Below are 72,089 nucleotides of genomic sequence, written 5' to 3' on the forward strand. Positions count from 1 at the left end.
GAAAGTCTAGGAATGTTGAGACATACAAGTATTACTCTGAAGACCTGAAAAATGAGAAGAAGTAACGACTATAACGACGACATCATCCTTCCAGTTGAGGTTAGTAATATTGACTTGAACTTGTTTCAATTCCTAACGTATCTTTCAAGTCCTGCTATATTGAAAACATAACATGCGAAGCCGTATATATTGTATATAATATTCTAGTGATGAGACTTGGTCATAATAGTATGACCGAAGTATCAAGGAAGCATAATACGAAGTATAAACGTTTATCTTTTGGAACTTCGTAAAGACGACATCGACATAATCTATTGTATATATTTAGTTGATTATGTGTGCATCGTATAGGTATAATTTCATCCTAGAAAACTATGTATCTTTACATTAGTTTAAGGAAGTAGATGTATGAAATTGTTTTCATAATCGAAAGGGAAATCATGATTGGTCATGTTATTCTTTGAATATCCTTTTTGGATGACCAATGAAGTGGACAGTGGTAGAACCTATCTTGACTATGTTAAGACTTGAAGTATAACCGGTCACGACCTATAATGCGTAGATAATTAGAATCGGTCACTTTGTGTAAACGATCACATGCTATGTTGGGATACTAGATGTAACCGGTCACATAAACACTTTGGATCAAAGTGTAACCGGTCACATGATGTATTGAGGTTAGTGGTAATCAATCACATGATAACCTTGGAAGCAAAGTGTAACCAGTCACATAGTTACCTTGGGAAGCAAGTGTAACCGGTCACATGATGGCTTCGGGAAGCAAGGTGTAATCGGTCTCATAACCGATTACAACCTATCTTTGGAATATTACTGTATCCAATCACAACATTATTTGGAGTGATGATATAGTAGGTTTATGATCTAAACTGTGGTTCAAATATTACTTCATGTTATGTGTGAATTTGGGTTTAAGGGTTTACCAAGATGAGAAGCTTCATGATGTCGACATATTTGAACATGTACATAATGATTGATTGCGACTATAGAAATTGATTATTTCGGTATTCAATATTTTGATTGATCTAACCAGACAAAGGATTTTATTAGATTAAACATAAAGGCCTTTGTCAATAGCTCACATATCTTATAGCAAGATTGATTAGAGTGGTTGCCAAACAGATTCTTTCTTTGTTGTTTGGTCCAAAGGACTTGTTATTCACGTGCGTGGCTCTAGAAGTCGAAGGCGTAGGGATACTAAGGAAACTAAGTATCTAGGGGTGGTATGCTTGGTCTCAACTACACGAAGTTGGTATTATTTTGTGTAGCGGCTTAATTATGAGAGTATTCAAAAATGGACTAGGTCCTGGGTTTTTTTTGCATTTGCGGTTTCCTCGTTAACAAAATATTGTTGTGTCTTTTACCTTGTTTTCCGTATTATAATCGTTATTATAATTAATTAAAAACACAAGTACATTAACTCCGTAATACTTGATTTTGATCCTATAGAGTTTCGGTTATTTCTGAACCTATTATCAAGTACACACTTTGTTGTCGTTTCGTCTCAATCTTGTATCTATAGTCAATCACACAAGTGATCTTGTTGTTGTATTGTCTCGATCTCGTATCCATAGACGATCACACGAAGTGTGAACCGAATTATTGTATTGTCTCGACATTGTCCATAGACGATCACATTCAGTAGAGAACTTATAGGTTGATAAATAAAAGATTGTGGTGTATTTGGGTACCCTCGTCTTTTCAAGTTTTATTTATAGGCACCAAGAGTATAGGGTGGAATATATTTATAGTGTCTGCTGGGATATATATTATGTGTTTCTAGAGGTCTGATGCGTGGATTACCTAGTGTGGAATCTAGCTAGCTAAAAATACCTAAGTTGGGTGTTTGGTATTTACATTCTAATTTTTTCCACCGATTTGGAATTTTTGGAGGGATGCATCTTTCTAATGTTGGCATATGTTGTTGGTCTTGTGTCTTCTGAAAACTTCTCAGTCTTCGTTCTATGTCTTGGCTCTTAATGTTCTTCTCACTGTTGCATTAATTTAGATAGTCTTGGTAGTAGGTAGTCATATCTTTACAATGTTATTATATATCGAAAATCTCTTCGGAAAAGGAGAGGGTACCAAGTACACTGTTATAGTATTTCGATTGCGATAAATAAGAGTTCGTTGCTCGGACTTGTAAAGATTAAAAACATAAAAATATATACAAACATTTGTCACAGGATCAAGAGATACTGGGACTCAGGATGTCACCAATTCTTACACTCATGCGATTCAATTATTAATTCTAGACAATTAAAGCTTATATTGATAACAAATATCGACTCTTACTTTGCCAAAAATAGATTTTGTAAAGTATTATATGTAAATCATAAGCATGATGCATCAGGAATCTCATGGATTAAGCATACATCATCAGACAAAATCACAAATAATCAATAAAAATCATAATTCCATTCATAATAGTGCAAATAGTCATAAAAGAATTAAATAAAAATTACTCATGCATAAAGAATGGTTTCTTCCATCATCCCAGTATTGGGGTTTAGCTATTCATATTAATCATACACTCAAAATATTAATTCAAAGATCAAAGTGTGATCAAAAGAGCCAAAAGTTATAAAACAGTGTTTCTGTGACCTACAAAATACGTCCAGAAAGAAACGATACCAGGGAACTGCAGTAAAACAACGACACTCCGCTGCTGCTGTTGGCGCTGCGGAAAATAAGACTGCTCTGTGCAGTCTGTTCTTCGTGTTCTTCAAGGTCCTCTAATGGCAGCAGCAACAGGTGGGAATTGTTGTTAATCCTTCTTCTTCACTCCTCTGCGTCCCAAACCTTCCCCAAACTCTTGATAACTTATCTTGGACTCGTAACAACCTTTTTATACACAATAGGTCGACTAAATTTTCCCCAATATTTTTGTTTATCTCCACAGCAAGTTACGGATTTTTTCTCTGCCAAACTCTCTTTACGCGTCTTCCTTTTGAGTCGTATACTTTCCAAAGCCTTTATAAGATATATTAGAATCTGTGGGAAGATATATCTGCATTCTAGTCACGCTATATTTCTGGCAACAAACCAAACAGGACCCGACTTTCTTTCTCTGTTTGAACCGAGTATTTTTCTTCCCTGTTAGTCGATATTCCGGATTATCCAGCTCAAGTTAGTTTGGCGGTTGAATCTCTCCAAAGAACGTCCAACAATCGAGTTCCAAATCTGTTCCGTCAGCAAAGTTCTTTCCCGCCAAAATTTCTGTTTTGAATTTTGGGAAGAAGGTGACCTCCCCCTTATCCATTTCGGGGTCCCTTTAGCAATTGGGGTGGAAATAGTAATTTTTGGGCATAAACAGTAATTTTTCGTGGTTCCTCCGGGGTGTTTCTGGGGTGTCTCTGGCATACTTCTGGGGAGCTTCTGATACGTTATCTACGGAGGTTCAAATGCCACATTTTGAGCCAATTTCGCCGCAAAAGCTTATTTCTCCAAAAACACCTACAAAGACATAAAATAACCAAATAAGTACAAAATCGAGCACTAACAATATATACAATTGGGACAAATTAGACACATAAATGCGTCTATCAAATACCCCCAAACTTATTATTTGCTAGTCCCGAGCAAATCAAAACTACAAAATAAAATCCTAACTCACTGTCGCAGGCATCGTCTATTGCATTTAGCGTATGCAATAAGCCTTTAAACCCCTAGGTGTCCCTAGTGGACGAGTTATAGTCTCGGGAGGGCTTACAAGAGATATACCCACAAAACCTGTACTCCGGACCTTAGCTATCTACACAGAACCTTGGAAGGCACTAAAGAATCTCCTTGGTTGTCCTACTTATTGACTACAGGAAGAAGTACCCTGATGCGAAATTCCAATTGATGTACACGAGTTTGCACTCAAGCATACTAAAATTCATATAAAGTGATAGAGCTCTACTAAGATAGTCGCACTATGGACATCAATATCCGGGGTCAAAACTAATCACATGGATAGATCAAGAAGATGGATATAGAAAAACATAGATGGTTTTGATGTTTACTAAGTGAACGGTGTTTCCCATATCTGTCTGAAGGCCTCCGCCAAAATGAACCTATCCTAATGGATTGAGATACTAGTCTGACTAATATCAACACACTGGCATATACAAGGGTACCAGTGGTCGATAACCTAACTCTAGGTCAACACAACTGGCATATACAAGGGTACCAGTGGTCGACTTTATTGAATTTATTCCTTTTGGTCAAATGGTCTGGTCTCAATTTCTTTTCTTTTTTTCTTTTTTTTTTCAATTTTTTTTTTCATGGTATCTCAATCACTCTAATTCACCCTAGCATTGGTAACAACTTGAATCGTGAGCCCCACCAAATCACTTAGAAATATATTTAAAAAGAAAACAACATCAAAAAAAAAGTGAAACGGACTCAACGAGATATGGTGAAACTATCATGTTATTCCTAACAACTGAGCTCTGTGCTTTTATGAATAGACTCTTTAGATGTTGCCATCTAATCAGATTGGTTCCTCAACTCCTACAACCAAAATGCTTCCATCCACTTAGATTAGTTAGTGCAATCCTCAATAGGCATAAATTTCTAGGTTCTGGAGTTTATTTATTCATACTGCAACTAAAAAGTTTCTCCCATACCCCCAAACTTAAATCTAACATTGTCCTCAATGTTCTAAAGATAAAATTAAAAGCATGAACAAGGAGAAACTGTTACCATTTGAAGCAAAAGAGTTAAGGAAAGATATTACCGTGTTACATGAGATTGGGTTACCTCCCAAGAAGTGCTAAGTTTAAAGTCCTCAGCCATACATTGGAAAGGATTAGTCAACTCGAACCATATAACAGTAGCCGAAATAACTGTGGGTCTTCAAAACCAAATAGAGCTTACCAAAGGAAACCGCAGTAAACCAAGAAAATGAACAAGAATAGCATGCCCTTACCTATTTTCCTGATTAAGAAATTTATATCTAATTGTGGTTCAGGTTCAGGTTCTATGAAAGGGTCTACATAGAAAATTTTCATTGGCTGCGTTTCTTCATAGGTGGGATCCGAATCATTAGATCCTAGAGTCTGGAAAAACTCAAATATGATCTTAGAAGCGCACAATAATAACCTAAATAACTGAGGATCCTCTAAGTCAATAAGATTTGACTTACGTAATTGACCACAATGAGAGTAGTGGCCATTCTTAAGCAAATGTGTCGATTCTAATTTCCTAAAGCATTTAGGTTTAGTCTCACAACTTAATATTCGACACATTTGGAATATAAACGTTCCCACAGTTGGAAGAAAACTATTTGGTGGGAAAACAAAGTCAATCTGGGGATCATAGCCTGGGCAAACCACATCAACCAGAGGATGGGTTTCTAACGACTGAACTTCTTCCTGGACATCATTAGGTTCGGGAAAACGAGTATGAAGGTAATCTTGTAAAATTGTCGAGGCAGAGATATCAAGTCCTAAGTGAAGGGACTTTCTGAGAGTTAAAGGTAAGGCACTAGGAAGGTGATAATCACCCCCAAACTTAGAGTTTTCAGTGTCTCTAGATAGACTAGTTACAATCTCCCTAATTTCTGGATCATTAGATTCTTGAAAATGGTCAATTGATTCTTCTAATTTATTATCAGGTAGTGCATCTTTACTCATCTCTACGGGTATATCTTCTTCATCTAATACTATTGTTTCTAAGTCGCTAGACTCTAAAACAACATTTTCGGAATAAACCCGTTCCTCTAAACCACTATCGGCTTCGTAATCAAAAGGAAAAACTACATCGTATAAAACGGTGGTATCCCTAATCAAATCCTCGTCCTTTTGAATTGGTGAATAATCATAAAAATTATTTGGATTTGAACTAGAAATAATATAATCATTATAAAGCTCAATTGGATTAATAGATTCCTGATCACTATGCCTACATATTTCAGATTCTTCATTACTACTATCCTCATCATCATAATAGTACAAAGATGATTGAACCTTATCCAATAAGTAGTGTCTTTTATTCTAGCCTCGTCCTCTAAATTAGGCAAATATTCACTATTGATATCAAGGGTAGAATTAGAAACCCTATTTTGGAAATTTAGATTATTTCGAGCAGCATTAGCCAACTGTTCATTTTCTGCCTCTAGACGTGCCTGAATTTCACTAAGAATAACACTTATACGTTCACCACTCTCGTTTATCATCTCAGAATATCGTGTACACTCTTCCTTTGAACTATTCCTTGCAACTAAACGTTTATACGTCCTTTCAATCCGTTGTTGGGTCTCTTCTAGAGATAACAGGTTCAGAAATATCATAATCAGGACTAGTTTCCAAAAATGAGTAACCAGTACTACAGTGTTCCTAATTTTCTTGCTCGTAAGACCAATTCGCGTGTGGATAGTAATTGGGCTCACCATGGTATGAACCATAACCTTGAAAAGGTTGGCGTTCCCAACTACTATTCCCACCATGGTCATAAAACTGATGATGTCCATATTCAAATTCAGGTCGATACTCATTGTATTGGCTTCTATCATACCAGTTCGACATTCTTAATTGCAAGGGAATTCTACACAACCACAAACAAGGCCGACTCGACTCCACCAAAACAAACCTAAAGATTTCTAGCAAATAAAAAGCATGATGGCTTCATTTAGATTGTTTCTAGACTTTCTTCTATCTCTCGAAAGGGAATTCGTTACAATTTAAGCAAACCCCTCTGGAATCAATCCGAGTCAAAGTAAGTTGAATTGAGGCGAGGGAAGCTCAGTGGAGCTTTGATACCCAAGGCCTCACCGCTATCACAAGGCGGCGCAGTCACGCATTCAACTCACAGAAACCATTATGAACTTCGAGGTGTGCTTAAGAAAGTAACCAATATCCTTCGAAATTTTTTCCTAATAAGCGCGTTACCCTATCGGTCTCGTTCTAGTCAAGTTTTAAGCTTGGGTTCGCGTTAGGTTTCGTTTTCCTAAGGCGGGCAAGAAGGGAGCGGTGATGAAATCCGAACCCTTATCTTGTATTGGCCAGGCCTTGCCCTTTACTAGGAATTGAAAAACAGTCCAAATTCGTCCTCAATCAATGAATCACCTTAAGGAATACAGTAACTCGCTTACAGGAGATTCGCGAGTGTTTCGATGGACTTACCTCCCGTACCAGACGGGGAATGAACCGTTGAAGTTGACTCGGGCCACGACTCCTATGTCATGTACGAACCCGAGGGGACGAGACGATATAGTAATCGTCATCCTTCCTGCACACAGTTTATATAAAAAAAATTTTGTTTAATAATACCCTTCCGGAGGGTTAAAAAAAATAATAAAAAAAATGTCCAAAAATTATGAAAAATAAAGCCTATTTACAAATTCTAAAAAAAAAAAAAAAGTTATATACAAAAAAATAATAATAATAAAATTTAAATCCTAAAAAAAAATTATGTCTTTTTTTTTTCTTCTCTTTTAGCTTTTAGCTTTTAGCTTTAAGCTTTTGTTCCCAAGTCCTTAGTATTCCACTTCGAACCTGTAAATCAAAGACACAAAAAGAAACGTAAAAAGGAACAAATAATAGTAAAAAAAAAACCTAAACACAAGTCCGCGTCGGCGGCGCCATTTTGTTATAGTATTTCGATTGCGGTAAATAAGAGTTCGTTGCTCGGACTTGTAAAGATTAAAAACATAAAAATATATACAAACATTTGTCACAGGATCAAGAGATACTGGGACTCAGGATGTCACCAATTCTTATACTCATGCGATTCAATTATTAATTCTAGACAATTAAAGCTTATATTGATAACAAATATCGACTCTTACTTTGCCAAAAATAGATTTTGTAAAGTATTATATGTAAATCATAAGCATGATGCATCAAGAATCTCATGGATTAAGCACACATCATCAGACAAAATCACAAATAATCAATAAAAATCATAATTTCATTCATAATAGTGCAAATAGTCATAAAAGAATTAAATAAAAATTACTCATGCATAAAGAATGGTTTCTTTCATCATCCCAGTATTGGGGTTTATCTATTCATATTAATCATACACTCAAAATAATAATTCAAAGATCAAAGTGTGATCAAAAGAGCCAAAAGTTATAAAACAGTGGTTCTGTGACCCACAAAATACGTCCAGAAAGAAACGATACCAGGGAACTGCAGTAAAACAACGACACTCCGCTGCTGCTGTTGATGCTGCGGAAAATAAGACTGCTCTGTGCAGTCTGTTCTTCGTGTTCTTCAAGGTCCTCTAATGGCAGCAGCAGCAGCAGATGGGAATTGCTGTTAATCCTTCTTCTTCGCTCCTCTACGTCCCAAACCTTCCCCAAACTCTTGATAACTTATCTTGGACTCGTAACAACCTTTTTATACACAATAGGTCGACTAAATATTCCCCAATATTTTCTTTTATCTCCACAGCAAGTTACGGGTTTTTTCTCTGCCAAACTCTCTTTACACGTCTTCCTTTTGAGCCGTATACTTTCCAAAGCCTTTATAAGATATATTAGAATCTGTGGGAAGATATATCTGCATTCTAGTCACGCTATATTTCTGACAACAAACCAAACAGGACCCGACTTTCTTTCTCTGTTTGAACCGAGTATTTTTCTTCCCTGTTAGTCGATATTCCGGATTATCCAGCCCAAGTTAGTTTGGCGGTTGAATCTCTCCAAAGAACATCCAACAATCGAGTTCCAAATCTGTTCCGTCAGCAAAGTTCTTTCCCGCCAAAATTTCTGCTTTGAATTTTGGGAAGAAGGTGACCACCCCCTTATCCATTTCGGGGGTCCCTTTAGCAATTGGGGTGGAAATGGTAATTTTTGGGCATAAACAGTAATTTTTCGGGGTTCCTCCGGGGTGTTTCTGGGGTGTCTCTGGCATACTTCTGGGGAGCTTCTTGTACGTTATCTACGGAGGTTCAAATGCCACATTTTGAGCCAATTTCGCCGCAAAAGCTTATTTCTCCAAAAACACCTACAAAGACATAAAATAACCAAATAAGTACAAAATCGAGCACTAACAATATATACAATTGGGAAAAATTAGACACATAAATGCGTCTATTATACACCACCAAGTTTTTCATTCGGGAACCTGTATGGAAAAGTTTGTTGCAATTAGTAATTGTAGATGAACAACAAATATCCTTGTACTTGATTTGTAAACAAGTTTACTTGGAAAATATGAAAAATCAATATCCAAGAATAAACCTAGTATATAACCGAATTGTACACAGACCAAAAACCTACAAGAACATGTCTTGTAATCTGTATTTCAAGACACGATTTCACAAAAGAAATTCTTGTAGGTTCTATACATTTTGATCATAAAAACTATCTAGGTTGTTTAACGTATGACTTGTGATATTTATAGCATAAAAATAAATATTGTAATGCGAAAAAGAAATAACACAAGACACCGGAAAATTGTTAACGAGGAAAACTACAATGTGCAGAAAAATTCTGGGACCTAGTCCAGTTTTGAACACCGCCTTGCATTAGACCGATAAAAACAATAGCCTGCTATCAGGCTTCGAACAGGAATGCAGTTTAGATTGAATTGACCCTCCTAGAAATTCACCTTCAGTCGTGTTCCTTACGTCTCTTGGATTTCGTAAGACCATACGCACTTGATTTCCTAAGTGACGTCTTTTATATCCATATGAGTTGTTTCAACCTAAATGAACACTAGTACATTTAACTAATCTGTCTGTAACAAATTTTATGTTGATTTTGTTCTGAAAGATATACAATCAAGGTAATGGAAGTATGTTTTCTTATGAGGATCTTCAAGGTAAAGAAGATATCAAGCACATATCAACAATTAGGATTGCTTACTCTCTTTAAAAGGTATAGAGATGCTTAATCGATTTTATCTCACAAGATTAATCTAACAGATATGATACTTGTGGAATTATGAAGCCTGAGACGAAGAGTATTTTCTGTTGATAATTCTTGAATTGACGTATAGTTGAAAAGACGGACCTTAGAATAAACAAGAATTATAATTGTCAATATAAGAATATAGATATCAAGAACTATCAGGTAAAAGATAGTCTGACCGGGTTTTACGAATCCCTTAGTGAAGACTTTAAAATTCATAAACTAATATAGTTTGGTGAAAAAACCCAGGTCTTCATAGGTGACTTTTTCCGCAACTAGGATATCGAGGTGCCAAGATTTAGATTCTAGTTTGTAAAGAGTCTTCTATTTATAATAATGAACAAGGCTAGGTAGCTTATGATCAAAGCTAAGTTCGTGAACTGGTTTCCATTTCCTTGAATTACAAAAATCAGTATGCAACCGCATATTTGTCTAAATAAGCTTCGTGCACCAAGTGGTTAGCTCAAGAATAATGATTAAGTTGTTCATGAACCTTCAAGAATTCATGGAGTTCAGTAACTCTCAAAGAATAAAACATTTCGTGAAGTGAACAGTTTGTCATCTCGGAGTTCATAAACTTTTTGTATCCATAAGTTCTCGAATCGTCCAAACTAGTTGTTGTACTCAAGTCACATAAAGTGTCCAGGAACCTCTAAAAATCAACTAGTTCGCGTACTGGACAAATTAGTTTGTGTACTCGAGGATTCGAAGGTGTCCAGGATCATTTCAAAATCAACCTTTTCGTAAACTGACCAAATCAGTTCGTGTACGCGAGTTAATTAGACAATAATTCATCAAGTCTTATTATTTACAAGTTCCAAGTTTATTTACAGAGCAAATTAGTTCGTGAACATAAAAAATAACTTGACGAGTCATATGAACTTACTAAGCAATTACAATATGTCGAAAAATAAATTGCTCTCAACCTGTTATGCGATAAGTTCTTCATTGCTTGATTCGAGCTTTATACAGTACTAGCTTGGACCAGAGATTTTTACTTTGTAATATTCATCATGATTTTTAAGTCATACTGGCATTGTCTCAGTAGATAGAATGGTATATAATATGAGTAAATATGATAGTTAGTCTTCATATACTTCTGTTGATGAAGTTCTCCTAGATTTCTCGTTGTTTTTCATTCTTTAATCTCCAAGGTCGATTGGTAAATTCTGATACTCAACTACCATGATTTATTCCTAGTCCAAGACTCACTTTAGTAGACTGTAAATCAAGATATATTTTTGATCTACTAAATCTGACAACAAGCTTGATATACCAAAACTTGTGTATGGATTTAATAATATATAAATTTTCAACTCAATCTTGAATTATTTGTTCTTCAAGTTCTTATATGGGTTTGCTTGTGTTCGTTCAACACCTTGTCGTTGAATATCTCTAGCTTGATAACATCTTATGAGAATACTCAAGACTGATTATTAGAATGAACAATCAACCTACTCAATAGTTTTTATGCAAAAGCATAGTATTTTGACTTGCTTCAAAGTCCATTGTACCAGAACTTTAAAGCAACACTTCAATGATATGTTGTTCCGCTTAATCTTCACTTGTATTTTTTTGTTACATTTGAAATTTACCTTCGCACAAGTAATTCACTCCCCTTTAGACAAAGCTCAGTAAAACCACATGTCTTAGCAGATTTCTACAAAAAAAACTCTCATTTTTTGAATATGGATCGTAATGAACTATGCCTTCTGTGATTATCAAGACTAAAGATAACATACCTGCTTTTTAGATGACTCCACCAAGTTTTGCAACTTAACATCTTCACCAAGGAGAGATTTTTTATAGGTATTGTTTTTTCCTAAAATTCCACAACCGCACTCCCCATAAAGATATAACATTAAATTGAAATCTCCCCCATTGTATGTCATTCTCAAAAAGAACAACATGAGTGACTTTTCTCTATACAAGATAAGGATTTTTTTCGTCTCCTAATTACGATCGAAGAAGTTAAAAATTAATGATCTTAGATTATAGAGGAAACAAGAAACATTATTCTTTTGTTAAGAGAAAAATAATCATCAACCAAAGTTTGCTTCTGTTATAAAATTTATTCCGTTCTCGCCATGTAAGGATATAAAATTTAAAGTTGCAACCTTATTCTCTTCCAGTTACGAATGGGAGAATGAATCCATAAGTAAGAATTATCTTATGGAATCCCTGCAATATATTCAAAGAATTATCATGAAGATTAAATATTGCGATCATTCTTAAAAGTTTACTTCTCTTTTACAGTTACAAATAAAAACAGTAAAGAGTGTAACTTATAAGAGAAATTCATGAGAATATTTCAGTCATGCATTTATGATAAAACAAAGAACAATCTCATGAAAATAAGAAATATACAAAGAATAATCAATGAAGATCAAATAATGCAAGTATCATCATCAAACTGAAATTTAACCGAATAAACTTTCATAGTTGATAGATGATAAGATGTTGCTAGTCATTCGGAAAGGGGTTGGAGCCCAGTTAGTTGCTAGGCTCCCAGCCAACTATTTGTAAGAATATTAACCTTTTAAAAAAAACAAATTTATCGATTATTACTGGGGGTGGGGGTGGGGGAGGGGGGTTGGACATTAACAGACTACTTCAAAGTACTAGTTTTTCCTCCTTAAAACAATAAGAATAAATCCTTACAAGAGGTTAACTAGGAAATATGTAAAGAGATTTCTTTAACTTTATTTTTAAATTTCATTGTCTTGATTCTTCAAAAGAGTAAGATCTTCAGAAGCTTTTTCCAGTTATGAGTTTAATAATTCTCGACCCTTTTTCAGTAGCAACAAGTTGATTAAACACGGTTATCCATTAGATTAGTATATAACATTATTTTATGTTATTTTTTTTATTCTTCACTTCACACACTTTTGCAACTGATGATATTTTGAATATCCATGTCTTATGAAATTCAAGAGACAATTTTGGAGAAACTTGTATGAAAAAATCATTTAAGTGTGTGGTATTTATACAATGTCACAAGGATGGAAGTAGGGAAGAGAATTTCAAAGATAAGCACAAGAGCAAATAGTAAACTCTATGCCGGTTTTAGAACTTCTAAAACACGCTTAATTTCCAAAGATAATAACTTTGAAATTTTGGAGTGGATTGTAGGATCATAATCTCGCAACGATAATGTCTCAGCGAAATTATCAACTACACAACACAACAGCGTCGCAGAACAATTTCAGAAATGATACGATAAACGACGTCAGCTAGAATCACGAGAAACATGTGATAGTTCTGTGAAAATTAGAAAGCTTGTGAAATTAACATTTATAAGGTTGCGAGAATGTCGCAAGCCATATTCGAAAATAAAGGACAGATTAGCTGTCATCCACTATATATTTCCCTATAAATAGTTGTTCAAGTTGGAAAGAAGAGAGAGATCTTTTTGAGTAAGAAACAAGTAAATAGGAGAGAGAAAGTCTAGAGCAGAGGTCATTCTTGATTCCTTTATCTTTTCTTGTAATAATATTCAAAGATTGATCAATGAAATTAAGAGTGTAAATCTAAAAATGAGTTGAATAATAATGAAATCGTATGAGGGGTGTAGTGTAGGATTTCCTGCAACTACATAATGGCGCTAGAAACAGGGAGGTATTGAAGATTATTCTAGAAAAAGCTGAAAATTAATAAAGGAGATTTTTTTTTAGAAAAAGCTGAAAATTAATATTGAGATTTGTGAAGATTTAGAGTGATTGATTAAGAATTTTCCATAATTTCTTGCAATATTGTTAACATTGAAGAAATGGCTAGAAGAAGAAATACATCAGAACAACCGATTACTGTTAGAAGAAGCAAGAGAATTGCTGGGAGAGAAAGAAGTGAAATGGGAGAATCTACTAGAATGAGAAGTAATAGAGAAAATCAAATTCAACCACCAATTCAACAAACACTAGTACAGGGGAGGAATACAGATTATGATAGGGTGAGTATACACACTTGGCAATCAAATTCGGCAGAAGAAGTAGAAGAAGAGCAACAAAACAGAAACCATAGACAGGTAGAGAGAAATCAAGAAGCAGATGAAGGAATAATTCATGGAGATGAGGAAATTGGAGCGTTAGAAACGTTGAGACGAAGAATACATGAAGAAAGAAGAGCTGAGGCAGAAGAACGTGCAAATCTAACAAGGCAAAATCACGAATTAAGGATGGAGAAATAAGACTACAAATAGAAGATCGAGAAGTATTACAAAATCATATTCAAGATCGACTAGAAGAGAAATGAGGCGAAACTCACCCACAATCAATGCTGGAAACAATATTCAAGAAGAAATATCAAATCCTAATGAAGAATATCGCGAAAATAGAGAAAGAGCTGATGATCGTTACGTTCCACAAAATGAAACTTTTGATGATGGGAAAAATGGTGGAAATCAAGAGAACGGACAACGTCAGGGACGAAATGACCAAGATGGCGAAGGAATCGAGAGGAAGGAAGAAGAATTTTACATGAAAGAGAAACTCAAAGAAATCAACAGACGATTGAAGAAGAAATTGAAAGACATTATGCTGAACAAGCACGTTTAATCTGCGAACGTGAAAGATTGAGAGCGGAAATGGAAGAACAAGAGCTTCAGGAGACAATTCGCCAGAACAATCACGACAATCGAGAAAGAAGGCGTACACAAAACCGGAATAACGGTAATCTCAATGAAGAGTATGATAGAGTACAGAGGATGGCTGAAAGACAGCGAATGGAATTGATAAGAAATGAACAAAATCATGAGGGGAAAATGAAAGACATAATCATTTGCGAATTCAAGATAGAGGAAGAAGAACTCGCAGAAGAAGACGAGATGAGATAATGAAGAAGAAATGCAAAATTTCGCGAGAGAGAAAGACATGAACGCAGAAGAAGAGAGGCGAAATTAAAAAGACCAATGGATCAAAATTCAGGTGTAAATAAACAAATCTTGAAAGAATTAGAAGAAATGAGAGGAATGCTAAATAATAGAGGAGAAGTAGGCAGAAGACAATTGGATGAAGCAATAGAAGAAGCTGCGAAAACTCCATTTACAAGGGAAGTACAATTAGGAGGAATACCACCGAAATGCAATTTGCCCGCATTAACCAGCATTTTTGATGGAACAACTTGTGCAATTCAACACATTAAAGCCTATGTGAGGTGCATGTTACAATGGGAAAATCATGATGTATTGTGCAAATATTTCGCATCCAGCTTAACAGGAGAGGCGTTAAAATGGTTTGAAGGTCTACCAAAGAATACAATAACATCCTTCAATCATTTGCAGACTACATTCTAGGGGCATATATAAGTAATAATTCTTCGCGACCTGGTATAGAAGATGTGTTTGGATTAAAACGAGGATTGGCGAAAGTTTGAAACACCTGACTAAAAGATGGGGAACTATGTGTAGCGAAATGGCTGGCCGTGTAGATGAGAGATATCTTATATTATCATTTATCAATGCTATGTTTGCAACAAACCTATTGTATGTCCAAATTTTCAGAGTCAAGAATACGATCACAATGACTGAATTGCGAGAACTTCAAGAAGAATACATTGCTCTAGAGGAAAGGCAAAATGAAATGGAATCATATCCAGTTGCGAACACCACTCACAAACAGCGAATGCAAGCTTATTACCCAAGCTAATAAACACAGTAGCGAATACTTCGCAAGTACAACAAGAGAAGGTGACGGGTAACAATCAACAGAAACTGGTGGCTATGGGAAGCCGAGATCAAGAGGAGTATGAAAGAGAAAGAAATTTCTACAATCGTGGTGGAAATAACAAGATTCAAAGACTCGATCAACCACAAGAAACTTATGGAGGTCAAAGACAAAACTATAATAGAGGACAAGGAGGTCACAAGGTAGTATGGGAAGAAATCAAGATGCCACCTCTAAATGCAAGTGTGGAGAAAATATGGGAAGCTATAATTTTGATGGAGAATATACCAACACCATGGAACATGGGAACAACCACCTCCAAACCACAGAAGCCATGAGTTTTGTTCTTATCATCATTTTCATGGACATACAACAAATGATTGCAGAAATGTAAAAAGAATTATTTTGAGAATGATAGATCAAGGAAAACTAAACCACTTTTTGGTAGGGCACCCACAATCTCAACCATTGCCACCACCACCAGAGCATCACAAAGTAAACACGATGAAAAAGAAGGAAACATTCTTCATAGAAGTTGGTGCAAAAGCAAAAATCTATTCTGTCACTCTATCGTACATTCATATAAGACAATTGAAGATTTTCATGACAATGTTTTGAGTAGAGTGTTCGCAAGAGATAATGATGGAAGAGAAATTATGAATATTGCGAAAATCTCGCCACTAGAGGAATGGCAGAAACAGATCATTTCTTTTACCGCAGAAGAAATTCCCGAAGGAGAAGAGGTGCATGATAATCCATTGGTAGTAAAATTAGAAATTAATCCAAAACCGAAAGAAGATGAGGATGATGAAGCTGAAGATTCATGGGCAATTAATAGAATTCTAATCGATACTGGAAGCTCTGTGAACATCTTATTTTATCATACTTATAAAACTATGGGAGGAAGAGATGATGATCTTATACCATCAACATATAAGATATATGGTTTTAATGGTACTGCTAACAAGCCTAAAGGGGAGGTTACTATGCGAATTCCATTGAAGGGAATATCTTCGAAATCTTATTCTGTGTCGTTGATGTAGAATCACCCTACAATGCGTTAATTGGTCGACCTTGGCTACATGGGATTCTAGGTGTAGCTTCAACTTTCCACCAGTGCATCAAATTCCCTCACCCCAGTGGTGTAGGAATCATAAAGGGAGATTGGGTTGAAGGAAAGAGGTGTTACGAAACTGAGATAGAATCTTGCGAAGGAAGAGCAAACAAGAAGGAAAATTGGCGACACAAAATCAAAGATACACAGAGAAGTGAGAGGTTGATGGTGGATGCAATCGAAAGAAAAGAAGAAAGATGTTGCGAAACTAATGCTAGCTCAGAATAAAAATGATGAACATACCACTACCAAGGAAGCAGTAGCAAAATAATAAAGAAGGAGGATGGCAAAGGTAATAAAAACAAGAAATGTATGAATGATTAAGTTGTTGCGACACTCTCGCAATAAGTAAAATTCTCAAAAATACATTTATTGAATGACAAAATTGAGATTGCGAAATCAAATACAATATGATGATGTGCGAGACTCTCGCAGAGATAATGAATTTTACAGAAGACAATCAGAGAAAAATGACAAAAGAGAAAGGGCGAACCTTTATGGCGTACACCCTAGTTCGCGAATACAATTTCGCAAGAGGCAAATGTAAGACCTAAAGTACGTCATATAAGGGGGTACCTGTTGCATGGCTCAGGGAAAGGCTACACCGCCACCGGAACCTGAGTCATGGAGATTTGGGGTCAATAAAGCCCATCCGGGAGAGGCACCTTGGATTCTCAGCTTAAGCATATGACTTAGGTTGGGCGACTAAGGTAATAAGGACTCTCCCAAGGAGTGCAGATCTGATCAAGGCGCCGAGGTACACGGTTGAGTCAAGAGTGCCAGGGACGTTTGAAGCGTACTTTGCCATTCTTGACAAGTCTTGGCTTATACTGCACTCGGCCTGAAGAAAACCCCACTTAGGGTGCAGTCTCGTAACCATAAGCCCTATAGGTAAAAGGGATAAGAGGCTGCGAAAACAACTGGTTGTTGTTAAGACTGGATGGGAGGAGCTAACCTTGTATGGTAGAAGTACGCCTCCTTGAAGGGGCAACCAGGGGGAGATAAGGGCGGCACCCTCCATTAGGGAGCTGATAAGTGTCTTAAGACGCAAATGTCATGAGGCTTTTTATTCGCAAGGGTATTAAGGCTTGTCATATTTGTGCAACAATCCTGAAGAGGCAATAATACAAAAGAAAAAGATAAGACGAGATCAATGGGTTTTCGCATGAAAGTGCGAAGACGTCCTGCGATTTCGTCGCAAGACGGCAATGTCATGGGGCTTTATTTTCGCAAGAATATTTAGGCCTGTCATATTGTCGCAACATTCCTGAAGAGGCCATAATACAAAAGAAAAAGTTAAGGCAAGATCAATGGGTTTTTGCATGAAAGTGCAAGGACGTCCTGCGATTTTGTCGCAATGACAAGAGGTGGCATAATAAGACCTTTAATTAGGAAGGCAAAATAAGACCACACAGGAATGAGATTTTGAAAAGAATCAAAATTCACTTCGCATAAGATTGCGAATTATACATAATTAACTGCGAAATTGAGGCATAAAATAAGAAAATTTATAAAATCTCTCATTTGGATACAAATAACAGAGGCAAGTATGGGAATGAATGAAATTAGAAAATGTTATTTGTCTCCATATGATAGATTTACAAAGATTCAAAAATTAATGATATTGATTAACTGTATTGCAAGGAAGAATTGTTTTAATGAATGCAGGTCAAAATGAAAGAAACACAAATATACAGAAAGAAGGAATAAATGTACAAGTATTACAGAGAATCAAAGAAAGAAACAAAGACTACTTCTTAGTTGATCCTTCATTATCTTCATCAGACTTGTTCCCTTCTTCGTCTGCGTCAGAATCTTCATCACCATCAGAACCTTCATCACCATCAGATTCTTCATCATCAGCTTCGCTATCAGAAATAATCAGACTGGGAGTATTCTGTGGGATCTCTTCCAAGAGACAAGGATAATCAGAATGAGGGATATTATGATCGTCACAAACCATTTGGATAGTTTGATTGCGAAAATGCATAGCATCATTCTTAAAATTCGCAACAGTGATCTTGATTTGATTCTTTAATCTAGAATACTTGTCGTTGCGAGAAGAAAGATTCTTTGCGAGTTCCTCCTTTTCAGCTTCGAGTTCCTCAATCTTTTCACGATATCTACTTTCAGAATCTGCGAGCAAAAGACAATCAATTATTAACTTGATGAAAATTCATAAGAAGCAAAAGATTAGTAAAGAAGAGCAGTTAGTAACCTTCTCTGTCAGAAATCATATCTCTAATCAAGGCTGTATGCTCAACTTGGAGACTAACATTTACACCTAAATCTTTTCTAGCATCATCTAAGATTTTCGCAGCCCAAACAAATTCATCCTCATTACTTATAAGAAGACGAGAACGAATTTGATTTTCCCTTTCGCAGAGTTCGATGTTCTTGCGGTTAGCTTCATCTCGTTCAAGTTGAACTTCAAGAAGAGTCTCTTGGAATTTCGCCAAAGCCTTAGCACCTTGATCAGAGACGATCCTTATCATCTATGAGACCGCTAATTTTGGTTCTTAACTCATTGGTTTTCTCTTTAGAATCAAGAAGGAGACGCTTAAATCGGTTGGCTAAGCCTAAACTAGATCTATGGTCAATTTCTAAGAGAAATTTAGATCTAAGCTCATTTAGAGAAAGAGATGAAATTCTATCATTTGAGAAACTATTTAAGGAATTGTTAAGACGCTCAAGAAGGGTATCATTATCCAAGGCATTAGGAAATGAACGAAGAAGGGTAGCTTCATCAGAAAGACCATAAATGTCTGCAAAAAGGATCATTTAAATAAGATAAAACAACAGGATGAATGAATGAAGGGAAAAGAGAAAAGTAACATACCGTAAAGCTGATTATTAGCTTGCTGAAGACTAGAGATTTTGTTCTTATACGAAGAAGAATCAATTTCTATTGTCTATTTTTCTCGCGAAGACCTTTAACTTCAGCTTCCAATTCTTCATTCTTTGTGCGAAATTGAAGATTCTTCTTTTCAAGATTTTCGCGTCTCCTCTCTAGATCGAGGCAACACGAAAGAAGCTTTTCCAGCCTGCGAGAAAATATAAAAAATTAATATAGAAAGAAATTTTGAGTTATGACAATGAAGAAATAAAAGGATAAAATATACCAGACTATTGAGGAATGCAAGAAGTCGGGAGTCACTGATCTAGAAACTCCACGAAGAGAACTATCACCATCCAGCAAAGGGACATCGCAAATTGTAGCGAGAGCTTGCAGGTGTTAGCGAATTGGCTATCTCCCATTCCTTGCAGAGAATCAGAAAAGAGGCCAGAGAGCTTAGCCATAGAAGATTCAGGTGGAAAATCTTCACTTGCGGCAAGATCATCATTGTCCTCATCATCCTTGTCACTTTCGGAATTTTCATGAGGAGGAATATTTGAAGGGAAGAAGAACGGACTTTCCTTTTCTTTGAAGGAGGAGCAGTTGATTTTTCTCTGCGAAGAGCACCTTTACCTTTATCACCAGTCTTCGCAACATCAGCAGGTTCTTCTATTTCAGCAATAATCTTCACACACAGATAGAAATAAGAAATGGAAGCAACATACATTTAAAATCATAAGAGAAAATTTCTTACCTCATCTGTGTATGAGCGAAGAGCTAACAGAGTACTAGCTTTCCCAGTCCTGTTATAACTATCTTTCAGTTTTTGGATCTGCAGAATGTCGCAAGAGTTAGCGAACAAAATAATAAAGACAAATAAAGAAATATAAAGTGAGCTAAACGGGAAGAAACATACCTCTTTCTCCTTCTCGGGCCAAGAGAAAACCCAAGGTTGATAAGCAGCGAGATTCGCAGGAAGAACATTTGACCCAGCAATGTAAGGTCCTTTTAGCATTAAAGGAAAAACACACCATTTATCATCTTTGGATTGGCGAGGAGTTGTGTTTTTACCAGAATGCCAGTCAATATCTTGCATGAGAATTTTAGCTTCATCAATGTTATCTTTCCTTTTTAAGCGAATACCCCAGCGAGTATTCTCTTTCTTCATGGAGATAAGTTCATAGTTCTCAAAGAAACTCGCTATGTGTATTTCTCAGCAATTATCTCTAGGTCTGCGAATTTAGGATCCCTAAGTTCTTTGGAGTACAGAGATCCTTTACCAGCACCACGGTTAGCGAACTCTAGCATCAGACGGATGCAGTCCCCACTCAGTTGGAAGATAGCTCGCGAAAATCCCGGTGAGCGAGAATTTCATAGAATAAAGGAAGATCTGGGTCATAAAGAGGAATAGGGAGACCTGCGAGAATCTGACCTAGCGAAATTATGATTGATTGATCATCACTACTGATCAGAGAAAAGTTTGACAGAAAGAATTGATTTGGCATTTTCACCAGGAATGGTAGAGAGTGTGAAACCTTTATCAGCAAGATTTTTGGACATCTTTTAAATTCTTCTCATCTATGACCACTTGGAGCCATATTTGAATATAGAGTATGGGAATGAATAAAAAGTAAGAAGATTGAAGGGGGAAAATTACAGTAGCAGAACTTGCAGAAGAATAACAGAGTTGCAGAGATGAGAGAATAAAAAGAGAAGAGAAAGTAAAAAGAAAGTGGAAAGAAGAGTAAGAGATATATAAAGGAGTTTTTTTTACTCGAAGAAATAAACACATTAAGACGAAAAGACGTGAGCGGTTGAAAAGCAGCGGTTACAGAAGACGTGTCAAGAAACAGATGGAAGAAAGAATACGTGTGATAAATGCAGAATATGAAGAGATGAACACTGCGGCATTTCTCACATCATTCTCTACTTTGAAAGAAGATATGAGAAAAGGAAAGATGTAGGATCAGAATCTCGCAACGATAATGTCTCAGCGAAATTATTAACTACACAACACAACAGCGTCGCAGAACAATTTCAGAAATGATACGATAAACGACGTCGCTAGAATCACGAGAAAGATGTGATAGTTCTGCGAAAATTAGAAAGCTTGTGAAATTAACATTTACAAGGTGGCGAGAATGTCGCAAGACATATTCGAAAATAAAGGACAGATTAGCTGTCATCCACTATATATTTCCCTATAAATAGTTGTTCAAGTTGGAAAGAAGAGAGAAATCTTTTTTGAGTAAGAAACAAGTAAATAAGAGAGAGAAAGTCTGGAGCAGAAGTCATTCTTGATTCCTTTATCTTTTCTTGTAATAATATTCAAAGATTGATCAATGAAATTAAGAGTGTAGATCTAAAAATGAGTTGAATAATAATGAAATCATATGAGGGGTGTAGTGTAGGATTTCCTGCAACTACATGGATCAAGGATGAAGAGTATATTTCTCACAAAACTCGTTAGGTTAATGAACTATCATATAAAAGAATGTCAAATCCAACAATCATAACTAGTCGAGGCTTTCAATATTACAGTTGGTTTTTGATAGTAACTCTTATTTTGACCTTCCCACTCAACCGGACATCCATGCAACGTCCAAGGCATGAAAACAAGACTACCTAGCATTCCTTGAAAACCATAATTATGCTTTCAGCAGTGATTTTATCAACATCTATCTGAGTGGGTTTTTGTAAGGGAATTGGGGAAAATGGTGGACTAATGTTTCGCAAAACATTTTGAGATACCTAAATGTGATAGTTTTGCCTATACAGGTGTAATCATCTGTGGAATCCGCTGGTACCGAAAACATAATATTCGTAGAGATGCAGTGATCTTTTGTTCAGGACTAAAGCTTCATACATGTCGCGCATCATACTGATAATTAGATAAAGGTTGTACCTGACAACGCTCTGCAGCCCACCCGGAATCAACGACGAAAATCCGCATCTGAATACACACATCCATGAATCAAATAATCATGCATCATGTTGTTGTGGTAAAAATGTTGATCTTGTAACCCCCATTTTCTAGTGAAAACTTCTTTTGGCCAACATAAAATTTGGCAAACATCTAGCCTCATTTTCCCTCTTCATCCAATTGACGCAAATCTCTTCATACGTTCTTGCTCTTCTTCGTACAAGATTTCATAAATTTCCATATCTTCCTCAGAAGAACCAAAATCGAGGTTCATGATTGAAAAATTAAAGTGATTGAATTTGAGAGAAAATTTGATATGATAAAAGAGTGTCGTGATTTTGGAGGATAAAATTAAGTAATATATATTAAAAAAAAATCTTGTTGTGGCGACCATTAAAAAACTACCAGTTAGTGGCGGAAGGAAAGCCGCCAGCGTCTGAAACTAACTCGGTAGCATCCTAGGTTCAATCACGGGGCTTAACCTTCGCCGCGCGCTTCTTGTGTTGCCGCCAATTATATATAACCATAGTGGCAGACTATGTTTTCCCATCCACCTAGATGAACTAACGCTTTTATTTGCAAATTCTCGTAGAAATTGTCGTAAAACCTGGATGATAGAGGACGGATTTTAGGTGTGAAAACTTTTTGTCTTATTTTTATTTGTCTTGTCCACATTGAATGACCTACCAGGAAAAAAATAATATTTAAATAAAAAATTCTTGTTGTACCCTCTTAAACGGACACCATGAAAACCGATCCGACTCAAACCTCAACATGATGGCCCCACAAAACCGACCCCTGCAAATTCTTGTGCCATGAGGATTGAGGCCCATTCTTGTATCATTGGGCGGTTTAGAGAGTGTATTTAGCGGGTACGTCTGGAACCATTTCTTTATAAGAAAGATAAAAAAAATCTACCTCCACCACTGTTTTAGCAAAAAAAATTGAGATACCTAAATATGGTTGTTTTGCTCATACGGGTGCACTCATCTGTGGAATCCGATGGTACCCGCAAACATAATATTCGTAGAGATGCAATGATATTTTGTTCGGTACAAAAGCCTCATACATGTCGTGTATCATACTGATAATTAAACAAAGGTTGTACCTGACATAGCTCAGCAGCCCACCCAAAATCGATGGTGAAAATATGCATCAAAATACACACATTCATGGTTAAAATAACCATGCATCATGTTGTCGTGATAAAAATGTTGATCTCGTCATTCCCATCTTCTAGCCAAAACTTCTTTTGGCCTTAAAGGCTTTGGTATCGTCCTTGAGTGTAATTGCAACATAAAGTTTCGCAAACATCTAGCCTCATTTGCCTCTTCATCCAATGAAGCAAATCTCTGCATATGTTCTTGCTCTTCTTCGGACAAGATTTCATCAATTTCCATATCTTCCTCAGAAGAACCAAAATCAAGGTTCATGATTGAAAAATTAAAGTGATTGAATTTGAAAGAAAATTTGATATGATAAAAGAGTGTTGTGATTTTGGAGGATAAAATTAAGTAATATATATTAAAAAAAAATCTTGTTGTGGCGACCATTAAAAAACTACCAGTTAGTGGTGGAAGGAAAGCCGCCAGCATCTGAAACTAACTCGGTAGCATCCTAGGTGCAATCGCGGGGCTTAACCTTCGCCGCGCGCTTCTTGTGTTGCCGCCAATTATATATAACCATAGTGGCAGACTATGTTTTCCCATCCACCTAGCCGAACTAACGCTTTTATTTGCCAATTCTCGTAGAAATTGTCGTAAAACCTGGATGATAGAGGACGGATTTTAGGTGTGAAAATTTTTTGTCTTATTTTTATTTGTCTTGTCCACATTGAATGACCTACCAGGAAAAAAATAATATTTAAATAAAAAATTCTTGTTGTACCCGCTTAAACGGACACCATGGAAACCGACCCAACTCAAACCTCAACATGATGGCCCCACAAAACCGACCCCTGCAAATTCTTGTGCCATGAGGATTGAGGCACATTCTTGTATCGTGGGCGGTTTAGAGAGTGTATTTAGCGGGTACGTCTGGAACCATTTCTTTATAAGAAAGATAAAAAAAAATCTACCGCCACCACTGTTTTAGCAAAAAAAAAATTGAGATACCTAAATATGGTTGTTTTGCCCATACGGGTGCACTCATCTGTGGAATCCGATGGTACCCGTAAACATAATATTCGTAGAGATGCAATGATCTTTTGTTCGGTACAAAAGCCTCATACATGTCATGTATCATACTGATAATTAAACAAAGGTTGTACCTGACATATCTCAGCAGCCCACCCAAAATCGATGGTGAAAATATGCATCAGAATACACACATTCATGGTTAAAATAACCATGCATCATGTTGTCGTGGTAAAAATGTTGATCTCGTCACTCCCATCTTCTAGCCAAAACTTCTTTTGGCCTTAAAGTCTTTGGTATCATCCTTGAGTTTAATTGCAACATAAAGTTTCGCAAACATCTAGCCTCATTTGCATCTTCATCCAATGACGCAAATCTCTGCATATGTTCTTGCTCTTCTTCGGACAAGATTTCATCAATTTCCATATCTTCCTCAGAAGAACCAAAATCAAGGTTCATGATTGAAAAATTAAAGTGATTGAATTTGAGAGAAAATTTGATATGATAAAAGAGTGTTGTGATTTTGGAGGATAAAATTAAGTAATATATATTAAAAAAAAATCTTGTTGTGGCGACCATTAAAGAAACTACCAGTTAGTGGCGGAAGGAAAGCCGCCAGCGTCTGAAACTAACTCGGTAGCCTCCTAGGTTCAATCGCGGGGCTTAACCTTCGCCGCGCGCTTCTTGTGTTGCCGCCAATTATATATAACCATAGTGGCAGACTATGTTTCCCATCCACCTAGCTGAACTAACGCTTTTATTTGCAAATTCTCGTAGAAATTGCCGTAAAACCTGGATGATAGAGGACGGATTTTAGGTGTGAAAACTTTTTGTCTTATTTTAATTTGTCTTGTCCACATTGAATGACCTACCAGGAAAAAAAATAATATTTAAATAAAAAATTCTTGTTTTACCCTCTTAAACGGACACCATGAAAACCGACCCGACTCAAACCTCAACATGATGGCCCCACAAAACCGACCCCTGCAAATTCTTGTGCCATGAGGATTGAGGCCCATTCTTGTATCAGTGGGCGTTTTAGAGAGTGTATTTAGCGGGTACGTCTGGAACCATTTCTTTATAAGAAAGATAAAAAAAAATCTACCGCCACCACTGTTTTAGCAAAAAAAATTGAGATACCTAAATATGGTTGTTTTGCCCATACGGGTGCAATCATCTGTGGAATCCGATGGTACCCGTAAACATAATATTCGTAGAGATGCAATGATCTTTTGTTCGGTACAAAATCCCCATACATGTCGTGTATCATACTGATAATTAAACAAAGGTTGTACCTGACATAGCTCAGCATCCCACCCAAAATCGATGGTGAAAATATGCATCAGAATACACACATTCATGGTTAAAATAACCATGCATCATGTTGTCGTGGTAAAAATGTTGATCTCGTCACTCCCATCTTCTAGCCAAAACTTCTTTTGGCCTTAAAGGCTTTGGTATCATCCTTGAGTGTAATTGCAACATAAAGTTTCGCAAACATCTAGCCTCATTTGCCTCTTCATCCAATGACGCAAATCTCTGCATATGTTCTTGCTCTTCTTCGGACAAGATTTCATCAATTTCCATATCTTCCTCAGAAGAACCAAAATTAAAGTTCATGGTTGAAAAATTAATGTGATAAAGTTGAGAGAAGAAAAATACTAGAACCCCCTACTATATGGGTTCAACCATATACAAGCCCCACAAAATAGATCTTACACCCTCAACTCCACACTTTCCGTTTTTGATATTTCTAGGCCCAGAAATATTTTTTTTGGGGCCTGGTTTTCAATTTTCCCGGATTGCTGACGTCATCAGGATTTTTAATAAAATTAAAAATACCGAAATTAACCTTCCCTATTTATAGACGTTTTATACCTACCAGAAACTGAAAACCAAATCAGATTCAGCTCTTTCTTCTCTCCGCTCTCGTTCAGAAACAGAATTGGAGATTTTTCTTCAGACGAATTCGTGAATTTTGATAGTTTCATACTGATTTTCGTTAATTTGATAGGAAGAAAACGAGAAGAAGAACAACATAAACGAGAAGAAGAAGAAAACGAATTTTCTCTCAATTCATTGAGGTGTATTCGTCTGTTTTTCAGATCTGACGAGATAGTGAAGCTGCATTGATGAACAACAAATAGGTTTGTTCGATTTTAGCTTTTCTGTTGCTTGATTCACTAGTTTTCTCATCGATTTTTTGAATCTCGATCTTCTACTGATTACGATTTTTGTTCTGTTTCGAATTTGTTGAGTGGAAGAAGACAGTTGGGAATACATAAATCAAAATAGGTACGAATTGTGATTTCGATTTAGTTTTCAAATTCAATTGATTTTGATTTTACCGTTTCGATCTATTTTTGTCACTTTTGATACTTACACATGTTTTTGTTGATGCTTACACATGTTTGTTTGATACTGAGAAGAGGAACAAAATAAACATTGTTTCAGAAGAAAGAAAACAACAAATCTATGTAAGAATTTTATGTTGTTTTTGATTTCAGATCTGTTTTCAATTTTTTTTTTGAATTATTTTGTTGTTCTTTCATGTGCGATTTGTTAATTTGTTGTTTTACTTTTTGTTGATACTGAGAGAAGTATGAAGAAACAATTTTGTTTCAAAAAAACAACTTCAAATTGATTTGTATACATGCTTTTTTTTTTGTTACAGTATGTGTAACTTGAGGTTACACATATATATCATGTTGTATTTTAAGCATGCTTAAAGAAGATGCAGATGTTTTTAGTTGCAGCATGTGTAAATTTATTTTACACATATATCCTCTTTGTATTTTTAAGCATGTGTGAGGAAGATGCAGATGTTTTTTTTGTTACAACATGTGTAATTTTAGTTTACATATATATCCTGTTGTATTTTAAGAATGTGTAAGTTGAAGTTACATATATATGTCCTGTAACATGTTTTATTTGTAAACAATTGTATCATCTGTATCTTTTACTTATATTTAGCTTGCCGCATAGAATATACTTCTCACGAGGGGGCAACGCCCCCGAGTGAATTGCGTTCGTTTTCAAATTTTGATATTCTTATTGTGTATTTGATATTTTCAGGTTGTCATGGCTGTTGTTAGTTGCGCTGCTGTTAGTTGCATTGCTGTTGTTCGCTACTTTTCTGATTTCATTACCCTGCGTGTTAATACTGATATCAAACTTGATGAGTTTAAGGAACAAGTTTGCAAGGAATGGAAGCAGTTTACTCCACTTGGTATTACTTTCTTCTTTCGAGAAAGTGGGAAAGATTTTCCGCTTGACTGTGATTTTTCTTTGCAAGCTCTTATATCTATCACAAATAGTAAACAGAAGACCAGTGTTGATATTTTCTTGCAAAATGTTCCTCGTGTGGCCTCTTCCTCTAGCTCTAGGGTAGATTCTTCTATTTCTAATGGGTCTAGTAGTACGTCTTCGTCCACAAACAATCTTACTGTTGCAATGTATTTGGAAGATAAAAGTAAGCCAGCGAAACCTTTGTTATCGGATGGTTGGCCCAAGGTTCTTGGTGATATTGGCCATGTGTTTGTTGAAGGAGTTAAGCAAGTCAGGGTTGCTTTTACCAAGTATCGTCTTCGCACTGGTTTCCAAATGATTGTAACTCACAATGAGCGTTCTAGGTTCACGGCTAAGTGTGCAGATGAAAAATGCGGATGTAAATTCCATGCAGCTTCTATCGATGAAAGGAACGAAATGTTTCAGGTAGGTTTTCCGTGTTCTGTCATCTAATGCTTAGCATATGTTATGTTTTGTTACAGTATGTGTAACTTTGGTTTACACATGATGTTTTTGGCACCATATTGTGTTTTGGTTGAATTGTTTATATTTTGTATGAATCTCTTCAGGTCAGGTCTTATAACCCTGAGCACATTTGTGGTGCTGGTGGACGCAACTTGAACCAAACTTACTCCACCAGCTTCTCGTCTAGTTTGATTGAGGAAGAAGTTCGCAAAAATCCTCACAAGAAGCCCAAGCAAATTGCTGCTGATTTCCAGACCAACTATGGGATCAACATGGAGTACTACCAGGCATATAATGCTAGGGAAAAGGTTTATGATACGATTTATGGCGACGATGTCAAGTCCTACTCGCACTTGGTATGGTATATTGATGCTATAAGGGAAACCAACCCTGGTAGTGTGATAAAGTTTGAACGTGAAAATAAACAGTTCCAACGAATTTTCATCGCATTTGCTGCATGCATCAAAGGGTACCGGTTTTGTCGTCCAATGGTATACTTGGATACTACTTTCCTGCAGGTTTTGGAGTTTTTTCTAATCCAAGGCTAAAAACGTTTTCCTGCGTTGTAGCTGCGCAAACAAATATAGGCAGAATCTCAGTAAAATTAGCACATGTATGTAACTTAAAGTTACACAAGCCAAAATAATAATGTACTGTATGTAACCTCAAGCTACACATGCCTTTTACAATGTGTAACTTGAAGTTACACTTCCATTACAAACAAAACACACTGTATGTAACCTCAAGCTACACATGCCTTTTACAATGTGTAACTTGAAGTTACACTTCCATTACAAACAAAACATAGAACGGAAGAGTGGTTACCAGTTGAGGTAGGTTCTGCATTCTCCGTCACTGCGGGTCCATGTTCAGTTTTGTTAATGTTGCTGACGATCTCATCTATCATTTCACTCACTTCAACATTCGTCATATCATCGGGGTTAGCTCCTAGTTGCACCAACCTGTAGGTCTGAGCATTGTCAGGCTGTGTTTGCGGTGTTGTAGCAGTTATCACCATGGAGTCCTCAAACTGTGTTGAAGCAGAACTGTCATCAAAAGTTCCAGGAGTTGGCTGAGTTGGAGCAGTCATAACCAAACCGTCACCAACAGTTGCAGGTGTATCCTCATTGACTTTTGCAGTAACATCATCACCTACGGCTTTTGCAGCTACATCATCACCTGCCCCATCCACAACTCCACCATCTGCAGCTTTCTTCTGTGCCTCATCCGTAACAGGTGTCTCTTCAACATCTTTCTTCTGCTCCTCATCAACATTATTTGTAGGAGTGGGCTTTTGCTTTGCGACAGGCCTTTTCTTTGGTGGAGTCTTGCAAGTTGTCACACTCTTCATACTCGAACTATATGTCCTGAGTGGTCTTTTGTGCCCCTCTGCAGCAGTTTGAGCTTGCAGAATTGTTGGCGTATTTCCAGCTGCAAGGCTCATACATGGAACTGCACAAGTATTGAAACGAGAATTAGGATGATGATGATGATGTTAAATTTTTTTAATAAAATTTCAAGAAGAATATATCATGTGTAATCGACTGGCTTGGATAACTAATATGTGTAACTTCATGTTACACATGAATATGGCATGGATACCTAGTGTAACATGGAGTTACACATGCATCTAACTAGTGTAACCAGAAGTTACACATGCATGTGGCATGTGTAACTAGGGATTACACATCCATATGATCAGTTTACTCAACATTTATTAAGTCTAATCAAGTTAAACAAGCAAGTTAAAAATGAACAAGTAAAATATGAAATTAAAAAGGTTCAAAGACCTTAGTGTCAACTAATTGGGTACCTCTATCAAGTTAAAGAAGCATATTAAAAATGAACAACTACTTACATTCTTCATGGAAGGAAGTTTCCGCGTCATCTTTCTCTTTCTCTTGCTCAGTACTTCCATCTCCTTGTTGCTCTGTCTCAACTAATTGTAACTCTTCTTCTTCATGCTCAGTAGCTCCATGCTCAGTACCTCCATGTACATCATCTTCATGTTGCATAAACTCTTCCTGGGTCACTTTGTAAGGATCAATACCCATTGCTTGCATAATTTGGCAACTAAATTTGTGAACCTTGAATTCCGCTGTTCCTGAAAGGTCCCCTTCTGATATCCCTTCTCTTGCAATTGCATACACTGCTTTAAGCATTGCTTGCTTTTCTTGCAGTTGCTCTTTCAGATGGCTATTCTCAATAGTTTGCGCTTTCAGCCAACTTTGCAGGTCGTCCTTGCTGGGTACCACGGTTGATATACCCAGCTGCTTCTCAAGCTGTGAAAACTCAGCCACAAAGCTAGGAGTTGGCTGCAATTAACAGATGGAGAGGTTAAAAAGAGATTGCAAAAAACAGTTGAACATTCTAAATATACATTTTTCGGTTGTATGTGTAACTTAAAGTTACATAAGCACATTTTATATGTGTAACCTATAGTTACATAAGCACATTAGATATATCTAATGTAAAGTGGATATGTGTAACTAAAGGTTACACATATATCTAATGTAAAGTGGATATACATATAAAATGTGTAACCTATAGTTACATAAGCACAGGATATATATACAAACAGGATATATATGTTACATAACCTATAGTTGCATTCACTTGTGTTATCTTTTGCATGTGTAACTATAAATTACACAAGCACATTTAAATGTGTAACTTATAGCTACACATGACAATTTTGATTACATCAAAGTTTTATCTAAATTACATTACCATAAATTTACAAAACCTAAACCAACTGACATATAACACTTACCGAAAACTGTGTCATGTCTGTTTTCCAAATGTAATCAGAAATCTGGTATATATCCCATCTCCCAACCCTCGGGATATCTTCCTCGTGGTTCTCAACTTTCGGGATTAATCCTGCTGGCGTGTGTTCAGCAAACAATAACTGCAACATATAAATTTTAATTAGTCGATTGAACAAAAATATCCATCACGTAACACTAAAACTGCTGGAATAGAAATTACACACAAGCTTTTTACAGTAGGTATTGCACACAAGCCTTCACATTTGACAAACAACTAAGATTAGTATGAATCTCTTCAAACAAGTGCTCGTGTATTAAATCAGGCCACGACACCTTGAGCACCGTATCATAAGTTTCAACGATACTAAGATATTTCGCGTTCACTCATTGGCATTTTTGTCGCCAAAAAACAATACACAGCAAAGATAAAGACCTATCAGGCAAACTAGATCCTTTTCATCAACTTTCTTTCTTTTCCCACTTTTTCTCCTTTTTGCCATAAGTTGTTTTATCTTCTCTAAAATGTTTGTCTTAGTCACCGTCGTCTGATGCTTTGTAGATTTGATATCGGTGAAGTATTTGTTGTATAAAACATTGTCAGTCAAATCACTAGGACAATAGTACTTTAACAGCTTCTGACCCTTTCTGCTTCCAATCCTCTGCATGCAAAATATACCAGCCAGCTTTGCCGGTGTAGACTCTATAATCTTATCATCAGCAAACTTGAATGAACATGGTGTCTCACAATCCATGTCAAAGCAGTTCAAGAGCTTCAAGACGCCGTGTTTGTTGGTAGTTATCTGTCTTGTTGTAGTTGGTACAGTTGTATCATAGTCATCGTAATACATCATTACGAGTTCTCCGTAAGCAGCTCTCCTAAGATATCTATGAGCCCTATCAGTCAGTCCTATAGGCTTTATCACCTTTACTAAATCCTTTACTGCATTCAACGACTGCCTTAGGTTTCCTGTACACATCACACACAAAATAGCATGAGTCAGTATGTTGTGTACTTATCAAATACACTCGTTTTTAACTACAAAATGAAAATCATGTTACAAACTATGTGTATTTGCCAAGTACACAAACTGAATCATTCTATTCTGTGTTGTGTAACCTTAACTTACATGCATATGAAGGTTTAAAGGGGTCATTTTTTATGTCCAACTATAATTTACAAACACAATACAGTCATAGGTTATATTTTTGCATGTGTAACTTTTAGTTATCTAGGCAATTGCCAAATCAGTTATGTTATTATGCATGTGTAACTTGTAGTTACACAGTCAATTGGCAAGTCAGTGAGTGATTAGATTTTCAATGTGTATCTTATAGTTACACAGCCACTTTGCAAGTCATTGGTAACATCTTGAATGTGTAACTCACAGTTAAGATGTGTAACTACAAGTTACACAGCCACTTCTGCAAGGCTCATTTGTATGTGTAACTACAAGTTACACACTCAATATACAAACCACAACATAGTGGTGAGATTTTGAATGTGTAACTTAAAGTTACACAGGCCCTTGTTTGCGTAGTTATACATTCAAAAGCATCACTTACATTAGAAACTTTTAAATTTCTTCAGTTAGTAGATTTTAACTACAAGTTACACACTCAATCCTAGACATTCTACAAGGTGTAACTTTAACTTACACATGCATATTAATGAGTAACTTTAATTTACACAACCAATTTTCTATGTGTAACTACAAGTTACACATCCTAAACACAACCAATTTTTTATGTGCAACTACTAGTTACACATCCCTAGGAAAGTCAGTGGTGACAGGCTCACTTGGTATGTCTAACTATAAGTTACACAATCAATATACAAACCACAACACAGTCAGTGGTTACATTTTGAGTGTGTAACTTATAGTTACACATGTCCTTGTCTGTGTAATTACATATTCACAAGCATTATATGAGAAATAAACATGAGACCATGACAACAATAGTTTTCACAACTTAGTACCTGTAATTGTATCATCTTTTCTAGGGGGATTCATTTTTCCTTTCACCATTTTTATTCCAAAAGAAATTTGATTCTGAATCTGCAGTTGATGTAGTAATAAAATCAAGTTAGTTGATTGCAATTCAACTTAGAGTTTCTAGGGTTTTCAAACAGTAACATCTCAGAAATGAAATCCACTAAATCAATCAGTTATATCACATCCATGACTTACCTTTGTTTCTATTTAATCAGTTATTTCATGGATTTTATGCACAAACGATTTTTCTTATTCTCCGATCTGTAAAATTATCAGTCAGAATGAGTTATGTTTGTTGTAATCTCATTACAAACCCTAGTTCAGAAATTTTCGACCCACGAATCAGTAACAACAGGAATCAAAACTAACAGCTTCAAATCAAAACTTACCTAGTGATTAATCGTCGGAGTATTTCATCAACAGGAATCAGTAACAACGGCGATTTAGGTTTTGAATCTGAAACTGAATCTGAAACTGTTTCTTTTGATTTTTTTTGGTTTTTGAATCTGAAACTTTTTCGATCTGTTTCTCTGATTTAGGGGTTAGCAAATGATGAATAGTTTTTGATCTCGATCTTTGTTTTGGAACAGATTTCAGGAAGATTTCTTGATTTTTTGGGTTTTTTTTCTAGATTTCTTTCTGTTTCAGGTGAGTGAGATTTGTTTTCTCTCTCCTTGGAAATGAAATAATGGCGTCTGAACGAGAGAAAGGTAGGTGACGCCTCTTATATACTTGAGGCTAATTTAGTCTTTTCGCTTTTATTAAATTTATTTTTTAATTCAGGGCCTACTAATAAAACTCTTTTATCTAGGGGCCTCATATTATGGGTTATCCATGGGTTGGGCCTGAGCCTAATTTCCCGAAATTTAATAAGATAAAAGAGTGTTGTGATTTTGGAGAATAAAACTGTATAATATATATTAAAAAAAAAATTGTTGTGGTGAATGTAAAAAACTACGTGTTAGTGGCGGAAGGTAAGCCGCCAACGGCTGAACGCCAGCGACTGTAACTAACTCGTGAGCATCCTAGGTTCAACCGCCGAGCTTAACCTTCGTTGTTTTTTTATTTGCAAATTCGCATAGGAATTGCTGTAAACCCCCAGAATTAAGGATGGATTTTAGGTGTGAAAGTCCTTTTTTTTTCTCTTTTTCTCGTGTTGTTTTTTTTATTTTTTCGTCTTGTCTGCATTGGATCACCGGAAAAGGGCGATATTTAGATCAAATTTTATGGTGTACTCCCCAAACGGACATCTTAAAAACCGCCTTCTCTAAAGCCTCAGTATGATGGTCCCACAAAACTGTGCAAATTTTCAGACCATGGAACCTACTCTTGTGTGAGTGAACTGTTTTTAAGAAGTTTATCCTAGTTTAATTGGGGGTCATCGGAATTAATTGGGGGTCATGCATTAGTGGACAAAAAAGATTACTAGAATCTAATTTGGGTCACCCCTTATAAAAATATTTTTTAAATGACTAAAATGCCCCTAAATGATTAGTGTTAAAATTTAATTAATTAGTGATAATCTTAATTAATTAGTGATAATCTTACTTAATTAGAATTTAATTTTTTTTTTCACGATTTTTTGTCTGCAATTTTTAGTCTAACATTTTTTTATTTTATTTTTTTGCCCAGATAGTATGAAAAATCGTCAAGGTATTAAAAATTTTCATTGACGACCCTCAACAGTTTTTAATGTTTAGACTGTTTAAGTGACGATTCTAAACTGTCGAAATTCATTAATGGCGGAAATGTACGACAGTTTTGGGTCGTCATAAAAATGATCAATTCCCTGACGACCCTTTGGAAGGGTCGTTACTGTTTTGGTTACGCATTTGACGACTTAAACAGTCGTTAGTGTTTTAGAAATGTCGTTATACACTGTCGTTAATTTCTAAAAAGAGTCGTTAATGTATGACAGTTTAGAGTCGTTATTGTTTTGATCATGATGTATATGACGATCCTAAACTGTCGTTAATGTCGGTGAAGGGTCGTTACTTGAAAAAAGAAATATTAATCAAGGATAAAATAGTATATTCATCTTCCGATTTTTACCCCTGAAAAATTTGGGGGGCAAACAAAATTTCATGGCCCCCAATTAGAAGTTATGACCCCCAATTAAACTAGGAAGTTTATTTGGACGTTATGCCTAGAACCACTCTATGTAGAGCTCGCCACAAGGGTTCATTCCTTTATAAGATAAAAAATAAAATCTACCGCCACATGGGTTCGATAAAAACTTGAATCAACTTGGAGCGTTCGTAGTTGGTTCGTCATCCATGGTTTGGGCCATATCATATTGATGAGTCATTGTTACGTTTGGTAGAGTAGCAGGAGTTGAACCAAAATAAGATAAAGAATGTTCTGTCATTTTTTCAAGAAGTTCCCAGACTTTCTATGACTTATATAGCTTGGTGATTAAAAGGTCTTTGATTGATACGTGAAACAAAAAAATGACCGAGTCGGGAAGTGATAGTTGAAACAAACTATCTATAAAAGGGCTGATTAGCTGCCAAAATGCTAACTTGAGACACCACTTTCTTAGTGGTGAAACTACTATTCTGTTTTAATGTGAATAATTGATACATTGTATGCAAAAATAACGAAAACTTATGTGACACTCTCAAGCATTCAAGCATTTTAAGCTATGGTTAATCAATAATTCATATTTTTCTTTGAAATAGAAGGAAAAAAGAAAAGAAATTTTCAACACCGCGTTTAGTAGTTGTTGTTTTAGTTTCAGCCGATAAAAGTAGTAAGAAATCACGTTTAGTAGTGCTCTCTTTTCACTCTATAAATTCAGGAACTTGGCATAGTTGAAGTTCACATTGTAGAGAGCATAAGATTAGCAGAGATCAAACACACAATCAAAAGAAAAACCAATGGAGAGAAAAACTAATGGGGTTAGAGTCTTTTTGATGGTATTGTTGCTGATAACAATCACAGTACCAACACCAACCATGGCAGGATATGGGCACTGCGTTAGGAGGTGTATTCGCGAGTGCGTTGCTAAAGGGGAGAAGGCAAAGTATAACTGCATATTCGACTGTGTCAACAATTGTTTTCCTGGTGGATGTGGTCACGATGAATGCTACACCAATTCTACTCCTAATTAATTGCTCATCATCTCTGGAAGCTGCACTGGTTAAGAAGAAAAGTTAAGGAGAGTTTCGACGGGAAAGTCTTATCTGTTCAAATCAAAATTATTAGTATATGTGAGTGAGTACTTTAAATATGCATCATGCATGAAAATTATAATAACAATGTGATTACACTTATCCGATCTTTGGAAACTAAACAGTGTGGTGTAGTTTATATCTACTGATTAATGGGAAAAATAAATTTGTTATATTCTTCTCTTTTTTGTCTCTTGAATTTATTATTATTTTTCGATATGTTTCTTTTTTATGTTTTTATGTGACATAAAAAAGAATTTATTGAAGATACACAGGGTTTTGTTTACTAGGAATTGGATGGCTGACCTCAATATTCATGTTCATGTTCGTGTCACTGAGGCAGTAATATTACCTGCAATAGTTCTGTAGGTTTCTAGGCATGCCGCAGCATGAAAGTTGCAATATTACCCTCGTTACATAATGAAATAACAGAAATACCCTTCTCCTTACTATTTTAAAGGGTTAAGCGGCAAAATGCCCCAAAATGGACCCCATAGTTGTGAAAATGCCCCGGACGTTTGGCGAAAGATTAAAATGCCCCAAAATAGAATCAAAATGCCCCAGACGTTAATTTTGCCGTTAATAGTCAAAAATGAGGCATTTTAATTTTTTTGACCGGTCAACTGTTACATGAATGCCCCAAAATGCCCTTCGACAGAAATAACACTGGACTGATGACACGTGAACTTAACTGAAACCTGTACCACATGTGTGAATCGTTCGAGTACCATCAAAGCTTATCTTGTCGATGAGACACAGAAAAATCAAAACACAGAACGAGACAGACAGACAGAGATCTCGAGAGACAGACAGAGAGAGATCGAGAGACAGTCAGAGAGAGATCGAGAGACGGAGAAGAACTGTGAAGTTGCAGATCGAGAAGAGGAGATAGATGAGTCGGAGAAGATAAGATCGAGGAAGAACTGTGAAGTTGCAGATCGAGAAGAGGAGATAGATGAGACGGAGAAGATAAGATCGAGGAAGAACTGTGAAGTTGCAGATCGAGAAGAGGAGATAGATGAGACGGAGAAGATAAGATCGAAGAAGAACTGTGAAGTTGCAGGAAGAACAGGTAACTTATAACCCTAATTTTGTTTTACAATTTGGGGTTTTCGAAACCCAACCTTGGTCTGCTGGTATCTGCGATTAGGGTTTCAGGGAGTATAAATGAAATTAGGGTTTCATTAGCTGTAGAATAGGTTTCACCACAGTTGTAACTAGGGTTTCAAGGAAACAAAATTGGGTTTCATGGAAACAAAATTAGGGTTTCAATAACTCTAATTAGGGTTTGAATAAAACGAAATTAGGGATTAAAATGTTGCGTTTTTGAATTTTTAGCAGATGAAAAATGTTTATATGATTTAGGTTTAATATCTTTCAATGCAGATATGATTTATGCATGGAATGTATCTCCCATGTATACTCAAGAGGGATATTTCTCTGTGGTGTATTGTTTAATTGAATTAATTCTCATACAAGGTGGAGCTAGAGCTCATTTTGTAATGTTAGTGTGTTCCCACAAATAATCCTTGTTTAGGCAATTGCCCCTTATGGATGCTGGACTACCAGCTGAGGGAAAAGATAGTTTGTATTTGGTTAGCTGAGATGGAAAATTTATTGCATTTAGATGTTTGTTTCGGGTTTGTATAGTGTTTTTACTAAATTGTCGAGCATCAAGGAAACCATTACAACCAAAAGTGAGGATTGGAGATCTTTGTATGTTTGGCAGAAATGTAGCATCATATATGTAAAGAACACAAGCTTATACACCAGACGTTGTGTTTCACTAACCACGTGACAGATATTAAGTTTCAATAGTGATTACAGTTGTTGTCCTTTAGTGTACTTCCAGGTCTATAGACTACAATCACAGGCTGACCCTAGACTTCTTGAGATCCTAGTGCAAACTTACCTGATCAAAATGCTTTAAGTTCTGCTGTTTTCCTTATGTGAAAACAGCAGAACTTAAAATCTCCATTGTTTCTTATTAATTATTCTTAGTCCTGCTGTTTTCTTATTTAGTACTGTTATGCAAAATTGTGTTAGGGTTCAGTATATCCTTGATTGATGTAGAACCTGGTTGATTTTACAGTGGGCAGCATTATTTGGATTTGGGTTTGGTGACTAATGTGCTCATATATGCAAAATTATTTAGTACTGTTATGCAAAGTTAAAAGATTGTTTCCTTTGGAAAATCATAGATATTGCCTAAGGTAAACATTGTTTTGTTTATTTTTTCTTAAAAAAACACCTTTTTAATTGCGCATTTGAATAATATTTGCCCTTGTGTTTTTTTTCCAGGCATCTGTACAAGAATTTCTTGACCAAGGGATTCAGGAATCCAAGACTAACTCAGCTTCTTTGGCAGGCTGCCAAGGCATACAAGTATAAACACTGGGAGGTAAGTAATGTTTTTATTATATTTGATTATAATGAGTGCGAAATATTTTTAGTCAAATGATATAACTTAGATACATATTTTCTAGGAGGCTATGCAAGAAATGGAAGCATTAGATGCCAAGGCATACAAATACCTGATTGATGCAGAGCCGAAGTCTTGGGCTAGATCATGGTTTCCTCACGATGTGGCTTGTGAGCACATCTACTCAAACTTTTCAGAAAGTTTTAATAACATGGCCCTGAAAATCAGAGACAAGCCTCTCACTCAATTGGTTGATATGTATACACACTTGGTGATGGTGTTGTTTTCAAATAGAAGAAAGCTTGCTGACACGTGGCAATCTGGTGATCTTGTTCCTGCTGCGAATGATCTCATTAAGGTGATGTGCAATATTAGAGGAAACTTCCGTTGTGATCCTTCTGAAGAGCGCAAAGTGTATCAGGTTACAAACAAAGTTAGCGACAAAGTATTTGTTGTTCGAATAGAAGAACGATCTTGTACATGTAGACAGTGGCAGTTGAGACAGTTCCCATGCTTACATGCTGTGGTTGCATTGTTTAAATTGAATCCTGATTGGTCCAAGTGAGTAAATTTATTACACCTAATAAGTTGAATTTGGTTAGTAAATAAATGAATGATGGCTGATTGAACCAATAATGTGTGCAGGTACTGCAGTAAATATTACACTGTGGATAGCTACAGGACCACCTACAAATGGTCAATAACCCCATTGGGAGACATTGATGACTATCAGAATAAGGTTTGTCTAGCATTGAGCGGTTTCAGATGCTTTAACTTTTTCATTGTCTGCTTTCGTTTATTTTTGTTTTGAGAATCTTTTTCGTTGAATTTAATTATCTACTTTTGTTTTGTGAATCTTTTTGTTGAATAATATTATCTACTTTGTACTTTTACTTTATTATATGTATTTTTTTTACATTATTCTCTAGATCTGTGAATTTCCAATAATCGTTTTTTTGTTTGCAGACAAATATCAGCATTATGTATCCACACAGACTAAGAGATAAGGGAAGACCTTGTGTCAAAAGAAAGAAGTCTTGGATGGAGAAGAACAAGCCGCGTAAAAGAGTAACAAAATGCAGTGTGTGTAAATATCTTGATCATAATATCCGTACTTGTCAAGGTCCTCCAGTTGGATCTAACCCAAAGAAGAAAGGAGTAAGAATGGAGTGTTCTGTTAATGGGGATGAATTCTGTGTTACTGTTGCACCAACAAAGAAGATGAGGAAGGCCTTGTCTGCACCAACTATTGGAACAACATCTGCATCAAAGAAATCTACTAATATACCTCCATTGTCAAAGGGCAAAGCAGCTGCTGCCACACCATGTTCTTCTTCAGCTGGTTCCCAGAAAAAGGATAAGACAACGACACAATCCTCTACTGCAGGTGATGCTGGTGCTAAAAGGAAGGTGCCACATCCAACTACTTCTTCTACACCTTCTATTGCCTGTTTTAACCAGACTTATAATGGTCCTGTTAAGATATCTAGCCAAACAATCAACATTACTCAACCATCATCAAAAAGGGTTAGAAAGCCTAACTCTAAATATGAGTAGCCAGAAATGTTGGGCTCCTGTTCAATTATGTTTTTTAGCATTTCTAGATCTATGAAATTTTATTGGCAAACTTATTAGTAGACCGTTTATGTTTAAGAGTTTTAACAGTCTTTTGTTTATGAATCTATGGTTTTAAAAAGTATGGAGACAATTATGGTTTTATTTCTTAATTCATGAGTTAACAGTCTTTTGTTGATGAATCTATGGTTTGAATTGATGCCCACTTAATCTGTAACCGTTAGTCTGAATTGATGTCACTGATGACACACGTGTCACATGTTTAGTACACGATGGCAAAATGCCCCACGTGTCATCTTATTTGTCAAAAGGGTATAAATGTCATATTTTCACATGTACGGATCACATGCTTTTGAATTTGACCACTTAACTGTGTCTAACGGCAAAATTAACGTCTGAGACATTTTGATTCTATTTTGGGGCATTTTAATCTTTCGCCTAACGTCCGGGGCATTTTCACAACTATAGGGTCCATTTTGGGGCATTTTGCCGCTTAACCCCATTTTAAAACGAGTGTATCAGAATTTTGAAAGTGCCTGCTACAACAAAAACACCATGAAAGCTTCTGAGATTCAGATAGAGTGCGAAACCGAGGGGAGAAATTCGCAGCAGAAGAAAACGAAACCTCAATTTAGACCAGCTAAAGATGATACAAAACCAGTCCTTCGAGATCCAGTATGTGTATTATCAATTTTCTCTGATTAGGGTTTTATGAGTTTATTACTTTTTGGTTTTTACTTTGAGTTATTTAAAGTAAGTTGATGTTCCTTTGAATTTATGATTTGCTTGTTTTTTGTTGTATGTTAGATACTGCGATCTGACCCAATTGAGACTGAAGAAGCTGTACTACGACTTCCCCCTTTTCCTTTGGTAGGATTAAAGCCCTAAATGAGTAAGCCTACTTCTAATATGTTGTCATTGTAGTTGGGCATGAAAATGTATGTAGCTGAAAACATCAATACAACACAATGAAATTTCATTAGTATTATCGCTTTTTTTTAATGGTCGAACTTTTCTGTTTGAATTATGTGTTAATGGTGTATGGTTCATTTGTGTAAACCTCGGATTAGATTCGAGTATTCCTTGGAATTTACAACTATGCTACTAGTAATATGTAAACATTTAGTTTGGTGGTATACCCGGAGTTTTTAGGTTCTGCTGTTCCGATTTCATGCAATCAGTCTCCATCTTTTTGCTTCAAAAGAAAAAAAAGTCTCTATCTTTTGGTATGTGGAAGAAACATGGAAGAAATTTTGTAGACAATAAATTGATAACACTTAACTTATTGATTAGGTTATTACATTAAGAACCGTTCTCTAAATACAGGAATCAAACATAGATTATTATAGTTATATGAATCAAGCCATGATGCTGCATAAGATTTGCACTGATACTGTCAAATACCCAGAGTCGTTGAATTATGTTATTCCTTCTGATGAAGGAAATAGTGAATGGAAACAAACCATATAGTGCAAAGTTACTGCAGCCGACATAACTACCAATGTATAAATGTACTTGTTTCCAGAACTGGTTTATTTGTGGATTTGAGTCCCTGGTTTTGTTTAAGCTGCAGTTCCGTCGTAAATTTACTGATGAGAAAGATAGGGTTTGGAGGGAGATTTAGAACCTGTTCAAATGAAATTGATACTTGTTAGTATTTTGATATCACTCAATGTAGATTTAAGGATTTGCCTAAAATTAACATACAAGGAATAAAACGCCATAATAAAGTGAAGATGATCAAATTCTTGAAGCCAGTAGACAGATGAACATAATTTCTGAAACTTAACCAGCTTTGGATAAGTCCCAACTGAAGAGTGAATCTTAAGGTTATTTCAGGTACATGTGAAAATGCGGTAGATTTAGTAGGATATAATGAATACAACAAAGGTTGATCAGAAAAGAAAAAAATAAAAAAGCCAATCTAAACACCCTTTAGGCTTTAGTCTTTAGTTTCTTATCAGTCTATAGGAACAAAATGTGCTTACTTTTGGATGGATATGAAGCAACAGTAAGAGTTTACCTTTTAATGTTGAACTTGTGAAGCTTGATTCTGAAGCAGGCTTACCTTATTCTTTTTTTCAATCAGGAACTTCTGTCAGATGACTCTTCAGGAAAACTGAACTTATATTAACTCTGATCCTTCAGTGCAGTGCAACATTTATATTTCATTGTGTCGGCTTTCTAGAGAAGGTAAGCATAACCCGTGGTGGTTAAATAATTAGGATAGAAACGATGCTGATTTTACACTACTAATGAACATGTTTTCTTACATTGAAAAGCTAGCTATGGTTGATTAGGTACCATGGGTATTTATTTATTGTCATCCTAGAAAGGAGACTCTAGGGGATAGGTATAAGAAGAGGATCAGTAATTGATTGACATGTTATTGAAAGATTGAAGAATTTCCCTACCATTTAGAGAAGCAGAGGAATCACTTTCTAATATAGAACCTCTTTTACATAAATAGTCGTAGACCACTTGTGATCTTTGTAAATTTTGCAACTCCATTGAAAACTGTACTTAAAGCTGAAAAGTATGATTTTTCTTTATCTTTTGTTGATTCTTGAGTGCTGCCATTTGCTTGAGGTTTTTTTTTCTTCTTTTGATCCATTTCTTCCTTTCAGTCATGAAGCTGTATATTTGTAATATACCCAATCTTTTCTTATATAACCAGCAAAACTCATTTTACAGTTGAGCTATGCAATTTCAGCTCGTCAGGTGTAGGTATTTGGTGTATTGCACTTGCAAACAGGGTCTTCAATTGTCACCCCTTCTTAATGAGTGTGAATAAATTCCAGTACTTGATTGGTTATATTGAATTTTGTTCCCTTAAAAAAATGTAAATGATTCAACTCTATTATTGAAGCACCCACTTGAAGGTGTGGGTTGTATTGTCCTTAGAGCGTCCACAGTGGTGCGAGTATAACCAAAGACCAAAGACTAAAAAAAAAGACCAAATTTGGGTTTAGTCCGTCGTGTGACGCAGTGCGGAAAGAGTAAATTTGGTCGCGCGTTGATAAAGCTTACGCCTGGAATCAGACGTTGATAAAGATAACGCCTAAAATAGGGCGTTTGTAAAGATCCCGCCTGAGTTTGGGCGGGGAGATTCAAAAAAACAAAAAAAGAAAAGAAAAAAGAAGTGAGGAGTTGATAAAGATAACGCCCCAAAGAAAGATTTGAAAAAAAAGAAGTGGGGAGTACATTATATGAACGCCTAAAGAGAGGCGTTATGTATACCAACGTGCGATGAAAGGCGGAGATTATATCAACGTCCGTAGTGTAGGCGGACATTATATAAACGCCCGACTATATTTGGGTTTGGTCTTGATCGCCGACCAAATTTGGTCTGGGTTTTACTCTTTGATCAAATTTTGATCGATGATCCGTCCCACTACGCCAGCCCACTCGACTAAAAATTTGGGTTTAGTCATCCACTGCAGCTGCTCATAGAGTGTAGAACAAAATCATACTCCCTGAAATGCGATTTTTCTAGTGCAAACTAATTTTAGTGTGGCATTCCACCAAGAAATTGAAAATTGGGTCTCAATCACTTTCATTAATATTTTCCTATTTTTAGTAAAGACACCGTGGCCAATGCCTGTAAAATCCCAAGGCATCACCCACTGGTGATGTCCTTTGCAATTTTGTTCCATTTTGAATGGAAAAAGGTGTCATAGGTTCGGTAACAACTAACAAGTTGCTAGATTATAACTTCTCCATAATAATAGCAAACAACGTATGTTATTGCTCGTAATTCTACTGCACATATGGTAAGCATGAAGCGTAATTTGTATCAGAGCTAATAAGAATGAAGGAAGCATGACCCAATCTGTTCTCCCAACTATACAACTGTTAGGTGGACTAATAAATTTTCATTATTAATGGCGATGCGACATGAGAGTCGGTCATTGTATGAAGCAGGATTTTGGTAAACTGCCTGTAATGTGAAATGGTCTCTTTAGAAATTAGGTAACCAAATCAGGCAATTTTTTCTTGGGAATCAAGGGAGATTTGACGATTTATGAACCATATACATAGAACGGAATGGCAATAGCAACAGCGATAACGTGCAACTTAAAATGCATTGTTATATCAGTCATGTTGGATGGTTTCATTCACCAAAACTGAAAAAACAACAAACAAAATAAATGAAGTAAGGTACTTGTGAGAAAGAGGAAATAGTTTGCTAGTATGAAGTAAATTCAAACTTGATCAAGTTTACATCATAACCTAACTTACTTTGTTTTGAAGATATCAGAGTCACAGCAAAGGGAATTTTGGTTCCATTCTCCCACTTGTGTCTATATTCTCAATTGAGAAAAGTTTTGGTTGTAGAAATGAATCAGTTATGGGAGGTCATTTTGATTTTGAACAACCTGTGTCATTTAACCGCGTAGGACTTGAACACTACAGACTGAAGAAAATGTTTGTAATATTCTTTCTCTTGTGTGCAAGTAATCTAAGTTGAAGTAATAAGACAGATTATAAATGAATCGACGAATGTTTCAGAAAGAAAAGGAGAAACCCAATAGCTGTAGACACGTTAGTGCTAGAACAAGTTGGTGTTGTATGTGGTCCAACATCAGAGTTTAAAACAAGAAGACTGCATGTCAGCTCTTGTAGGTTTATCCTGTAAAGTTTACCGGGAATAGATAACAATATACAAACGATTGCTTCTTTTTTTTCCAGACGTTGGTTGATTGTTGCACGCATTTGAGATTGGCCGGCCGTAAAAGAATAAGAAAAGGAGCAGAATTTGGTCGTGGAAGAATAATACACGTCATATGGGTGCACAATTGGTGGACTATCACTCAATCGTGCAATCCATAAATAGAAAAAGTAAGACCCTCTCTTATAAAACCTCTAATTTCACCAAATATGCATATCATTCTAACGATTTTATAGAAATATGAGTGAAGCAATTCTTAACGGGGTAACCGTACAAGCATTTGTAGAAGATGAAGAAGCCTTTAAGAAATGCATAAATGAATATTTCAAAGATTTAGACGTTAATGGAGATGGAGTGTTATCACGTTCCGAACTTCGCAAAGGATTTGACAGCCTATTAGCCGTTGGAAATGATGCGGGCAATACCAAACAAGAAATGAGTAGTCTTTATGATATTGTTTTTGAGAAATTCGATTCTGATCATAGTGGCACCGTTGATTTAGAAGAGTTTAGATCGGAAATGAAAGAGATTATGTTGGCTGTTGCTCGCGGAATTGGTAATTCTCCGATTCAAGTTGCATTGGGAAATGATAGTTTCCTCATGAAAGCTGTCCAACATGAAGCTTCCAAAACACAGTAAACACAAAAAGATTTGTTTCTCTATGTAGCACACAATTTATTTCTTTTACAAACTTATGTAAGATTGTTTTAGGTGAACCTAGTTGGATGATCTTCTCTTTGTTTTTCTTTTTTTTTTATCTTAATTGTTGTGGTAGATCTAATTTGATATCCGATTCGTGTACTGCATTAAAACATAGATTCTCGGCCAACTTTTTGTATCACCGTTGGACGACAAACAATGAATTGCTCATAAGACCAATCTAATACTCGTTCGGGTGGACCGAGTAATTTCTTTCAGATTTATAAACATTTTCATTTTTCCGTGTAAAGGTAGATTACTATTCCTTTCGCCCCTATTGAGTACTGATTGACCTGTTCATTTTTAAATTTTGTCTCTCTAGAATCGACCTATACAACGTCTTCACAAATACAGGGTCCAAAAGATAATATTTCTTATTATGATAATCATATCAATATTAGTTACACAGCTCATGAATATATATATCACAATATTACGATAAAGCAAAGATCCTATATATTAGGAAACAATATATATATTCTTAAATAAGAATAATATTAGCACTTCCCCTCAAGTTGGTGCATAGATATCACACATGCCCAACTTGTCCAGAAAACTCAAATACTTCTTGCTCGATACTCCATGTGTGAGAATATCTGCAAGTTGTTCTTCAGACCGAACCGGTGGCAACTCAATAATGTTGTTGTCCAGCTTCTCTTTGATGAAGAACCTGTCAACCTCCACATGTTTAGTACGATCATGCTGAACAGGATTATGAGCAATGTCACGCGCAGCTTTCTTATCACAATACAGAGTAATAGGATCCTTGATAGGAACCCCCAAATCCTTAAGGAGAAACTTCAACCACAGAGTTTCACAAATGCCATCTGCCATACCTCTGAATTCAGTCCCCACACTTGATCGTGTAACAATATTTTGTTTCTTACTTCTCCAAGTAACTAAGTTACCTCCCACAAAGGTAAAGTAGCCTGCAGTAGAACGTCTGCCATTTATTTCTCCTGCATAGTCAGAATCTGTATATGCCACAACTTTTCTATAATCTTCATTTTTAGAGAAAAAAATTCCTTTTCTAGGAGCAGACTTCAAATACCTCAAAATACGTAAAACTGCATTCATGTGTTGTTCACCTGGATTGTGCATGATTGGACTAACAACACTGAGTGCATAAGCAAGATCTGGCCTTGTGTGAGATAGGTACATCAATCTCCCCACAAGTCTTTGATATCTCCTTTTATCAGTAGGAACTTGATCAGGTTCAATACACAGATTTACCTTTTCTTTTAAAGGTGTATGGACTGGCTGACATGCTGACATGCCCACTTCTTTTAGCAGATCAAGAACATATTTCCTTTGTGACAAGAAAATTCCTTCACCAGATCGAGAAACTTCAATCCCAAGAAAGTATTTCAACGAACCAAGATCTTTCATTTGAAATTCCTTTGATAAGTATCTTTGCAAAGATTTCCTCTCCTCTGGATCATTTCCTGTCACCACCATATCATCTACATATATGATAAGAGCAGTAATTTTATCATTCATTTTCTTTATGAACAAAGTATGATCAGAATTACTCTGACGATATCCAAAGTTCCTGACAGATTTGGTGAATCTGCCAAACCAGGCCCTTGGAGATTGTTTTAGTCCATACAATGACTTGTTTAGCTTACATACCTTCTTACCATGAGATCCTGGAACTGAAATACCAGGTGGGAGCTCCATGTAAACTTCTTCGGTTAATTCACCATGCAAGAAGGCGTTCTTTACATCAAACTGCTATAAAGGCCATCCAAGTTTGCAGTAAGCGATAACAAGACGGAAAAATTTTTACTCTCGCGCTGCTAGATCATATTTGATCTAGCATCACCTTGGCCAGACATTTGGCACTTTCTGACGTCATTTAACCAAGCATCAACCCCTGATATAACCTGACGAATTTTTAGCAGCGAATAATATTCATCCGTATTCAAAGAAAAAATGTTGGGAAATATATCTTAAATCCTAGGTTCGTGGGAATCCTAAGACCAATTGATACTTATTGATACAAATTTTAGTGGTTTATTTCATCCTAAGACTAATCTAGAGGATACGAACTGCACATCTCCACCTAATTGAAAATGAACATAAAAGGTAAATCTTCAACAGTATACACAAACATCATGACTTTGTATATATATCCTTTAAGGTGTTGTTATGTTCGTGGCAGGTGAGCAAGTTATTTGTCAATCTTCCCAACTTAATACCGCGTTTCATATTATCGGTCTATAAACATTACCCATCTTTCAGTGTTTGATGATGGGAAATACTAATTTGCACAAGAAGAATGATTTGCAGCCCTTAAAATTCAATAGTTTCTTCCAGCAACTTGCGAAGAAGAACGGACATGGACATCCTTTAGTTGATTCACCGGTGCTCATTGGATTGTATGTACACCCATTAAATCCAAAGTTCAAAACAAGTTGATAAAGAAGCTTATTACTGGTGCAAGCATAAGGAAGTTGTGAAAGTACTTAACCAAGAGTCATGAAAAATTGGACTGACTTCTTTGTTTCTTAATCTTTTGCTGGTCTGAATTAAGTTCCTTTTCAATTTTTCTTTTTGAATTCTGGGACTTGAGCTTTGCTCATCCCTATAAGCTTATATATCAATACAGAAAAAAGAACAAGTTGATAAGAATACAGAAACTTCTCTTTCAATATGTTGTGAATGGAGGCCTCTACTCTCTCAATAAACAATTTGAAGATCGGGACTGAATTTGGCAGTAGATAGAAACAATTTGAAACTATAGATACGGCAGCTTAAATTTCCATGGATTTCTTCGAACTACGGCTGAATATCTTTGGATGATAAAAATTCGGACGGTTAACCAGGGTTAAAAATTAAATTAGATGACATCACAAATCGCCACATGCCTGGCCACGATGATGCTAGATCAAATATGATCTAGCAGCGCGAGAGCAAAAACTTTTCCTAACAAGACTCGTATTGTGTTGGTTTTCGCTACTGGAGCAAAATTTTCTGTATAGTCGATACCATAAGTTTGGTTGTACCCTTTAGCAACTAATATTGCTTTATAACGTTCAATCTCACCATTTTGTTTGTATTTAATGGTGAAAATCCAACGGCACCCCAAAATCTTTCTTCCTTCTGGACAATCAACATAATCCCAAGTATCATTCTGTAAAAGGGCCATCATTTCTTCTTCCATAGCTGCTCTCCATTTTGGATCAGCTAATGCTTCCTGCACATTGTTAGAAATAAAAACAGTAGATAGTTAATTCACGAATGCCTTATTAGCTTTAGACAAACGGTGGTGAGAGACATAATGACTCATAGGGTACTTAACCTTACTATATATTTCAGGTTCATATCTGGGTTTAGGAATACCTTTGTTTACACGTTGTGGAAGTTGTTTCCTTGATTCTTTAAGAACATCCGTAGCAGACGATTGTTTTGGTGTTTCATCTTCTTGAGGTAACGTAGACTCTGAAATCTCTTCTATCATAACCTTATCTTGAATCTCTATATCACGATCCAATACTGTACTTCCTGTTTCTTCTCTTGAAGAACCTTCATCAACAGATTCTCTGACCATATCATCAGAGTTGATAATAACATATACATCAATTTCCGATATATCTTCATCATAGTTAAGAGTCTGAATTTCCTTATGGTACCCCCCTGAAGTTCAGACTCACATGAAAAATACATCGAATCTTCATGAAATACAACATCCTAAGTAACAAACATTCTTTTGGTTGGAGGATGATAGCAACGGTATCCCTTTTTTGTTGTTGCATATCCCACAAATACACACTTCAAAGATCTAGGAGCCAACTTATCACGTTGGTTCTTGTGTAGATGAACATAAGCTACACAACCAAACACATGAGGCGGCAGATTCGGAACAGTTGGAGCCAAAACTACTTCAGCAAGAGCTTGATGGGGTGTTTGAAACACAATGGTACTAGATGGCACTCGATTTATAAGACATGTTGCAGAAGTAAGTGCCTCACCCCAATATAGCAATGGCATATGTGCTTCTATCAATGAAGCACGGACCACTTCCAGTAAATGACGATTCTTTCTCTCTGCTACTCCATTCTGCTGAGGCGTATTAGAGCAAGTAGTTTGATGAATAATTCTGTGTCCCTCAAAATAATGTTGAAGATCAGAATCCATATATTCACCATCATTATCACTACGAAATACTTGAATCTGTTTGTTGTACTGAGTGTTAATCATCTTATGGAACTGTTGAAACAAGGCAGTAACTTTACTTTTGTTTTTCATAAGACACACCCACGTCATCCTAGTGCAATCATCAATAAAAGTAACAAACCAACTTGAACCACCCAGAGTAGTAGTTTTAGATGGCCCCCAAACATCAGAGTGTATGATCATAAAAGGAACTGGACTCTTATTGAATGATAATGGAAAAGAAGCACGATGGCTTTTTGCAAGTTCACATACTTCACAATGAAAACTAGAAATATCAATTTTTGCAAACAAACTAGGAAATAATTTTTTTTAAATAACCAAACGACGCATGTCTCAATCGTCGATGCCATAACAAAATTTGATATTTTTGTCTCTCCCCCTCAGAACCATCAGCAAGAAGAGTTTGACGCAGCTTATCCGAACTACTTGACACCAATTCCAGATAATATAGCTTCCCACGCTTAACACCATAACCAATCGTTTGCTTCATTTTGATGTCCTTAAAAACACAACAGTCAAGCCAAAATATTACCACACAACGTAAAGTATTAGTTATTTGGGAAACTGGTAGGAGATTACAGTCTAATGTAGGAACTACTAAGACACAATCTAAGTTTAAAGTTTCAGTGAGAGATATTGACCCTTCACCAGTAATTGGAGCTTGTAACCATTTGCAGTAGAGACTGTTTTTTGTAAGGTTGGTTTAAGGGAAGAGATTTGTTTAGAATCACATGTCATATGGTCTGTGGAACCAGAATCAACTATCCATGAATTATTCGAAACAAGTGAAGTAACATTTAAAACCTTACCATCGTTACCTGCCCTTGCTACTGATGCGGATGTTACCATGGAATCATTTCCTTTCTTTGTTGAAGCCATTTGAGCACCAGAATTTTTCTTTATCTCCTTCTTCCTCTCAAGAGGTTGATCCCACCAATTTGGATATACAACCAGCTCGAAACACATGTCAATTGTATGTCCAGGTTGATTACAGTGTGTACACTTAAGTGATGACTTGTCCACCTCAGTCTTTGAGTATCTCTGAAAAGACCCTTTTTGATTGTACCGGTTTCGAGTTGCCATAGCAGCAGGTTCAACTTCTTCTGATTCTTTTGCCATCGTTGTACGTCGAACAGATTCACGACGAACAAGTGCATAACATGATTCCAATTCAGGAATAGGGTCCCTCCTCAAGATTTCACCACGGATCTGCTCAAAACTTTCATCTAATCCAGCAAGGAAGATATGCACCCTTAGGCGATGAATTGATTTTCGATAGGCTTCAATATTATTTGGATTCTCCATAACCACCTTGTCAAGGTGATCCAGCTCTCCAAATATTTCAGTTAGTTCCCCATAATAAATCGAGAGTGCTCTGCCATTTTGTTTTGCCGAAAACGCTCGTCGATTTAGAGTAAATACCTGCATCTCATCATCTCCATCATAAAAGGCTTTAGATAATGCATCCTAAATCTCTCGAGCAGTAGGTAACCGAATATATCTCTTCATGATCTCTGGTGACATAGACATCAACAACCATCTCTTGACCTTTTGATTATTTGTGTACCACTTCTCATATCTTGGATCTTCCTCAGTAAGTTTTTTTTGTCTTTCCCATAATAAAGGAGCTTTTTTCTTTTTCAGCGATATGCATCTCCATGATTTGTGACCACAAATCATAGTTTGTTTCATCAAGAACAATCCCTGCCTTGAATGCTGCAGCTTCAGATTGAACGATAATAGGAGCAGATTTTTTTTCCATCTGCTCTTTTTGTTTTGGTTTATTTTGGTTAGATGATTCTGAATCACTACCCATGATTCAAGAACCCTATCTCATAGATACCATCTTCACAAATATAGGATCGAGAAGATAATAATTCTTATTATGATAATCATATCAATACTGGTTACACAGCTCATGAATATATATAGCACAATATTACGATAAAGCAAAGATCCTATATACTAGGAAACAATACATATATTCTTAAATAAGAATAACATTAACACAATGTAACCCCTCCAAATTAATGGTGTCGTGACCGACGGAACTTATCAGTAAAATAATAATTATTAATTTATATTTATTTTTTAAGATAAGAATACTATTACAAGAAACTAGTTGGAAGCCTAACAAACTAAGCTCGCCTAACAAACTAAGCTCCAACAGCGTACTACTACATTAATTTAACAGGTTGTCGTGCTAACCTACCAGCGAGCTTCATGAGGAACCTAGCCAGGGGAACCGAAGCGGATAAGGGATGAGATTATATCACAAGGGGGGCAAGCTAACTCTACCTTACATGCTAAATTTTGCAATATTGTACCATAGGAGACTCGAACCTGGGACCTCTTGGAGCACATGAAACCTTGAAGAAACGGGATTGACCAGCTGAGCTAGCTACCCGTTTTTATAATTCTTGTCACCAAACGCTACATCAAAGGTTTAAACTTTGGGACGCACATGTAATAATTAAGGTGTTCTTGTATATATCCCTGAAAACACTAATGGCACCCCTTTATCTACCTACCCATCACTTATCTACCTACCCATCACATATGCTAAATTTTCATACCCCGAACAATCAAACAGAAGTTCACCTAAATCAAAATGTGAACCAACTCAACGAATGCAAAGACGAAGTAAGATGTATATCCCAGTTTTTAAACCTTTTCTTCTCCCAAGTTCAAACACCAACCAAAACTTCTTTTACTGTGACTTATAAATTCTTTTCAAACAGGCTAACATTGATTATCACCTGTCATCAACAATGGAATACAATTTGACATGTAGTCCTAAATAATTAAATAAATATAGAAACAGAAAGATAATCATGTTTTTTTCCATCATCCGCATCCTCATACTTTCGTTGAAGTAAGTAAAAATTTTGTACAACAAGATAAAGGAAAATAAATGGTAGAATAAAGAGGAGGTTAAGATCAACCAGATCTACCGGTAATTGATCAATCACATAAGAAGAAAATCACAATCATTATGGCAATCTTGATTTTTCTGTTGGTATTGTTGATCATTGTAGGTGAGGTTTTGCTGTTAACGATGAACTGTTTGGTGTGATTGATCGGTGAAGACGAGAAATTGGTTTTTAGCTTGGATCCCTTAGATTACAAGCAACAATTTCCTTAATAATCAAACCTCCCAAACCTAATCAGACTCTTATTTTCTTCTATGGATCTCTAGTTTTTGTTGCAAATCTTCTCGATGGTTCCCTTTATTTCTTTCTTTTTAGGTTTTTTTCCATGGATCTCTAGTTTCTGTTGCAAATCTTTCTTTTATCTCCACACATTTGTCAATCATTATTTCGTTATTTTAACCACCTATTAACTCTCTTTAGCTCTCAGTTCTTTGTAGCTCTCAACATCCTTCTATTAACTCATTTTTGCTCCATTTTGGCTCATTTCAGCTACTTTGTTCTTGTGGGGACAAACTATACATGAACCAACTCATGCCCATGCACGTATACCATATTCTAAGTCTTATGTGTACTCTGAATTTATTTTTTGAAAGTTTTTCTTTAGAAGATAATTTCCTAAAATATTTCTTTCAATTTTCTAGTCATACCCAAGGTAACTTACCAAACGGATGAAAATGAAACAGACCCATAAAAGACTATCCTAGAGATAACCTTTGACTTTCCACCTAAACCGCCCATACGTGGCGACACTATGACTAGAAACTTTGACTTTCCACCTAAATCGCCCAAACGTGGCGGCGCTATGACTAGAAATGCAACACAATTCCACCTAATCCACCAACACAATTCCACCTAATCCGCTCACATGTCGACATAATATACTGATGGAATGAAGCAACAAGCACATCCTTCTAGACAAAACTTCGAGATTAAGGAAAACATTGAAATTTTCTTACACGGTTTGACCGAGTCAAACGGGACAAACACTTCCGACATGAATACACCATCATCTATGAAGAGAGCTAACAGGAAAAAGCAAATCCTTCTCCTCCGTCAATGAGAAACACTACCGGCCAACAACAATAATACTTTAGTTGATTCAATGAAAACATTTCTATGATAATTTTTCCTACCACTAACGTAACTACTACCGCATCAAAAAACTACCATTAAAACCGGCGGGAAAAACTTGAGAAATCAAAATGGACCACAAATCCCCAATCCTAAAACATAAACATAAAAACTACCCTAATTCGAACTTCATAATTAGCATCAAGACAACCCAATAAGAAAAACAGAAATTAAAGATGAAATTAAATCACGAATTTTACACAGATAGGAAGAAATCCGGAAGTACATGCCGGAAAAGAAGGAAAAACAATAATCACAGAAATTAACGAGAAAACTGAAAAATTAACTTTACACAGAGGGTCGTCCTATCCCGCGCGGCTTCTTATAACTCAGTTATAAGCTAGCGGGTCAGCGACCGTCGGAATCTAACCAATGTCAGATTACAGCTGTAATAATTAATTTGAATACAGTCAAGTCCTCAAATTTGTTCGATATTTATTACGGAGTCAACTTTCTTAGCTATCTTCTTCCTTTCTCTTCGGGCTGCTTCTTCTTTTTCTCTGTCATGTTCTTGTCCTTCTTCAAGGTGTCATCTAATCTCCATTTTTCTCCATTTTCCTAAAAAAATTTACCAGAATCAAGGAAACTAAAATCCCTTTGAGACTAACAAGGAAGAATCAAAAATCCAATTCATTGAGATGGAATCTTAAATTAGAATTTTTTAATTATTCCTCCATTCTGATAAGTTTGATATTGTAGATGTAATTATTTAATGGGTTTGAATCAATATGTCATCACAGTGCTTTTCGATTACAATCAAACATTAACCAATGAACAAATTTTGTATAAATAACCTTTAAGTGTTTTATAGATGTATATGATTGTTGATTGATTAAAAAAAATTGGTTAATAGCATTTCATGTTTGTAATGATGCATGGGTTCGTAGTTTCATCTTTAAATATGGATGTATTGATTGGGTTAATGTTGTACTAAGATCTTGATGGTGAATTTTTTGTTAAGGAACATAGTAGCTTGTGGTGGTTTAATTATTAACCTTAAAAAGTCGAACTGATCATTGTGATATCTTGGTTTGTGATTCCCTTAAGGAAAAGGAGATTTAAAGTTTGATACTAACCTAAATCATCCGATGGAAATCTTATGATCGATTTGAAGTTTCTTAGGAAAAATTATGTGAGGGTTTTAAGAAGATAAAGAAGATAAGATTAAAAGAGTTAAAAGTTTGAAGGTCCTCTAATAAAATGTTGAAAACTGTGAAGGTTGTTTTAATTATACTGCCCCCGTCCCTAATTAGATGACCTAGTTCAAATTTACTAGTAAATTTAGAAATAATTTATCTCTCAAACTATGAAACGGATTTTCGTAAACTTTGTATCATCGGAAAGCATTTTAAAACACATATCTAATGATTATAAATATAGCTATCAAATTTTACATATTTCTTATAATAATACTAATTTATCACTCCACTTATTTATGGTATAGGTCATCTAATTAGGGACGGAGGGAGTATTAAATTAAAATTGAGAGTTTGTTACGGGTGCATCGCTATGGACCGTTATTAATGATTATGCTTTATGATCCAAGGGTACTAAACCCGCTAGCTTATAAAACCATCCTAAGGGACCACGCGGGATAGCATTAGGCTTGCACAGATTGGAAGTATCACAGAAGGACATGCCAGATAAGTAGACTACCTTATCAACGTTTTTGTTTTTGATGTCAAATGAAGCCCGCTTCTTCTTATCAATGATGACTTTTTCACTAACCTATACCCCAAATGACACAAAACAAGAAAATTTTGAGAAAAACAATAACACAAAACATAGTAATAATGCACACAAAACATATACTCATAGTAATACTAGGTACAGAAGGAGATAGAGTAAAAATATGGACATACTACCATCTTTTCTTGTTCTGCATTAGGTGTCGAATTCCATGACGCCCACTTTTTTTGTTATCCGCTAACTTTCAGTCAGTAATCTTAAGATGCAAATAAAATATAGGTCAATGAGAGATAAATAAAGATAACTACAGTACCACAGAGATATGCTTCAAACAAACAAAAAAGTAGTACAGAGAGAGGAAGAATTTTAATCCACTCACCTTCACCATTACTTTTTTTTTCTTGTCAGACATTTTTTCCCTTTCTTTCTTTTCTATTACTTTCTTGATTCTGCGTACTTTCTTTTCTTTTATACTGTATTAGTTAGTCTTTGTATGCTCGTTTCAGACAGATTTTAAAAAACAAAGCACGAAAGAAATCAGTCTGAATTCAAAAAACAAAGCATGAAAGGATAAAAAAAAAGCATGAAAGGAAAAAAAAAACAAAGCTAGGTAGTATTTTAATACAACTGACCCACTGACCAATGGTCATCTAGGGGGTCCACCTTATTTTATTTTTGAGAGGAACAAACCCTAATTTGATTAAGTCGTTGCTAGAAATTCTTTTGAGGGAAAAATCGTAGTTATTGTTCCTCTCCAATCCTCATGGGGCCATTATTTGCACTACATTGTACCCCCGTTCGTATTGAATAATTATGGAAGTTGTCATTTTGATTTAACTTCATTAAATTTTTATTGAATAATTTGACTTACTTTGCTGTTAGCTTGATCAAAATTTCACCACATGCTTCCAAATCAAAAAAAAAAACAACATCACCAATTATAGAAAATAAAACAGCAATTCCTAGAAACAAAATAGATAAGCAAACTACCTTATCAATGTTTTTGTTTTTGATGTCAGATGAACCACGCTTCTTCTTATGAATGATAATTTTTTCACTAACCTACACCCCAAATGACACAAAACAAGAAAATTTGAGAAAAGGGATGTAAAACAATAACAAAACCTAGGTCATCATCCATCATAGTAATAATGCACAAAAAACAAATACTCGTAGTAGCACTAGGTACTGAAAGAGACAGAGTAAAAATATGGACATACTACCATCTTTTCTTGTTCTGCTTTAAGTGTTGAATTCCATGACGCCCACTTTTTTTGTTATCTGCTAACTTTCTGTCAGTAATCTTAAGATGCAGATAAAATATAGGCCAATGAGAGCAAATAAAGATAACTACAGTACCACAGAGAGAGATGCTTCAAACAAACAAAAAAGTAATATAGAGAGATATGAAGAATTCTAATCCACTCACCTTCACCATTACTTTTCTTTTCTTGTCGGACATTTTTTTCCTTTTTTTCTTTTCCATTACTTTCTTGGTTCTTCGTACTTTTTTTTCTTTTCTACTGTATTAGTTAGTCTTTGTATGCTCATTTCAGACTGGAAGCAAACAAAGCACGAAAGAAATCAGACAACTCAAAAAACAAAGCATGAAAGAAAAAAGAAAAAAAAAAGAGCAAAGCTAGGTAGTATTTTAATACAACTGACCCACTGACCAATGATCATCTACGGGGTCCACCTTATTTAATTTTTGAGAGGAACAAACCCTAATTTGGCTAAGTCGTTGCTAGAAATGCTTTTGAGGGAAAAATCGTAGTTGTCGTTCCTCTCCAATCCTTGTGGGGCTATTATTTGCACTACAGTGTACCCCTATTTGTATTGAATAATTACGGTAGTTGGAATTTTGATTTAACTTCATTAAATTTCACCACATGCTTCCAAAGCAAAAAGAAAAAAGAAAAAAAAAACATCACCAAACCATAGAAAATAAAACAGCAAACCCTAGAAACAAAATAGATAAGTAGACTACCTTATCAATGTTTTTGTTTTTGATGTCAGACGAACCCCACTTCTTCTTATCAATGATGACTCTTTCACTAACCTACACCCCAAATGACACAAAACAAGAAAATTTGAGAAAGAGACGTAAAACAATAACAAAATCTAGGTCATCATCCATCATAGTAATAATGCACACAAAACATATACTCATAGTAGTATTAGGTACAGAAAGAGACAGAGTAAAAAAATGGACATACTAACATCTTTTCTTTGGGCATGCAGGTTTTTATCATCGATTCATTAAGGATTTTAGCCTAATTTATAGACCTCTTTGCAATTTGCTTGCAAAAGATGTTAAGTTTGTCTTTGATGATGCTTGTTTAGAGGCTTTTGAGAAGCTTAAGAATTTACTCACTACCGCCCCCATAGTCCAGGCACCCAACTGGAACCTACCCTTTGAGATCATGTGTGATGCTTCAGATTATGCTATTGGTGTTGTGCTAGGTCAGCGAGAAAACAAATTACTTCATGTGATTTACTATGCTAGAAAAACTCTGAATGATGCCCAGTTAAACTATAACACTACCGAGAAGGCACTGTTAGCCATTGTGTTTGCCTTAGACAAGTTTAGACCATATCTCTTAGGTTCTAAGATCGTCATATATACTGATCATGCCGCTTTGAAATATCTTCTGTCTAAGAAGGATAAGAAACCTAGATTGATTAGGTGGATCCTATTGTTGCAAGAGTTTTCTCCAAACATTAGAGACAAAAAGGGTGCCGAAAATGTTGTAGCAGACCACTTGTCTAGGCTAGTTGTTAGTTCCCCTGATGATTCCCTTCCTATAAGGGATAGCTTTCCTGATGAACAATTGTTTTTTGTTACCCAACTACCTTGGTATGCGAATATAGTGAACTATCTTGTTACTGGTCGAATGCCCCAACATTGGGGTAAACAAGATCGTTCTAGGTTTTTAGCTGAGGTTAAGCACTTCTTTTGGGATGATCCTTATTTGTTTAAGTATTGTCCAGATCAGATTATTAGGAGATGTATACCTGAGAGTGACCAGTACAGTATTATTTCCTTTTGTCATGATCATGCTTGTGGGGGTCACTTTAGTGCTAAGAAAACTGCTGCTAAGATATTGCAGTGTGGATTCTATTGGCCTTCGTTGTTTAAAGACTCCCACAGTTACTGTGTGACTTGTGAACGTTGCCAGAAATTAGGAACCATATCCCGTAGGAACATGATGCCATTGAAACCTATTTTAGTTGTTGAGGTCTTTGATGTGTGGGGTATTCACTTTATGGGTCCGTTTCCTAATTCTTTTGGTAACTTATACATCATTGTCGCTGTAGACTATGTCTCTAAGTGGATTGAGGCGGTTGCGTGTAAAACCAATGACCATAAGGTTGTGATTGAGTTCTTGAAAGATAATATACTTACACGTTTTGGTACACCGCGATCTATAATTAGTGATGGAGGGTCGCACTTTTGTAGTGGACCTTTTAGGATTTTGATGAAGAAATATGGTATTACACATAAGGTAGCTACCCCGTATCATCCACAGACTAGTGGTCAGGTAGAAGTTTCCAATAGGGAGATAAAACGTATATTAGAGAAAACAGTTAATCCTAATCGGAAAGACTGGTCGTCTAGGCTTACTGATGCCTTATGGGCTTACCGTACTGTGTTTAAGACCCCCATTGGAATGTCGCCTTATCGTCTTGTTTATGGCAAGGCATGTCACTTACCTGTTGAGTTATAACATAGAGCTTATTGGGCTGTTAAGCAGCTAAATTTTTCACTCGACAAGGCAGGAGCCCATAGGAAACTCCAGCTCAATGAGTTGGAAGAGATTCATAGAGATGCATACGATAGTGCTAAGGAGTATATGAACAAAATGAAACTTGTGCATGATAGAAATATCTTAAGAAACTCATTTTCTCCAGGTCAAAAAGTTCTTCTGTATGATACCCGCTTGCATCTTTTCCCTGGGAAGTTACGTTCTCGGTGGACGGGTCCTTTTATTGTTCGCACTGTCTTTCCTCATGGAGCTGTTGAAATCGAGACACCGGATGGTAGTAGTTCTTCGAAGGTTAACGGTCAGAGATTGAAACCCTTTTTAGAGCCCTTTCCTACAGGTGATATTGAGGAGGTCCCTCTGGAGGACCCTGTTTACCCTTGATTGACCATCGAGGCGATTGTATATTGTATATTAGTTTTTGATTTCTCTCTTCACCCAGGTATTATCTTTCCGACTTCTCTCTTTACTGATTCCTCTTGTTACTTTACTTTTTGGTATTGCTCATTCATTAGAAACATTGAGGACAATGTTAGATTTAAGTTTGGGGTTGGGGAAGAAACTTTTTAGCTTTTAGTTGCAATAAATAAACTCCAGAGCCTAGAAATTTATGCTTATTAAGGTTGGCACTAACCAATCTAAGTGGATGGGAACATCTTGGTTGTAGGAGTTGAGGAACCAATCTGATTAGATGGAAACATCTAAAGAGTCTATTCATAAAAGCACAGAGCTCAGATGTTAGAATTAAAAAAAAAAAAGAACATGATAGTTTCGCCATTTCTCGTTGAATCCTAATCCTTCTATTTTTATTTTTTCAGTGATTTGGTGGGGCACACGATTCAAGTTGTTACCATTGCTAGGGTGAAATAGAGTGATTGAGATTTCAAAAAAAAAACAAAAAAAAAAAAACAAAAGTTGAGTATTGAGACCAGACCATCAGACCAACCGGAATAAATTCAATAAAGTCGACCGCTAGTGCCCTTGTATATGCCAGTTGTGTTGACCTAGAGTTAGGATTATCGACCGATGGTCCCCTTGTATATGCCAGTTGTGTTGATATTAGTCTGACCGGTACTCAGTCCATTAGGATAGGTTGACTCCGGTTATGATGTCCAGAAACTATCTGAGTAGAGATCTATCACTTTATATGAATTTTAGTATGCTTGAGTGCAAACTCGTGTACAACAATTGGAATTTCGCATCAGGGTACTTCCTCCTGTAGTCAGTGATTGTATGCCAACCAAGGAGATTCTTTAGTGCCTTCCAAGGTTTTGCGTAGATAGCTAGGGTCTGGAGTAATGGTTTTGTGGGTACACCTCTGGTAAACCCTCCCGAGATTAACTCGGTTTTATTTATTTTTTTATTTTTGCTCGAGGACTAGCAAATAATAAGTTTGGGGGTATTTGATAGACGCATTTATATGTCTAATTTGTCCTCAATGTTTCGTATTGTTAGTACTTGTTTTCGTCCTTATTATGGTGTTTTGTGTGTTTGTAGATTTTTTTTGGAAATAAATATTGATGGAAAATTCGGCTCAAAAAGTTGTTAAAGGCACCCCGGAGGACATGTGTTATTCGGACTCCAGCAACGGATAAGGGGCGACCACTGGATAAGGGGTGACCTTCTTTAACAAATTCAAAATTTTGTTTTGGCGGGAAAATGGTGAAGAGAACTGGCAGATTTTCAATCGGATGTTTGGACGTGATTTAGTGAGATTCAATCCCTGAAACTTAGTGGGTAGACTTGATATGATCATAGGAAGCTGTTATGGGTGTTCGTTTGGATCAGAATTGGCTTAATCGTTTCATGGAGCGAAACAGGGCAGCACGTGCATGAGAGAAACATTTCACGGGATTGCATGAGTTTTGGAGAATTTGAACGTGTTCTGAACGTGTAAGATGACCAGAGCAACAGTTTGGAGCGTATATAACTTATATTTGGAGATTAATCCAGAGACACGTGATTGAAGAAAAAAAGGAAATAAAATATTTCTGAATATGAGAAAATATTGGGAGTAATTGAGCGAGATTCAATGGGCAGTAGGTGTATAAATAGGTTTCTGGTAGGTCGAGAGTGGGGTGTCGAGAGTTGGAGGTCGAGAGGATAGCTCAGGAGCAAGAAATCACGAGTTGATCAAACTTTGTTTCTGCTTCTGCTGCTGATAAAGAGCACCAAGAACACGAAGAACAGACTCGCGGAGACAGTCGTTTATCAACAGTGATAACGACATAGAGGCAGGGGTCGTAGAAGCTTAACAGCGACAGTTGGCTTTTATCGTTTTATGTAACAGTGTTTTGCAACAATTAAAAACGTTGCAAACACCCGATTTTTAATAGTTTTTCTCCAATTCATCATTTGTAAACACTTTGAGCAATGAAATCAACTTTTGAGCGCGTTTCCACAATGATGAGCTAAACCCAATCCTTGGGGTGACGGAGGATGCTATCTTTCCAATGAAAAAGTGGTAATTCTTAATTATTTAATTTGTGCAATTTTTATTTATGATTATTTTCCTAGATTGAAAATAGATTTTATGGTTTTTGTTAAACAATTGTATTTTCTTTTGATGGAACATGCTTAGCCTAGGGTTTTGATGTCTCATGCTTTGGATTAACATTTGTTGTTTCTAAAAATCTACTTTTGCAATAGTTGAGAATAAATTTGAACTTGTGAAATTGCATGATTATAATTAGTATCACTTTGGAATTGGTAAATAGCGGAATCCTAGCCCCAGTCTCTCCATAATTCTCACAACACCTTTTATTCGACTTTGTTATATTTTTTTTATTTATAAAAATTAAGTCTAAAAAAATCTTCCTTCACAAGTCTCAACGAACCTTTTTACTACGACAACTTGAAAACACATCAAATTTTTGGCGCCACCGACGCGGACTTGTCTTTAGGCTAGAGTTTTTAGATTTTTTTTTTTTTAGGTTTTTATTTATTTGTTCTACTTTACGTTCATGGGTTTTTGTCTTTTTACTACAGATTTTGGAATTCGGAGCGAAAGAAAAATTTGCCAAAGCTTTTGGTGAATACTTAAAGATTTGGAGTTAAAGAAAAAGCGAAAAGAGCGATAAAAAAAAAAGAGAAAATTTTATTAGATTTTGTTTTTATCTTTTTGATTTATTTATTTTTTAGTTTTTAGAAATTGTATTAGGATATTCTCTATTTTTGTAAATTTTTTATTTTCTTTATTTTTTGCATTTCTCTATTTGGACTTTGGACTTTAAATTTTGGGACATTATTTTTAAACCCTACGGAAGGGTAGTTTAAATATAAACTGTGTGCAAGAAGGACGACGATTACGATATCGTCTCGGCCCCTCGGGTTCGTACATGACATAGGAGTCGTGGCCCGAGTCGACTACAAAGGTTCATCCCCCGTCTGGTACGGGAGGTAAGTTTGTCGAAACACTCGTGAATCCCCTGTCAGCGAGTTACTGTCCTTCGTATGCATATATGTTGAGGACTTGAAAACGGATGCTTTAATTTCCTAGTAAAGGGCAAGGACTGGCCATACAAGATACGGGTTCGGATTTTATCACCGTTCTCTTCTTGCCCGCCTTAGAAAAACGACACCAAACGCGAACTTAAGCCTAAAATTTTGACTAGAACGAGACCGATAGGGTAACGAGCTTAACAGGAAAGTCATTCAAAAAATATTGGTTACTCTTCTAAGCATACTTCGAAGTTCTTGACGGTTTCTGTAAGTTGAATGCGTGACTGCGCCGCCTTGTAATACCGGTGAGGCCTTGGGTATCAAATCTCCACCGAGCTTCCCTCGCCTCTATTCAACTTACTTTAACTCGGATTGATTCCAGAGGGTTTTGCATAAATTGTAACGAATTCCCTTTCGAAGGATTAGAAGCTGGTCTAGAAACAATCTAAGTGGAGCCATCATGTGTTCTTGTTTGCTAGAAATCAATAGGTTTGTTGTGGTGGAGTCATCCTTGTTTGTGTTTGCATAGAACATCCCTTCCTTTTAGGACTTTTTTTTTGATTTTGTTTTTCTAGTGTATGCCCGAAGTTTTTAAACGGGCTTGGAAAAAAACACTCTAGGTCGTTTGATTAGTGACAAACCTAGTAGTTCTTCTTGTGAAGGCGGGGAGCTCGAAGACTCTTCTTTTGAGAGCCCGTTTTTGGAAACTTCAGTTTTGAAATCTGCTTCGTGAGAAAGTACTCCTAGTCCTTTGGTAGTGCCAGAAATGGCAACTTTGAAAGCTTTGCTAAACCCAACTAGGACCTCTCGTCCGTCTTGTATCAAGTTAGCTGAAACCGAGGCAAATTATGAACTGAAACCTGGGACTTTACAGATGCTCCCAATGTTTTTAGGGAAGGAGAATGAGAACCCCTATTTTCATGTTAGGGAATTTGAGGAAGTTTGTAGTACTCTGAAAATTAAAAACCTAAGTGATGATGCGTTGAAACTTAGGTTATTCCCCTTTTCCTTAAAAGATAAAGCCAAATCTTGGCTGTATAGTTTGGACTCTGAGTCAATTGAAACCTATGACCAACTTACTTCTGCCTTTATACATAAGTTTTTCCCAAGGCATAAAACATCGTCTATTAGGACACAAATATGTACTTTTGCCCAACAAGAGGGAGAATCTTTATATAGGTACTTAGAAAGGTTCAATGACTTGATATCTCAATGTCCTCATCATGGTTTGGAGAAGGTTAGGTTAGTTCATATCCTCTACGAGGGTTTAGATTATTCAACAACAACCATGGTTGAGTCTCTTATCACAGGTGGGTTTGAGAATAAAACTGTTGATGAAGCGATGACATTTTTGAATGAAATCGCCGATAAGACCCAACAATGGGAAAATAGTAGGGACCCCGGAAAACAATTCTTCTAAGTAGAGGAATGTTAATAGGGTAGAAGGACTTATGAGTCAGATGCCAAAATAAGCTATAGCCAAAAGGTAGAAGCCTTAGAATTAGGTCATTCTAGTGGAATAGTGGAAGAAATGAGCCTTTTTGGGAAGGGCCTGTTGTTGAAGAGCAAGCCAATGCTCTTTATAACAACACTAGGTTTGATAACCGACAGAAGTTTGACCTATTCAAAACCTATAAACCCTGGATGGAGAAACCATCCAACCTTTCTTGGTCCAAGGGCCAGAATCAAGGTCATCTAGTAATGCTCAGGTTCCCCCAGGTTTTGGTATACTAAGAATCCTTCAGCTCCGGCACAGTTTCAGAACCCTTCGATAAGAAGATTATGAGTTAGAAGAGTCTCTTGCTTTGTTAACTCGTAACACTGTGCAGTTTCAGCAATCTGTTGCTCAAGGTTTAGAAGAAAATAAGAGAATAGGTCAGGCTAACTCTCAGGCTATTTCCGAGTTGAAAACCCAGGTTAGTCAGATAAATGAGTCTTTAAGAGAAAGAGGTAAGTTTCCTAGTCAGACTCAACCCAACCCTAGAGGAATTAATGAAATAGGTGAAAGACCATCTGATCATGTGAATGCTATTAAAACCCTTAGGAGTGGTAGAGTGATAGACAACAAGGTTTCCATGCCTGATAGTGAACATGTTGTAGTTCACCCTTCTGAACCAGAAACTGAGGAGACTGATAGAGTCTCTAAAGAGACCAATGAGGGTCATATTGAGCCCGCTTTGTCCCTAGAGCCCCATTCCCACAGCTGCTAGTTCCAACTAAGAGGGAGTCCAATTTTAATGATATATTGGAGGTTTTTAAGCAGGTAACTATCAACCTTCCACTACTAGATGCAATTAAGCAGATTCCCTCTTATGCCAAGTTTCTCAAGGATATGTGTACGCGAAAGCGAAAGCTTAATGTCCAGAAGAAAGCCTTTCTAGCTAGTCAGGTGAGTTCTATTATTCAGAATACCACTACTCCTAAGTATAAAGACCCAGGGTCCCCTACCATTTCTTGCACAATAGGTAAATACCGTGTTGAGAAAGCGTTGCTTGACTTAGGAGCTAGTGTGAACTTACTACCATATCATGTGTACCTTAAGCTAGGACTTGGTGAGATGAAACCTACCCAGATGACACTTCAGTTAGCTGATAGGTCCGTTAAAATTCCTCGTGGTGTGATCGAGGATGTTCTCATAGAGGTTGACAAGTTTATTTATCCAGTGGATTTTGTTATCCTAGATACCCAACCTGTCCCTGACCCAGAGAACCAGATACCGGTAATTTTAGGTCGCCCGTTTTTAGCTACATCCAATGCGATCATTAACTGTCGAAATGGTATTATGAAATTGTCTTTTGGTAATATGACTATTGAGCTGAACATTTTTAATATTAGTAAGCTACCCTCTGAACTAGATGACTCGAACATAGAAGAGGTGAACATGATAGGAACATTAGTCGAGGAGTCATTACCAAACACTTTGTTAGAAGATCCATTAGAGAAATGCCTAGCTCACTTTGGGATTGATTTTGATGATGATAATGTGATTAATGAGGTGAATGCTTTGTTAGATTCAACCCCTTTGTTAGATACTAGTAATGGATGGAAACCTAATTCGAACCACTACCAGTTTCTAAGTCTACCCTAGTTCCTTCGTTAGAAGAGCCTCCTAAGTTGGACCTAAAACCATTGCCAGACCCTGAAATATGTTTTTAGGCCCGTCTGAGACTTTACCTGTGATTATTTCTTCCGTCTTGGATAGTGACCAGGAAAGTAGGCTAGTAACCGTCCTTCAAAACAACAAGGAAGCTTTAGGGTGGACCATAGCTGACATTAAGGGTATAAGTCCCACTGTTTGTATGCATCAGATCTATTTAGAGAGTGATACCAAACCTTCTAGGGAGATGCAACGTCGACTAAACCCTAATATGAAAGAGGTAGTTCGAAACGAGGTCCTTAAGTTGTTAGATGCAGGCATTATCTACCCCATTTCAGACAGTAAGTGGGTCAGCCCCGTTCAGGTTGTTCCCAAGAAATCCGGTATTACTGTAGTCCAGAATGATAACAATGAGTTAATCCCGACCCGAGTGACCACGGGTTGGCGTGTTTGTATTGACTATAGGAAATTGAACAAGGTCACTAGGAAGGACCACTTTCCCCTTCCCTTCATCGACCAGATGCTAGAGAGATTAGCTGGACATAGTCACTACTGCTTTTTAGATGGCTACTCTGGATATAATCAGATCGTTATTGCCCCAGAAGACCAGGAGAAAACCACTTTTACCTGTCCCTTTGGTACCTTTGCGTATAGACGCATGCCTTTCGGGCTTTGTAATGCCCCTGCGACTTTTCAGCGTTGCATGATGAGCATATTTTCTGACATGGTAGAACGGTTCTTAGAGGTCTTTATGGATGATTTTTCAGTGTTTGGTTCGTCTTTCGATGAGTGCTTGCATCATTTGTCACTAGTGTTGACTAGGTGTAAGGAAAAGAATTTAGTGCTTAATTGGGAGAAATGTCACTTCATGGTTCGTTCAGGAATTGTTTTAGGGCATATCGTATCTTCTAAGGGTATAGAGGTAGATAAAGCCAAAGTTGACCTTATTAAGACTTTACAGGTCCCAAAAACCGTAAGAGATATTAGGTCATTCTTAGGGCATGCAGGTTTTTATCGTCGATTCATTAAGGATTTTAGCCTAATTTCTAGACCTCTTTGCAATTTGCTTGCAAAAGATGTTAAGTTTGTCTTTGATGATGCTTGTTTAGAGGCTTTTGAGAAGCTTAAGAATTTACTCACTACCGCCCCCATAGTCCAGGCACCCAACTGGAACCTACCCTTTGAGATCATGTGTGATGCTTCAGATTATGCTATTGGTGTTGTGCTAGGTCAGCGAGAAAACAAATTACTTCATGTGATTTACTATGCTAGCAAAACTCTGAATGATGCCCAGTTGAACTATACCACTACCGAGAAGGAACTGTTAGCCATTGTGTTTGCCTTAGACAAGTTTAGACCCTATCTCTTAGGTTCTAAGATCATCATATATTGATCATGCTGCTTTGAAATATCTTTTGTCTAAGAAGGATACAAAACCTAGATTGATTAGGTGGATCCTTTTGTTGCAAGAGTTTTCTCCAGACATTAGAGACAAAAAGGGTGCCGAAAATGTTGTAGAAGACCACTTGTCTAGGCTAGTTGTTAGTTCCCCTGATGATTCCCTTCCTATAAGGGATAGCTTTCCTGACGAACAATTGTTCTTTGTTACCCAACTACCATGGTATGTGAATATAGTGAACTATCTTGTTACTGGTCGAATGTCCCAACATTGGGGTAAAAAAGATCGTTCTAGGTTTTTAGCTGAGGTTAAGCACTTCTTTTGGGATGATCCTTATTTGTTTAAGTATTGTCCAGACCATATTATTAGGAGATGTATACCTGAGAGTGACCAGTCCAGTATTATTTCCTTTTGTCATGATCATGCTTGTGGGGATAATTGAGAAGATCCAAGAAGCTGCTTTAAATGACAAAGTAGTTTTCTCATTCGAGTTTTTCCCACCAAAAACTGATGATGGAGTTGAGAATCTTTTCGAACGTATGGATCGTATGGTTTCTCATAATCCTTCCTTCTGTGATATTACATGGGGTGCTGGTGGTTCTACTGCTGATCTCACTCTCGACATTGCCAATCGTATGCAAAACCAGGTGACACATTTTTCTTCAGTAATTTATTCTTCAATGTGTTTGTTTTGATTTTGATTGGATCTGATTCTGTTATTGTGAATTAATTTGTTCCTTGCAGATCTGTTTTGAAACAATGATGCATTTAACATGTACAAATATGCCAGTGGAGAGCATTGATCAATCTTTGAATTCAATTGGAATGTCGCCTTATCGGCTTGTTTATGGCAAGGTATGTCACTTACCTGTTGAGTTAGAACATAGAGCTTATTGGGTTGTTAAGCAGCTAAATTTTTCACTCGACAAGGCAGGAGCCCATAGAAAACTCCAGCTCAACGAGTTGGAAGAGATTCATAGAGATGCATACGATAGTGCTAAGGAGTGTAAGAACAAAATGAAACTTGTGCATGATAGAAATATCTTAAGAAAGTCATTTTCTCCAGGTCAAAAAGTTCTTCTGTATGATACCCGCTTGCATTTTTTCCCTGGGAAGTTACGTTCTCGGTGGACGGGTCCTTTTATTGTTCGCACTGTCTTTCCTCATGGAGCTGTTGAAATCGAGACACCGGATGGTAGTAGTTATTCGAAGGTTAACGGTCAGAGATTGAAACCCTTTTTAGAGCCCTTTCCTATAGGTGATATTGAGGAGGTCCCTCTGGAGGACCCTGTTTACCCTTGATTGACCATCGAGGCGATTGTATGTTGTATATTAGTTTTTGATTTCTCTCTTCACCTAGGTACTATCTTTCCGACTTCTCTCTTTATTGATTCCTCGTGTTACTTCTAAAAAATCTAAGTGGATGGGAACATCTTGGTTGTAGGAGTTGAGGAACCAATCTGATTAGATGGAAACATCTAAAGAGTCTATTCATAAAAGCACAGAGCTCAGGTGTTAGAATTAAAAAAAAAACATGATAGTTTCGCCATTTCTCGTTAAATCCTAATCCTTCTATTTTTATTTTTTTAAGTGATTTGGTGGGGCACACGATTCAAGTTGTCACCATTTCTAGGGTGAAATAGAGTGATTGAGATTTCAAAAAAACAAAAAAAAAAAACAAAAAAAAAAAGTTGAGTATTGAAACCAGACCATCAGACCAACCGGAATAAATTCAATAAAGTCGACCGCTGGTGCCCTTGTATATGCCAGTTGTGTTGACCTAGAGTTAGGATTATCGACCACTGGTCCCCTTGTATATGCCAGTTGTGTTGATATTAGTCTGACCGGTATCTCGGTCCATTAGGATAGGTTAATCCTGGAAGAGGCCTTCAGACAGATATGAGAAACACCGTTCACTTTAAACCATCTTTTTCTTTATCCATCTTCTTAATCTTTCCATGTGATTGGTTGACTCCGGTTATGATGTCCAGAAACTATCTGAGTAGAGCTCTGTCACTTTATATGAACTTTAGTATGCTTGAGTGCAAACTCGTGTACAACAATTGGAATTTCGCATCAGGGTACTTCCTCCTGTAGTCAGTGATTGTATGCCAACCAAGGAGATTCTTTAGTGCCTTCCAAGGTTCTGCGTAGATAGCTAGGGTCTGGAGTAATGGTTTTATGGGTACACCTCTGGTAAACCCTCCCGAGATTAACTCGGTTTTATTTATTTTTTTAGTTTTGCTCGAGGACTAGCAAATAATAAGTTTGGGGGTATTTGATAGACGCATTTATGTGTCTAATTTGTCCTCAATGTTTCGTATTGTTAGTACTTGTTTTCGTCCTTATTATAGTGTTTTGTGTGTTTGTAGGTTTTTTTTGGAAATAAATATTGATGGAAAATTCGGCTCAAAAAGTTGTTAAAGGAACCCAGGAGGACATGTGTTATTCGGACTCCAACAACAGATAAGGGGTGACCACTGGATAAGGGGTGACCTTCTTTAACAAATTCAAAATTTTGTTTTGGCGGGAAAATGGTGAAGAGAATTGGCAGATTTTCAATCGGATGTTTGGACGTGATTTAGTGAGATTCAATCCCCGAAACTTAGTGGGTAGACTTGATATGACCATAGGAAGTTGTTATGGGTGTTCCTTTGGATCAGAATTGGCTTAATCGTGTCATGGAGCGAAACAGGGCAGCACGTGCATGAGAGAAACATTTCACGGGATTGCATGAGTTTTGGAGAATTTGAACGTGTTCTGAACGTGTATGATGACCAGAGCAACAGTTTGGAGCGTATATAACTTATATTTGGAGATTAATCCAGCTGCAAACACGTGATTGAAGAAAAAAGGAAAGAAAATATTTCCGAATATGAGAGAATATTGGGAGTAATTGAGCGAGAGTCAACGGGATGTAGGTGTATAAATAAATTTCTGGTATGTCGAGAGTGGGGTGTCGAGAGTTGGAGGTCGAGAGGATAGCTCAGGAGCAAGAAATCACGAGTTGATCAAACTCTGTTTCTGCTGCTGCTGCTGATAAAGAGCACCAAGAACACGAAGAACAGACTCGCGGAGATAGTCTTTTATCAACAGTGATAACGACGCAGAGGCAGGGGTCGTAGAAGCTTAACAGCGACAGTTGGCTTTTATCGTTTTATGTAACAGTGTTTTGCAAGAATTAAAAACGTTGCAAACACCCGATTTTTAATAGTTTTTCTCCAGTTCATCATTTGTAAACACATTGAGCAATGAAATCAACTTTTGAGCGTGTTTCCACAATGATGAGCTAAACCCAATCCTTGGGGCGACGGAGGATGCTATCTTTCCAATGAAAAAGTGGTAATTCTTAATTATTTAATTTGTGCAATTTTTATTTATGATTATTTGCTTAGACTGAAAATAGATTTTATGGTTTTTGTTAAACAATTGTATTTTCTTTTGATGGAACATATCTTAGCCTAGGGTTTGGATGTCTCATGCTTTGGATTAACATTTGTTGTTTCTAAAAATCTACTTTTGCAATAGTTGAGAATCAATTTGAACGTGTGAAATTGCATGATTATAATTAGTATCACTTTGGAATTGGTAAATAGCGGAATCCTAGCCCCAGTCTCTCCATAATTCTCACAACACTTTTTATTCGAGTTTGTTATATTTTTTTTATTTATAAAAATTAAGTCTAAAAAAATCTTCTTTCACAAGTCTCAACGAACCTTTTTACTACAACAACTTGAAAACACATCAGTCGACATCCTTACTTTGTAAGTCCTCTTTCATACTTACACACTTGAAACCGATTTACGACGCTTCCAAACAAGTTTAGAATTGGTTCATATGATTTTCAAGAGTTATGCGATTGATTAAGAACTCTCAATCACAAATCATGGGTTTAACGGTTATACCAAAACAAGTTTCGTACCTCCATGTGAGTACTGTGCATAGTGACACTAGCTTTCCAAACTTCGGTTGACTAGGTACTAGGATCGGTTCCCCACATATATATGGTATCTAACTCATATGCGTTCATAGGATCGGTTCTCCTTTGCCTAAAAACGTGTTGCACGTGTCCATAGGATCGGTTCCACTTTATGCTATAAACCTTGTTTCACCCCATACAAGGATCGATTCCCCTTTGTGATGTGTTGCACCTCTTACTAGGATCGGTTCCCCTTTACCCAATGTTAGGTATTACAAACTACACAAACTCGATCATACCATCAGGTGATTACTTAAGATCGGTTTCACTAATAAAAGTCATACCAATACAAAAGTCAGGCCGCATGTGAATAGGTTTACCAAGAACACAAACAAGTCATAAGCGGTTATACTAATCACACATATTGGTCGTTCATATGATATACAATGAAGAACAATCACAATAACGCCTGGCGATTTCCTTTTCGATTCACAAACAAAGTTCATGAACTTACTTCCTTAAAACATATGTAAAAACATTGTTTCCTAGGATGAAATCCTCACCTCATACCCATACATAATCGCAATAGCATTCAAACGATTATGTCGATGTCTTATCTACAAAGTTTAATGGTTAAGCAATAAACCTCGTATTGTATTCCTTAATACTATGTCTATCTAGAGTGTTCATGCTTCGCAGTTTTGTTTTCAATATGCACGACTTGAAAGATACGTTAGGGAATGAAACAGTTCAAGTCAAATATCACTAACCTCAAGTGGAAGGATGGTGTTATGGTTGTAGATCCTTACTTCTTCACTTCTTCAAGTCTTCGCAATACTTGTAATGTCTCATATCCTAATACTTTCAAGCTAACCTATATGAAGTTGACTCTAGTACATTTAATCAAGCGACTCTTAAAAGATTTTTGGTTCACTAAAATATGAC

General features: G+C 36.4%; 3 protein-coding genes and 1 long non-coding RNA gene across 4 annotated transcripts; 2 read left to right on the forward strand and 2 right to left on the reverse strand.

Moving 5' to 3' along the window:
• Positions 1-28,790: 28,790 nt before the first annotated feature.
• LOC113312937 lies at positions 28,791-33,295 on the reverse strand. The gene is made up of 6 exons (XM_026561670.1): positions 33,247-33,295; positions 33,036-33,114; positions 31,060-31,197; positions 30,145-30,601; positions 29,112-29,738; positions 28,791-28,855 (listed from the first exon to the last, which is right to left on the reverse strand). The coding sequence occupies exons 2-6, from the start codon at positions 33,048-33,050 to the stop codon at positions 28,791-28,793; spliced, it is 1,302 nt and encodes a 433-aa protein (XP_026417455.1). The 5' UTR covers positions 33,051-33,114; positions 33,247-33,295.
• A 7,443-nt stretch (positions 33,296-40,738) lies between these two features.
• LOC113313772 lies at positions 40,739-41,203 on the forward strand. Its single transcript, XR_003342041.1, has 2 exons — positions 40,739-40,896; positions 41,029-41,203. It is a non-coding gene; the product is annotated as an uncharacterized LOC113313772 (long non-coding RNA).
• Positions 41,204-45,133: 3,930 nt separating this feature from the next.
• On the forward strand, positions 45,134-45,532 carry LOC113312938 (troponin C-like). Its single transcript, XM_026561671.1, has one exon. It carries the CDS (start codon positions 45,134-45,136, stop codon positions 45,530-45,532), a length of 399 nt encoding a protein of 132 aa, XP_026417456.1.
• Positions 45,533-49,982: 4,450 nt separating this feature from the next.
• On the reverse strand, positions 49,983-53,256 carry LOC113309599. Its single transcript, XM_026558050.1, has 2 exons — positions 50,581-53,256; positions 49,983-50,270 (listed from the first exon to the last, which is right to left on the reverse strand). Exons 1-2 carry the CDS (start codon positions 51,197-51,199, stop codon positions 50,233-50,235), a joined length of 657 nt encoding a protein of 218 aa, XP_026413835.1. The 5' UTR covers positions 51,200-53,256; the 3' UTR covers positions 49,983-50,232.
• Positions 53,257-72,089: the final 18,833 nt, after the last annotated feature.

Source organism: Papaver somniferum, chromosome 9 (genome assembly GCF_003573695.1).
Source record: "Papaver somniferum cultivar HN1 chromosome 9, ASM357369v1, whole genome shotgun sequence".
NCBI classification, from domain to species: Eukaryota; Viridiplantae; Streptophyta; class Magnoliopsida; order Ranunculales; family Papaveraceae; genus Papaver; species Papaver somniferum.

Excerpts from the sequence above, each read along its gene's own strand:
- LOC113309599 (XM_026558050.1), bottom strand. The coding sequence starts at position 51,199 with ATGCAGGTATTTACTCTAAATCGACGAGCGTTTTCGGCAAAACAAAAT. Across the intron at positions 50,271-50,580 it reads AGCAAGGGCAGGTAACGATG|GACATCAAAATGAAGCAAAC; the intron begins GTAAGGTTTTAA and ends TGTGTTTTTAAG.
- LOC113312938 (XM_026561671.1), top strand. The coding sequence starts at position 45,134 with ATGAGTGAAGCAATTCTTAACGGGGTAACCGTACAAGCATTTGTAGAA.
- LOC113312937 (XM_026561670.1), bottom strand. Across the intron at positions 30,602-31,059 it reads CAGACATGACACAGTTTTCG|CCAACTCCTAGCTTTGTGGC; the intron begins GTAAGTGTTATA and ends TGTTAATTGCAG. Across the intron at positions 28,856-29,111 it reads TGCAGAACCTACCTCAACTG|CTACAACGCAGGAAAACGTT; the intron begins GTAACCACTCTT and ends TTGTTTGCGCAG.